Source organism: Salmo salar, chromosome 10, assembly GCF_965601325.2.
Source record: "Salmo salar chromosome 10, fSalSal1, whole genome shotgun sequence".
NCBI lineage: Eukaryota > Metazoa > Chordata > Actinopteri > Salmoniformes > Salmonidae > Salmo > Salmo salar.
In genome coordinates this window covers 19,052,599-19,124,213 of record NC_138300.1, presented here as the reverse complement: position 1 = coordinate 19,124,213, position 71,615 = coordinate 19,052,599, and the positions used below count along the sequence as shown (strand labels likewise).

General features: G+C 43.5%; 3 protein-coding genes across 7 annotated transcripts; 1 reads left to right on the top strand and 2 right to left on the bottom strand.

The window, feature by feature from the left end:
* Window positions 1-18,510: 18,510 nt before the first annotated feature.
* On the bottom strand, window positions 18,511-34,898 carry LOC106613678 (megakaryocyte-associated tyrosine-protein kinase). Its single transcript, XM_014216187.3, has 13 exons — window positions 29,795-34,898; window positions 29,299-29,356; window positions 28,990-29,100; window positions 28,661-28,776; window positions 28,217-28,436; window positions 23,262-23,355; window positions 22,998-23,063; window positions 22,765-22,864; window positions 22,504-22,588; window positions 22,229-22,302; window positions 21,833-22,028; window positions 21,511-21,597; window positions 18,511-20,002 (listed from the first exon to the last, which is right to left on the bottom strand). The coding sequence occupies exons 2-13, from the start codon at window positions 29,305-29,307 to the stop codon at window positions 19,817-19,819; spliced, it is 1,344 nt and encodes a 447-aa protein (XP_014071662.1). The 5' UTR covers window positions 29,308-29,356; window positions 29,795-34,898; the 3' UTR covers window positions 18,511-19,816.
* Window positions 34,899-35,161: 263 nt separating this feature from the next.
* Window positions 35,162-56,379, bottom strand: LOC106613677 (zinc finger RNA-binding protein). Of its 2 annotated transcripts, none has more exons than XM_014216186.3 (19): window positions 55,986-56,379; window positions 50,640-50,898; window positions 50,355-50,469; window positions 49,874-50,092; window positions 49,402-49,706; window positions 48,538-48,723; window positions 48,091-48,310; window positions 47,797-47,951; window positions 47,576-47,695; window positions 45,424-45,605; window positions 44,350-44,476; window positions 43,979-44,187; window positions 41,124-41,295; window positions 39,775-39,949; window positions 38,290-38,378; window positions 37,978-38,073; window positions 37,760-37,871; window positions 37,347-37,444; window positions 35,162-37,056 (listed from the first exon to the last, which is right to left on the bottom strand). In XM_014216186.3, exons 1-19 carry the CDS (start codon window positions 56,036-56,038, stop codon window positions 36,877-36,879), a joined length of 3,072 nt encoding a protein of 1,023 aa, XP_014071661.1. In that variant the 5' UTR covers window positions 56,039-56,379; the 3' UTR covers window positions 35,162-36,876. The 2 variants fall into 2 exon arrangements, with proteins under 2 accessions (XP_014071661.1, XP_014071660.1); XM_014216185.3 differs by having other exon boundaries at window positions 43,979-44,190; window positions 55,986-56,378.
* Window positions 56,380-56,703: 324 nt separating this feature from the next.
* On the top strand, window positions 56,704-70,599 carry LOC106613679 (caytaxin). Of its 4 annotated transcripts, none has more exons than XM_045687447.2 (13): window positions 56,704-57,724; window positions 59,518-59,617; window positions 61,717-61,775; window positions 62,006-62,257; window positions 64,062-64,235; window positions 64,471-64,573; window positions 64,841-64,972; window positions 65,252-65,338; window positions 65,720-65,818; window positions 66,113-66,148; window positions 66,298-66,360; window positions 67,756-67,825; window positions 68,383-70,599. In XM_045687447.2, the coding sequence occupies exons 2-12, from the start codon at window positions 59,541-59,543 to the stop codon at window positions 67,787-67,789; spliced, it is 1,116 nt and encodes a 371-aa protein (XP_045543403.1). In that variant the 5' UTR covers window positions 56,704-57,724; window positions 59,518-59,540; the 3' UTR covers window positions 67,790-67,825; window positions 68,383-70,599. The 4 variants fall into 4 exon arrangements, with proteins under 4 accessions (XP_045543403.1, XP_014071664.1, XP_014071665.1 ...); XM_014216189.3 differs by lacking the exon at window positions 56,704-57,724 and adding an exon at window positions 61,291-61,367; XM_014216190.3 differs by lacking the exons at window positions 56,704-57,724; window positions 59,518-59,617 and adding exons at window positions 59,641-60,805; window positions 61,291-61,367.
* The last annotated feature ends 1,016 nt before the right edge of the window (window positions 70,600-71,615 follow it).

Here is a 71,615-nt window from a genome sequence, read left to right as displayed (position 1 = left end):
ACAGGGGGTACCGGTACCGAGTCATTGTGCGGGGGTACGGGTTAATCGAGGTAATTTGTAAAGTGACTATGCATAGATAATAAACAGCGAGTAGCAGCAGTTTAAAAACAAAAGGGAGGGGGGTTCAATGTAAATAGTCCAGGTGGCCATTTGATTAGTTCAGCAGTCTTATGGCTTGTGGGTAGAAGCTGTTAAGGAGCCTTTTGGCGCCCTGGTACCGCTTGCCGTGCGATAGCAGAGAGAACAGTCTATGACATGGGTGACTGGAGAGTCTTTGACAATTCTTTGGGCCTTCCTCTGACACCGCCTAGTATATAGGTTCTGGTTGTCAGGAAGCTTGGCCCCAGTGATGTACTGGGCCATACGCACTACCCTCAGATGCTGAGCAGTTGACAAATTAGGCGTGATGCAACCGGTCAGAATGCCCTCGATGTTGCAGCTGTAGAACTTTTTGAGGATCTGGGGACCCATGCCAAATCTTTTCAGTCTCCTGAGGGGGAAAAGGTGTTGTCGTGCCCTCTTCACGACTGTCTTCATGTGTTTGGACCATGATAGTTTGCTGGTGATGTGGACACCAAGGAACTTGAAACTCTCAACCCGCTCCACTTCAGTCGATGTTAATGTGGGCCTGTTTGGCCCTCCTTTTCCTGAAGTCCACAAACAGCTCCTTTGTCTTGCTCACATTGAGAGAGAGTTTGTGGTCCTGGCACCACACTGCCAGGTCTCTGACCTCCTCCATATAGGCTGTCTCATTGTTGTCGGTGATCAGGCCTACCACTGTTGTGTCATCAGCAAACTTAATGATGCTGTTGGAGTCGTGCTTGGCCACGCAGTCGTGGGTGAACAGGAAGTACAGGAGGGGACTGAGGACGCATCCCCGAGGGGCCCCAGTGTTGAGGATCATCGTAGCAGATGTGTTGTTGCCTACCCTTACCACCTTTGGGTGGCCCATCAGGAAGTCCAGGATCCAGTTACAGAGGGGGGAGTTTAGTCCCAGGGTCCTTAGCTTAGTGATGAGCTTTGTGGGCACTATGGTGTTGAACACTGAGCTGTAGTCAATGAACAGCATTCTCACATAGGTGTTCCTTTTGTCCAGTGTGGAGTGTGATTGAGATTGAGTCATCTGTGGATCTGTTGGGGCGGTTTGCGTATTGGAGTAGGTCTAGTGTTTCTGGCATGATGGTGTTGATGTGAGCCATGACCAGCCTTTCAAGCACTTCATGGCTACCGACATGAGTGCTACGGGGAGGTAATCATTTAGGCAGGTTATCTTCGCTATCTTGGGCACAGGGACTATGGTGGTCTGTTTGAAACATGTAGGTATTAGAGACTCGGCCAGGGAGAGGTTGAAAATGTCAGTGAAGACACTTGCCAGTTGGTCCGCGCATGCGTTGAGTATACGTCCTGGTAATCCGTCTGGCCCCGGGGTTTTGTGAATGTTGACCTGTTTAAAGGCTATGGAGAGCGTGATCACACAGTCGTCCGGAACAGCTGGTGCTCTCATGCGTGCCTCAGTGTTTCTTGCCTCAAAGCGAGCATAAAGGGCATTTAGGTCGTCTGGTAGGCTCGCATCACTGGGCAGCTCATGGCTGGGTTTCCCTTTGTAGTCCATAATAGTTTTCAAGCCCTGCCACATCCGACGAGCATCAGAGCCGGTGTAGTAGGATTCTATCTTTGCCTTTGCCTGGTTGATTGTTCATCTGAGGGCATAGCGGGATTTCTTATATGCGTCCAGATTAGTGTCCCGCTCCTTAAAAGCTGAGCTCTAGCCTTTAGCTCTGTGCGGATGTTGCCTGTAATCCATGGCTTCTGGTTGGGAAATGTACGTACGGTCACTGTGGGGACGACGTCATCAATACATTTATTGATGAAGCTGGTGACTGAGGTATACTCCTCAATGCCATTGGATGAATCACGGAACATATTCCAGTCTGTGCTAGCAAAACAGTCCTGTAGCGTAGCATCTGCGTCATCTGACCACTTCTGTATTGAGCAAGTCACTGGTACTTCCTGCTTTCGTTTTTGCTTGTAAACAGGAATCAGGAGGATAGAATTATGGTCAGATTTGACAAATGGAGGGCAAGGGAGAGCTTTGTATGCGTGTCTGTGCGTAGAGTAAAGGTGATCTAGAGTTCTTTTGCCTCTGGTTGCACATGTGACATGCTGGTAGAAATGAGGTAAAACGGATTTAAGTTTGCCTGTATTAAAGTCCCCGGCCACTAGGAGTGCTGCTTCTGGATGAGCATTTTCTTGTTTGCTTATGGCCTTATACAGCTTGTTGAGTGGGGACTACATGGAGCTGTATCAGGGAAGCTGTATCGGCCGTTTCTGATTTCAAATTCTCAATTTAATGCAGCGTCACAGTCCAACATGAAGTTGAAAGGTAATTTGGTTTGGATGTTTTTAACCTGTAGCTATTTAATATTTGACCTACTTAGGTGAGTAATTACAATACCAAAGTGTGCCAAACCCCAGTACACAGTTAGTTCAATTGATTAATTGGTTGAGTCAGAGTAATGGTAAGTCACGACATACCTTAATGAAATTAGTACAATTGTCTTACCTTGTCATAATCAACAACTAAGGACCTATTACTCCATTGTTTATGTTTATGTTGTCATATTTGCCTCAAATGAGTACCACCAAGTGCTATTTTCGTTTCTTTGGGCAGTTTTACTCCTTACATCTTTTATTTTTTATTGGATAGGACAGAGAAAGGTAGAGAGGAAAGGTAGGAGAGTTTTTGTTAAAAGAGTAATGGCCAGGATTTGAACTTGTGTTGGCAGCAACAAGTTTTCTAGGGGCAGCGGCCAAGACCGCTAGACTGACCCAGGCTACACCAAGTGCTATTTTCATGTGAAAATGCCAGAATGTAACTAACGCACCTCATACAAAGTGGCTTTAAAGCTTAGACCAAAAAGTTAATTTTAACATGATCTGTGAGCAATGTTCCCTCTAAAATGCGCGTGCAGAGAAGCACAAGATTGAATGTCACTCAACTTTCTAGAGTTTTCCCTCTTAGTTAACACTATCGAATCAATGTAATACTAGCCACTTTCATTGCAACATACTGAAACAAAACGAAGTAAGCAAGTCTTAGTATGCAAAACTATCTACGTAGGAGATTTTGTTGTAGGCAGAACGCATCGGAGTAGGATTCTATTGCATTGCACCTTTTGCACCTAATACAAAGCTTAGGCCAAAAAGTGAATTTTAAGATGATCTGTGAGTCGTGTTTGCTAAATTGCCATATATGAATACATTCAGAGTATGAAAAAAACTATCCCACTGAGCAATGTCCGACATCCATGGAAGTTGAAAAGTAGTTGAAATGTGGTCCGACCGCCTTGGCCTTGATTTCAATGTCCACAGATGACGCTTTTTTTTAAAACATTTTAAACATTTTAGTCATTTAGCAGACGCTCTTGTCCAGAGCGACTTACAGTAGTGAATGCATACATTTCATACATTTTTTTTTTCTCGGTACTGGTCCCCCGTGGGAATCGAACCCACAACCCTGGCGTTGCAAACACCATGCTCTACCAACTGAGCCACACGGGACTTTTTAATCCGGACCGGACTTGATTTAGCCCAAACATAGACCTCTAAAATTGGTTCAGATTTGGCCTGGACCAGCCTTGATTTGGTCCAAACATAGACGTCTATAATTGGTTCAGATTTGGTCCGTTTCGTACCGGCCTTGATTTCAATGTCCACAGCTATCCAGACCGGACTTGATGTAGCCCAAACATAGACCTCTACAATTGGTTCAGATTTGGCCTGGACCAGCCTTGATTTGGTCCAAACATAGACGTCTATGATCAGTTCAGATTTGATCTGTTTCCGGATCGGACCAAATCTGAACCAATCATAGATGTCTATGTTTCACACATTTGGACAGCACAGCATTGCACAGCACAGTACAGCACAGCAGTGTACAGTACAGTAAAGAAAAATAGAGTCGGGTATACAGTAGTTTAGTACAGAACACTACTAAGTAGAGTACAGTACAATGGAGCATAGTAGAGTATCGTTCAGTACAGTACAGCACAATAGAGTACCCGAAGTATACTAAACTAAACTCTGTCATGTATTGCACTGCACTCTAGTGTGCTTTACTGTACTGTACTGTACTGTACTATGCTGTCTAACATGTGAAACATAGACGTCTATGATTGGTTCAGAGATTGATCTTGTTTTGCTCAAACTAATAATACCCAGTGTGCTTTGCAAGTGTTAATTTTTACATTTTGGTAATTTAGCAGACGGCCTTATCCAGAGCGATTTACAGGCAGTGCATTCAACTAAGGTAGATAAACAACCATATAATTATATTATTTTATATTAATACAATTGCTCAGAGAAAGAGATTTGTTTAACAAGTAATACTATTTTTTTCTCAAAAACGCAGGGGTCAAAATTATTGACGCCCTTAAAGATTCTTATAAATAAACTAGTCAAAAGTGTCGCATTTGGTCCCATATTCCTAGCATGCAATGACTACATGAAGCTTGTGACTCTACAAACTTCTTGGATGCATTTGCAGTTCCTTTCGGTTTGCCATTCATTTCCATTTGTTGAATGCTGACATGGCAACAGACACACTTGAAATATTCAACAGTGCAACGGTGTGTTAGACGGAGACGTGACCAGGGGACCTTTTAAAAACAACACCGACAATCTCTACTTAGAAGAGATAAGAAAACAGTTACAGCATTATTATGCAACGCCAGTGCAACAACAACAACAATGTTCAGTGCCCCGTTGAATATTAGCCAACCCAGGGCACTTACATTAGATTTGTGTGTTTATATTGTATCTTTGACCTTGAAGGACAAGCTAATCTGAGGATGAGATGACTAGAGAAACCAACAAGCTTCACCATCGTCCTGTTAATCTGAGGAGATGTGGTAATCAGAGACTGGGAGCTCACTCTTAATGTCTTAATGACGTCAAGAAATTACCTATTAAACAAAGCAGATTGAATAGACAGGTGTCCTATGTTGCCTATCCAAATAGCCACAGTAAGCATGGTTCTTCTAGGAAGAGGCTTAGTATTCTCCCGAGGCTTAGTATTCTGCAGAACTACAGATGGTGAAAAGACTAGATGTTGGAAAACTGAGAATCACGTTGGAGGTCAATATTTCACCTTCAACATGGGCTTTGTTACAGTATAAATCTGACCATCTGCTTCATAATGCACAATAACCATTTCGTTGGATGATAATTGTAGTGGGGTGTGTTTGCAGTCTGCAGGTATAATCATGAGAATGTGTTGGCCTGCTCTCTTCAACAAGACCTGCATTCTGCAGAACACGATCACGATGCAGCTTTCTGAGGGTTTACAAAAACCTGAAGGTTGCAGGTCTGATCATAACTTGAGTATGTTGGCGTTTGATATGCAGCATACCTTGTTGAAGACAGTTTGTCCGTCGAAATGTTGGTTATACAATTATTGCATCTGAGCTCCTAGAGTATGAGGCTCTCCTTTTCTTTTTCAGGTGTTTGATATAACCAGCTAGCATCTGGAATGACCCACCAGCCATATGTCACTTCTCTGCATCTGTGGTTACAGGTGAGAGTGGCCTTGCCCTGTGTAACGTGGCGCTAATGGCTAATGGACTTAGTGAAGTGATACCTTCATTCCAGGAAAGAATCATCCTGTTGGTGAGAAGCTTTTCAGGAAACTCCTTGCAGAGGATGCTCATTAGGACTGCTGAACGCCACAGGGCAAGGCACTTCACGTGTAGACAGATATGGACATGCTGCAGACTGCAGGCACCCTTTCCTGGCAATGTCCAGAGGGTTGAGGCCAAGAGGATGATATGGAAATCCCTGGATCACCTGATAAGCACTTTACCCATTACCAGTAAACACACATGGTGACAACGCTATCATGTGCCATCTTAATCATGTTAAAGATATTGCTGAACATATTTATATTGTTCATGATCATATCCATATCATGATATGATTGATAGGTCACAGTTACAGATTTGACTTCTTTGGGGTTTGGGGGCTCAGTTATCTTATCATGTTAATACATTTTTGTCCCTTCCTCGCTTGTTTCCTCATTATCCTAATTGAGTACAAATTGGTTAAGAAGTAGCAGCGCAGTTATCAAGCTGCTTAGTTTTATCAGATGACAATGTAAGTCTGCTTCATCCTATTAGAGACAAAGCAGCTAACGCTTAAACGCGCTGTGTCAGCTTACTGAGGAGATGGATGGGGGATGGAGAGCTGGGTTGGCAGTAGAGGGGGTGAAGGGGGTGTGAGGCCAAGGGAAGTGCACGTGATACCCCCTCCAAGTCTCTCTCCTCAGGATTGAACAATTTTAGCATTTCCCCCCGAAAACCCTCTGTTTCTAAGACTGTTTGGCTTGGCTTGTCCCTGAGCCCCATTCCCACCCAACTGTCAGAACTACCAAGAACCAGGAAAACTCCCCAATTAAAAGGTCAGCCTATGAACAATACAGTCCTTACTCTAAAGGCAATGGGATTGGGGATGCTTGGGATCCAGAGCAATTAAAGGGCAATCTACAGTTCAAACAACAACAAAGCAGACACCCCGTCAGTGTTTTGGTAAATAGCTGAGGGATGGGGCTGGAAAAATGTATCACTTTGAAATTCATAGGCAGAGGTATGGAAGCAAAGACTGACCATCCATGAGATAAAAATTATAGTTTTAACCATGTTTTCAGGCTATACAGTGTTTGTTTACAATTTCATTGTTTACAAACATTGGAGTAAAACAAGCTTATATTTTGGGTTCTGATGGGGTATGACAATTGAGCTAAGCTCACAAGGTACACTACTGTACATGACCAAAAGTATATGGACACCTGCTTGTTGAACATCTCATTCCAAAATCATGGGCATTAATATTGAGTTGGTCCTCCCTTTGCTGCTATAACAGCCTCCACTCTTCTGGGAAGGCTTTCCACTAGATGTTGGAACTGATATTGGGCGATTAGGCCTGGCTCGCAGTCGGTGTTCCAATTAATCCCAAAAATGTTCAAGGTTGAGGTCAGGGCTATGTGCAAGCCAGTCAAGTTCTTCCACACCGATCTAGACAAACCATTTCTGTATGGACCTCGCTTCGTTATAATTTTTTTCATTGTGCATGGTGATCTTAGGCTTGTGTGCAGCTGCTCGGCCATGAAAATGAATTTTATGAAGCTCCCGACAAACAGTTATTGTGCTGACGTTGCTTCCAGAGACATTTTGGAACTCTGTAGTGAGTGTTGCAACCGAGGACAGATTACTTTTACACACTACACGCTTCAGCACTTGGTGTTCCCATTCTGTGAGCTTGTGTGGCCTACTACTTCCCGGCTGACCCATTGTTGATCCTAGACGATTCCCCTTCACAATAACAGCTCTTACAGTCGACCGGGGCAGCTCTAGCAGGGCAGACATTTGACAAACTGACTTGTTGGAAAGGTGGCATCCTATGACGGTGCCACGTCGAACGTCACTGAGCTCTTCAGTACGGCCATACTTTTCTATATATAGTGTATTTACTGTTCTCCGATTTTTCATTAATAGATTTTCGATGTGTATGAAAATTAGATTTTTTACAATATTTTTGTATATTTGACTGTGATATGTGGTTGTCACCCCTTGCTATCTTAAGATGAATGCACTTACTGTAAGTCGCTCTGGATAAGTACATCTGCTAAATGACTAAAATGTCAAATGTAAATGTTTACAAACAGATCTCATATTGAGTTATATATCTCTGCCCAGACAGAGGCTCCAACCAACTCAATGCACCATAGTACACATGTCAATCAGAAGCCCTACCTGGTCAGACGCAGCAGTTGTCTTATATACGGCTATACACAGACAAGTTATATTTGCATGATTTAGCATAATTAATGAATCATTACCGTTTTGTTTCATTCATGTGACCGACCAATACTGTTTCATAACATGTGACAGACCAACACCTCACGAGGCTTCTCCTTTCTAAGCTGAAACCTTGAAACTGAGATATCTTTAGTTTGTTCTCAAAACACGGTCTGGGCATACTGCTACTGATAGGTGTGATTTGTACAGTCAGCCACTTCCATGAACACAGAAATTGGGTAATAGAACAGCACATGAATAGAACACAGAAATTAGTTATCAGAAAAGCACAAACATTAAAATTCCGATTTCAGTATCATTTGTACATTTCTTTATAAAAAATACAGTTATTTGTTACATTTGACTGTGTAAAGCCTAGCAGTACTACTGAGTGAGGTGGATATATAGCATTTTGCAAAAAAACATGATTATTTGTCTCTCTGAAATTAAACTATCAAATGATTTTAAACAAATACATGTCTGTCATTGAACAACCCCATGCCATGATTAGACAGTGAAAAAACACACCAATCTCGTTCATAATTTCTTTAAACAATTAAAGCTAATTTACCAACATTTCTGAAAATGGATATATAGCGTTTTGGAATGAAACTCTTCAAATGTATTTGAACAGAGACTGCTGAACTGCAAGTTTATCTACAGTCCCTTGATCATTGGTCAAATTCCCTCAACCATTTCCTGTACATCATATGGGTGGGTAAGAACACAAGAACATCTAGGGTCCTAGCCAAGATACTAATAGTGGTTCCAAATCAGCGGTGCGGAATGCAGAGCTCTTTCACCATGTTGCAACGCTAACTGATAGAATCTGTTTCTATTAGCATTGCTACATTTTCTGAAAATGCTAGCGAGGAGATTTTGGAGGTTGCTAAATAACTAGCAAACAAATAAAACAATTGTTTGTAGGAAATTACAACAGCCTAGGGAAGTTGAAAACTAGCTAAAACTTTTTTTTAAAGTTAAAGTGAATTAACGCTGACCTTTTTTTAAATATTTGCAAATCCATTTCACTTCTTCCAATTGGTCAATAGTGTGTAAGGGAAATGGATCGCCAATGTTAATTATCTAATTTAAGCAACTGATTAGTTCAACTACTCCATGCTTAAAACCAGAACAGTATCCTTTACAATAATAATATATTTTTTATTTACTGTACATATACTGAACAAAAATATAAATGCAACATGACATGCAACATGCAACGACTTTACCGAGTTACAGTTTATACAAGGACATCAGTCAATTGGATCTATAGATTTCACATGACTGGGCAGGGGCGCAGCCATGGGTGGGCCTAGGATGGGCATAGGGCCACCCACTTGGGAGCAAGGCCCACCCACTGGGGAGCCAGGCCCAGCCAATCAGAATGAGTTTTTCCCCACAGACAGAAATACTCCTCCGTTTCATCAGCTGCAACAAGATGGCTGGTCTCGGACAATCCCGCAGGTGAAGAAGCTAGATGTGGAGGTCCTGGACTGGTGTGGTTACATGTGGTCTGTGGTAGAGAAATTAACATTCAGTTCTCTGACAACAGCTCTGGTGGACATTCCTGCAGTCAGCCTGCCAATGGCACGCTCCCTCAACTTGAGACATCTGTGGCATTGTGTTGTGACAAAACTGCACATTTTAGAGTGGCCTTTTATTATCCCCAGCACAATGTGCACCTGTGTAATGATCATGCTGTTTAATCAGCCTATTGATATGCCACACCTGTCAGGTGGATTATCTTGGCAAATGAGAAATGCTCACTAAGAGCGATGTAAACAAATTTGTGGCCAACATTTTAGAGAAATAAGCTTTTTGTGTGTATGGGACATTTCTGGGAACTTTTATTTCAGCTCATGAAACATGGGACCAACACTTTACATGTTGCAATTATATTTATGTTCAGTATATAGTATGGTTGCATAGCAGGAGTAGATAAATACAAGATAAACACGGAACTGTTGCTTGTTGTCTGACCCATTTAACCTTCGCTGACATAGGATACCTCATCCGCCCAGACCAGTCTCTGCCTAAATGTAAATTAAATTAAACTGGTCTAATGAGCAAGCAGTAAACATCTAGGCTTAGAAACATCCCCATGATACTCCACAGATGGTTGTTTGTCAGTGTACAGTACTGTATCTAATGAAATCTCAAATCTTTGTTGTCTGGTCTGCAATTCCACCTGCTTATCGATGTCATGGGCAGTAAGGAATTTCTTGTGGGAGGCTCATTGAAAATATGCAAAATATAATATATGCCATTTAGCTGACACTTTTAATTAGTCATGCGTGCAAACATTTTCATAAGGGTGGCCCCCGCAGGGATCATGCCCACAATCCTGGCATTGCAACCACCATGCTCTACCAACTGGGCCACACCGTTTATAATAATGTCTTAATCACAACAATATAGACTGAGTGTTGGGCCTAGGACAGAGAGGGTAAACAGTGCTGTGAAACATCCAGAGGCTAAATGCTACGTCACTGGTGGGCATTAAGTCCCATATCCACTTAAAGTGTATAAGTCAAGCCCCACCTATCTAAACCCGGTTTGTCCATTCCTTCGAACCATCACAAAATGGAGCACTCCATATTCTTCAATACCTGCAACATGGTGTAGTGTTACCTTAGCAGCTATTAACTCCCACTGATGCAGGTCTTATCCGCAAAAGAGTCAGTGAGTGCAAGCTTTTCCCCGCCTCCAAGCAGTGTCACGTCTGATTAAATGAATCAATATTCAGTAAAGACTTTGATTAGTTTATTGAATTAGATGTGTTACTTGGCCAGAACAAAAAGCATGCACCCACGCCGGCCCTTTGTAGATATGGCCGGCGACCCTTTCCCTTCACGCTGCAGGAGTCAGGATGCTCTCTAGCGCCATGCAGAGGTAAGAGCCTATGGCTGTTTCCACCGCGACTGGAGCCTAAATGTATGGGGATAACAATCCGTCCTTAGCACTTAATCTAATACTCTTTAACTTCAGTAAGCATGGGCTGCCCTGGAAAAGACTGACGTACTTTGGCATTTAATCTGCTGCTTAGGTGCTTCACTTTGTCACTCAGGTGCCTCTTCCTCCTCCGGCTCCCAGACTGTCTGACCCTCTTAATAGCTATTGACCCCTCTTGACCCACACCCCCTTAATCTCTCCTGACTCTTTGTTTCCAGGCTTTGACCCTATTTATCTAACACTGGCATTTACACTCTACTCACAAATCACCCAAATCAACAAGTACAGTAAGTAGCTAGCTCTTCAAGTCATTATCTGTTTACTCACTGATACTAGTCTCCAAGTGTAGAGTGCTGTGTCGAGGCATTTGCCACAGTAGTACTATTGTAGAATCATGATTATCATCATAAGCTATAAGTCACTGCTGACCACATGACCTGACCAGAGAGAACTCTGGGCCTTGATGAAAGTCTACACACCGCTTATGTAACTATTACCTTAAAGCCTCGAAAGGGAGTCACTTATGAGAGGCCAAAAACACCAGCACTAACTATGCCTGTAGCGTTAACAGAATTAAACCAGTTCTAGGGTGCTCCAGGAGCAGACCATGTCATGTTCCATTTGATTTGATTTGAATTAAACCTTTATTTAAGCAGGGAGTCCCATTGAGACCAATGTCGATTTTGCAAGGGAGCCCTTCCTCTTTTGCCTATTTCAAGGAAGAGTGACACCTCTTATCTTCATTTACACTTGAAAGCTGTCCTGTAATTACATATGTCAGTCAAAAGCAGTGAAGTAATGTAGATATTTGAAGGACCTTGCTCAACTTTTTTGTCCTCAAATCTTTACAGACACCAGACACAGACCTGAGAGTGTTAGGTAACTTGAAATCCAGCGTCATAACACATTATGACACGGCCATAACCATGTCATAATAGCTGACATAACCTGTCATAATATGGTCATAACACTGTCATGACCCATAAATCTACATCAGTTGTGACATATTGCGTTATTTTATGGCTTGTTATGACATCTACATAAGAGTGTCAAAACCAACATTTATTAAAATGTGTTTTTTTCCTGCCAAGAAGTTTCCTTTCGTTTGAAAGTTTGTTTCTTAACTCTTTTGCTATTGTTGTTGTTTACAGACATGTTTTTTTTTCATCATGTTTTAAATAACTTATAGAAAATACACTTTGTGACACTATCAAGAAGCTTTATGACCATCCTAATCATATAAGCCAGATAGACCTATCAGGTGCATGTCCTTATGTCAGTCATGACTCACAAAGAGGGTGTCTTGTCCTGCCGCTGAAATCTGTTCCTACATTCATTCCAGATTAAAAAACATGAGCTCTGGCACTCCCAGAAAAATGTGTTTGTGTGGAGGTGCTGATGGCGAATAAACTATCAAAATAAAGAAAGTCGCACACCCCAAATATGAACTCCCAGTAATTTATTGGGTATTTACCAACATTTCGGCAGCACTGTGCCTTCTTCAGGGTAATCCCAGTCATCAGAAAGAGAGCATTGGGGTAAGAGCATGTCTGACATCCATGTGTGCTCAATTACAATGATAATATAATATGGTCAATTTCAGAAAAGATTATATAACATTATCATACTGTTGACAAGTAGGCTTATGTAAGTGTTATAACCAGCATTAAAATAATGCAATATATGTTACAACAGGTCTACATGTGTCATGACAGTGTTATGACCATATTATGACATGTTATGTCAGCAGTTATGACATTATGACAGGGTTATGACCGGATCATAACGTGTTATGACGCTGGGTGTCAAGTAAAGTGTTAGTGTTCAACTCATGAGAGCTGCTGGGATGATATTACAGTCTTTTATACGCTTCAGTATATACACGTTTGCCCATACAGGACTCAAATACACAACCCTTGAGTTGCAGAACAGATTTATGAGGCAATTACTGGGCCTCCGTAGTCCAATAAAATCTGATCTAGGATCACTCATAGGACAAATCTGCATGTCTTAGAACTTTAGTTCACCAAGGCTCAATCTCAATGTCATGACAACAAATCATGACCAAGAAGTGCACTAGAGAATAGAGGGTCTGTTATGACGGTGCTGGTCTGATCAGTTCCTTCTGGACCAGCTTTATGGCCCGAGATTACAGGACCCACTGGGGGGATTAGGCATGCGGGCCCAGATCAGTAAACACACACATACACAACGATCAAAATCACGCCAAGAGCACTCCATCTTTCTTAATCTCTCAAGGCATAATATAGGTCATATGACGTGGGTTTAGGTCTTTAATAACATTCTTTATACAGTCGGCTTTTAATTCATAATTTCTTTCTATCTGTGGGATTTTGCATATCGTTCCAAGAGTTTTAGAAAATGTGTAATGTGACAGCCTATTTAAAATTTACCCTAATGTAAGATATATTTTTTTTAATGTACCTGTTGGAGCACCACAGAATTACAGTATACAGTATGTACCTCAACTGAGCATATTCAACATTAGTAGAAAGAATACACTTGCTGATGACTTTCAACTAAAAATGTACTTCCGAAAAGATTACTCGCAGAGGGATAGGGTTCTACCAATAAACATTTTCATCTGAAGAACCCTTTTTGGAAGACAAGGGTTCTTTGTAAGGAAAAGGGTTCAACCTAAGAACCATTTCTGGAGGAAAAGGTTGATTCTTTGGAAGGCAAGATGGGTTCTACATAGAACTCTTCTGAATCTGAATAAGCTTTATATTTTATTTTAAATAGTGTTCACCTCAGAGTATAAGCATTAACCCTTCAGAGTTTAAAAACATATGAGAACGTTTTAATACATGTACAGTGCCTTCGGAAAGTACTCAGACCCCTTGACTTTTTCCACATTTTGTTACGTTACAGCATTATTCTAAAATTGATTAAATATATTTTTTTGCAATCTACACACAACACCCCATGATGACAAAGCGAAAACAGGTCTTTAGAATTTTTAGCATATTTAAAAAAAAAAAATACAAAAACTTAAATACCTTATTTACATAAATATTCAGACCCTTTGCTTTGAGACTCGAAATTGAGCTCAGGTGCATCCGTTTCCATTGATCATCCTTGACATGTTTCTACAACTTGGAGTCCACCTGTGGTAAATTCAATTGATTGGACATGATTTGGAAAGGCACACACCTGTCTATTTAAGGCCCCACAGTTGCCTGTCAGAGCAAAACCAATCAATGAGGTCGAAGGAATTGTCCGTAGAGCTCCGAGACAGGATTGTGTCAAGGAACAGATCTGGGGAAGGGTACCAAAAAATGTCTGCAGAATTGAAGGTCCCCAGGAACACAGTAGCCTCCATCATTCTTAAAAGGAAGCATTTTGGAACCACCAAGACTCTTCCTAGAGCTGGCTGTCCGGCCAATCTGAGCAATCAAGAAGGGCCTTGGTCAGGGAGGTGACCAAGAACCCGATGGTCACTCTGACAGAGCTCTAGAGTTCCTCTGTGGAGATAGAAGGACAACCATCTCTGCAGCGCTCCACCAATCAGGCCTTTATGGTAGAGTGGCCAGAGGGAAGCCACTCCTCAGTAAAAGGCACGACAGCCCGTTTAGAGTTTGCCAAAATGCACCTAAAGACTCTCAGACCATAAGAAACAAGACTCTCTGGTCTGATGAAACCAAGATTGAACTTTTTGGCCTGAATGCCAAGCGTCACATCTGGAGGAAACCTGGCACTATCCCTATGGTGAAGCATGGAGGAGGCAGCATCATGCTGTGGGGATTCTTTTCAGCGGCAGTGACTGGGAGACTAGTTAGGATCGAGGGAAAGATGAACGGAGCAAAGTATAGAGATCCTTGATGAAAACCTGCTCCAGAGCGCTCAGGACCTCAGACTGGTGTCAAGGTTCAGCTTCCAACAGGACAACGACCCTAAGCACAAAACCAAGACAACGCAGAAGTGGCTTCGGGAGAAGTCTCTGAATGTCCTTGAGTGGCCCAGCCAGAGCCCGGACTTGAACCCGATTGAACATCTCTGGAAAGACCTGAAAATAGCTGTGCAGTGACGCTCCCCAGCCAACCTGACAGAGCTTAAGAGGATCTGTAGAGAAGAATATGAGAAACTCCCCCACATACAGGTGTGCCAAGCTTGTAGCGTCATACCCAAGAAGACTCAATGCTGTAATCATTGCTAAAGGCGCTTCAACAAAGTACTGAATAAAGGGTCTGAATACTTATGTAAATGTGATATTTTTTAAAAGATAGATTAGCAAACATTTCTAAAAACGTGTTTTTGCTTTGTCATTATGGGGCATTGTGTGTAGATTAATGAGAGGGGGAAACGATTTAATCAGTTTTAGAATAAAGCTGTAATGTAACAAAATGTGAAAAAAGTCAAGGGGTCTGAATACTTTCCGGAGGCACTGTATATTTGGCAATATCTGTACACAGTAAATTGGCCAGTGTTACCTAATGTTGATTTCTTAGTGTAACATTTCTAGAGTTGATTCAGGAGTTAAATTAAGTCTGTAAAGAGGTAAATTAAGACTGTGGTGTAAAACCAAAGTGTTTGTGTTAAGAACCAGAAGTGAGTGTAATTGTGTAATTGTTACTCTGTGAAGAGTAAAACTCTAAAAACCACGCCATCATGAACATATTTCTCAGCATACTCTATAGCAGGTGGATTTTTAGAACTGTTTGTTTCAATCTCTTTGTTTTTGCATGTACATTGATTGATGGATCCTATGTTACACAAAGATAAATGACATACATGTTTCTAAATTAATTGAATCTTGTTCCAGTTTAGATGGTTTATGGTGTCAATCTTCCACGCCATGGCAATCATTCTGAATGCAGGTTGAAGGTGATTCAAAATTCCGATTGTTAGAAATCTGGCTATATTCCAATAGGAATTACACATCACTTTGTAGGCCAGCATAATGTGACATGCAGGCCTGATATGGCCTGTAAACCAGGAGTTAACTAGGCCCTCAAACAAAGGACTTATGATATATGTAATGTATTGTCATATGTAGAGTTATATTTTAAAGGCTAATAAGGCTGGTGGAACTGTAGAGGGTTCTAGGAAGAACCCTTCATAGAGGGTTCTAGGTAGGGGTTCTATAAGGAACCCTACATAGAGGGTCCCGTACCTGACAAACATGACTAACGTCAATCAGAAATAAGTAAGTTAAAGGCTGGCCTTGATCCCTTGTTTCATAATTGAATTACTGTTCCTCCCCACCACTTGCCGTGTACAGGGCCGGCTCCAGGCATAAACGGTCGCTTATGGCCCCCACCACTAGGGCCCAGAGTTTGAGTAGTAGAATACACAAAGAGCCCAGGGCCCCTGACCTCCAGGGGGCCTCCATTGATTAGAAAATTGCAACATTTTCTCTCCGCCCCATGGCAAACTCTATGCATAGTGCCTTTACCCCTACCTACATGTACACATTACCTCAATTAACTTCGACTAACTGGTACCCCCCTCACATAAACTCGGTACCGGTAACCCCTCTATATAGCCTCATTATTGTTATTTTAAATAAACTTTTAAAATGTAAATGTTGCTCTCCCCCATCAAAAGGTTAGCCACAAAGCCCCCAAAAGGCCATAGCCAGCCCTGGCTGGGTAAGCAGTATTATTGTGTAACTGTGTCCAGCCTGTAGCATGAAGTTGGAAGGGTATATCTTTCTGACCTATCACTACTCAGGAGCATCACCTCAGTTAACCCTCAGATCAACTTCCTCCTTCCATTATGAGTTAACTGCATCACAGACAAAAAAAAACACACAGGATAATTGGCTAAGTAATGAGAGCCTAAAAGGAACTTGTGCAAATTCAAATATCACATTACCTTTCTAAGGCTATACACTGAAGGAGAACTTGCCCCAGTATCTCACTCAATTTGATTCAACAGAGCATGAGGAGGGGATCAAAAATATTTCAGAGCAGCTTAGAGTGTCAAAAGAGCAGTTTCCATTTGAACTGTAAGCCTGGATTATAGGAGTCTGATAACTGTCTGCTTAATTAGTAGCCAATAATTATACCAATGCCACCCTGGTTGTGGCCTGCTGCTTCTTTAAGGCTCTGCTGGCAGCCCAGGACAGGCATAGTAGGCATCCAGGGGTTTTTCTCCATGTTGGCCCAACACTTCTTATGGCCCAGTCTAACAGTTCCAGCACAGGCTTGGTCAACATGATCTTTATTTCCCAGTCAACTTCAGGTTAAGCTCAGCCTTGGCCACAATTATCAATGGAGCAGTCCAAGAAAGGCTTGGCCACAATTATCAATGGAGCAGTCCAAGAAAGGCTTGGCCACAATTATCAATGGAGCAGTCCAAGAAAGGCTTGGCCACAATTATCAATGGAGCAGTCCAAGAAAGGCTTGGCCACAATTATCAATGGAGCAGTCCAAGAAAGGTTTGGCCACAATTATCAATGGAGCAGTCCAAGAAAGGTTTGGCCACAATTATCAATGGAGCAGTCCAAGAAAGGTTTGGCCACAATTATCAATGGAGCAGTCCAAGAAAGGCTTGGCCACAATTATCAATGGAGCAGTCCAAGAAAGGTTTGGCCACAATTATCAATGGAGCAGTCCAAGAAAGGCTTGGCCACAATTATCAATGGAGCAGTCCAAGAAAGGCTTGGCCAACGTAACTAATAATGACCCGGTTGACAACAAGTCAAACACCAACATGGTCTCATTAGAATGTCCAAATAGTGGCATTTAAACACTCTTTCAAAATACATTTAAAGAATGCCCCCGAATCCACTCTGACCTCCACTCTAGCACCAGACTTCTCCGGTCTTATTGTAAGAGCCATAGCTATATACTATAATATGTTATTATAGTGACATGTGTAATGTTCATACACTTATGCCATGTTCATACGATACTTGGGTGACTAACAACATTAATGGAGGCCCCCTGGGGGTCAGAGTCTCCCTGGAGGTTAGGGCCCCTGGGGACGTGCCCAGTAGATAAGGTTTAGATAGCTGGCTAGACTTAATTGCCTAAGAAATCTTATAAACTGTTAGCGGACATGGACTAATTGAGTGACTGTCAGTGACTGACACTGACATAACTGAAAAACTGCTGATGCACCACCCAATTTTGAAATTGCACCTTGTGTTTTCTACAGTAAATTGAGACTTAGATGTTTTCTTTGTTTTTGGTGGGGGGCCCCCTAATGGCCGCGGGGCCCTAGGCACAGCGTGTCGTCTGTGTACAGGAAGACTACCATAGTTAAACGTCAACACACTAAAATATTTCTAATGAGATGGCTAACAGAACAAAGGAATTTTTATCGTAAACAAACTCCTACTTAATGTTGTTCTAAGAACTTGAGTGCATGAGAATGGGATCCAGTTGAATTGAAGTGGTTTCCAGTCATTTTAAATCTACTGCACGGTACCGGTAGTGGCCAATTAACTGTAGGGCTTTCCTTCTTCAATTCCTTCTTCATTCACACAATTCCTTCTTCAATACCCATCGTCTTGAACCAGAAATAAGTGAAATGCCACCGAAATCTTTTAATAAGTTAAAAGTGATCCTATTTATTTTTTCATCATTTCTTGGAATATTTCAAATCCTCCATTAGAAGTTTTAGGGAAACAAAGCAAATCAACACACAGGCCCTATGGTGATGTGATGGGAGCGGATCAGGACTCAATCTGGGGTCCATCCCATGGGTGAAAGACAAATACCAGGCTTACAAAGACTTAAAACTAATGACATCTTTAATTTGGGTTGTAACGTGACAACAATAATAAAATAAAAATCTCTCCCCTCTCTAATCTGAGTTGAGTTAAATCATAGCTGCTTGAAGACAGAGGAACCTTGGTTGTTTTAGAGATAAGTCCCTTATGTGCTCTTCATTATTTTTATTTTTTTGTAAACCCCAGATGCAGTATGTTTCTCTTCTTTGTAAATGTCCATTGTCCAAAATCCAACAATTACTGTTCAAACCGAGCACCCCTTTGCTTTTAGGAACTGGATTTAATAAAGAAATTCCCTTTACACAGATAGATCGACTAAGACCTGCTGAGTCACTGGTTGTATGGGAGTATAGACCTACTACATTTATGGCAAATGAACTGAAAATAAAATAGGATATTCCGTCCCAATCCCCTGTAGCTCCTCAGAGCTTGTACACAGACAAACTGCTGTCGGCTTTGTAATTCCTTACTAATATCAGCAATAACATTCAAGATTTCACATATTAAGCTCCGAGTCGCAGGGCATATTGCTGGACAATTACAGTCTGAAACAAGCAGATACGGATGATCTGGGATTTAATCCCGGATCAGCATTTTCCCTCTTTCCATCTCTCTCTCTCCCTCAATCCTTTTCGCTCTCTGTCTCTTATGAAAGAAAAATAATGGCCACATATTGGTAACACAAATAATATGTTGCTCAGGAAAGAGAATTGGGGTGTGGAGATATTTTTTTACATTTTAGTCATTTAGCAGACGCTCTTTTCCAGAGCGACTTACAGTAGTGAATGCATACATTTCATGCATTATTTTTATTATTATTATTTTTTTTGTACTGGCCCCCCGTGGGAATCGAACCCACAACCCTGGCGTTGCACACACCATGCTGGCGTTCTAAACACCATGCTCTACCAACTGAGCCACAGGGAAGACTGAGATATGACGAGTTGAGTTGCTCCCTCTAATACCACAGGCAGAAATAAGTGTAAGGACTCTTCATTACAGCAGATCATTCCATAAAAATAAAATAAAAATCGATAACATGTTGTTACAGGTCATGTCTTATTGTAATATCCTGCATCCTTCACCGCACAAACTCAACATACGTTTAAACGATTTTGCCATAAAAACGATATGATTTTTTTCTTTAAGCAAATCAAGATGCGTGATGCTAGAATACGTTGAGTTTCCCGGGAAAGCTGTGAAGCGAGCTGTAACCACTTGGGTCCACCTGTCCCGGGTTACTGTCCCTGCTCCAGGCAGCCCAAAACAAAAGAACAGTAGTTATTTGAATAGGATTATTAAATTGATTTCAGCAGCCAGGGCTGTGTTTGGTCAGCTCTCTCTCCAGCTTCTCCTGTAGTTTCTGAAAGGAGGGCCTCTTCCTGGGCTCAGCCTCCCAGCAGCACCTCATCAGGGCGTAGACACTGGGGGGACACTCCTCTGGAGCCTCCATACGGTAACCCTGCTCCACAAGCTCCTTCACCTCCTTCAGAGACTGAGGAGGGAGACATAAGGAGAAAGACAGAAAAAGATGGGACATGTGATAATGTCATTCCCTCTTAAAGGGCCTGTTAACTTTTTAGTGGACACAAAATGAATATCAAACACATTTTGTCTACATACTGTATCTGTATGTTACATCGCCTGCATTAAACAAGTACAATATGAGTCACTCATTCTAATTATATGGTTAAACCACCACTAAACATGCTTTAAGTCAGTCTAGTTGATCCCCCGCTGGCTACCCATGCTATGTCATCATATTGACCTGCCAGGTAAACAGGGATAGGGCTGGACAGGTACAACGGATTGAGACTGTGTGTCACAGGAGAGTGCAAGTTCCATAATCTCTTCCCCCCTACATGTACAAACACACATACGCACTCATGAACACACAACCTCTCTCCCCCTCCTCACCCCACCCCTTCGTTCTTCTTTTTGGCTGGCTGCCAACAGGAGCTGTTGCCATAGAAACGCGGCCTACAAGCACTAATCCTGGTTTATCCCTGCCATTATTACCTGCTTAGTGCCATTGCTTTGATTCTCTGCTTTACATACCTGTGTGGGGAGTAACTGAGACTCCCTACAAACAGATAAAGCATGAATAAAGAGGATTTTAAGTATGAAGTAAATAAATAATGTACCCTTCCATTTCTCTAGTTAACAAACTCTGCCGTGATGACGGCAGTTATCGGTGCTGCTTCACCAGGACTAGGGTGTTTTTCTTCAAATGAACACATATGGTGACAATGAGTGTCAGTGAAAATGTAGTGCTAAAGAAACAGAGGTCTGGGACAGACTACAGTATATGACCGCATCAGAAACCATGGGACAGAAATATGGTTTAAACCTATTCACAGGGGTCCCCTACTGGTAAAACATCATAACTACACACAGTAGGACCAGAGCCAAGCTTACGAATCCCCTCATTTCCCCCGACACCCATTCAGGAGAGATAAAATGAGTCCGGTGCAAATCCTTGTCCTGTGACGCACTTACACGGCCTTTAACCTCAGGCGGAGTTTCCTTCGTTTCAATACCGTAAGTCTATCAGCGGATAAAGCACTGCTGACGTACGGCATAATGGGTCATAAAGGCATACATGTAAAAACAAACCCGTTTTCCATTAGGACCAACCATAATAGGTGAAACGCGCTGGTGTCAGGATGTTTATGGTGCACCAGGTAGTAAAAACTACTGGGTTGGTACTTTGTCACTGATCAGCGGTAAGATAAGGACACTGGACGCTGCCGTAGGTATCCCAGAGGACACCGTGGCTCTCCTCCCACAGGCTAAGACCTCTGGGAAACATGCTGCAACACCGGTGTCAGAACAGAGGACCTTGCAGCTTCCATGAATGACAGAGCGCTATGGCATGCCATCGTTTCACGCATTACACCACAGATCACATTTGTCTCATACAAATGTTTGTCACATTGTGCTTCCACAGTGACTCACAACGCCACTGATCTTTATGAACGGTGATGTAAAGTCAGGACTCACCATCTTGGGGTAGGGTTGTCGACCATAAGAGAACGTCTCCCAGAGGAGAACACCGTAGCTCCAGACGTCTGACCGCGTGGAGAATTTCTGCAAGACAACCACACATAACCACAAAGGCAAATCAATGATAGGTAGCAAAAATCACAACAACGATGGCTGACTGACATGAGAAGTATTGTCTAATAACGACATAGGCTAAAACCCTGACACCAGCTAACAATCATACACGAATCACATGAATTACACATTCTTTAAGTCTGTGATTACACATACGTCTGTACTGTAAGCGTGATAAAAGTTCGAGAGGTAAACATCATCATACCTCTTTCTTCAGGGCTTCAGGGGCTGTCCATTTGACTGGTAGTTTAGACTTGTCTGAGGCCTTGCAGTCCAACTTGGTCAATCCAAAGTCACTGACCTTGGCCACGCCCTCGTTAGAGACCAGGATGTTACGGGCTGCTAGGTCTCTGTGGACCAACCTCTTAGACTCCAGGTACTCCATACCCTCACATACATCTCTGAACACACAACAACACACAGTCTTATATACTGAAATAGACACAAATGTAAAGTTGGTAATGCGGCAGGGAGAGTACCAAGAAGAGCCGTTTTAACTGTATATGGGATGGGATCAGCTATGAATGACTGTTAAAGGGCAGTGTGACTGTAGTAATGTACAGCGTATAGAGTTCTATTTAACTCTATGATATGGCCTCACAGTGCAAAGCGTAGTAGCTGGTCAGTGCTGATGACATAACGGCCCCTTGTCCGGAGGAAGTTCACCAGATTACCCTGCAACGCACAAATAAAGAGACGGGTGGATAAGAGTTGTGTAATCTAAGTTAGTCCCTAAGTGTGTGCTTGCTACAATTGTTTTGCATCAACAATGTCAGTCTCCTGGACTCCTGGACATTAAGTCTACTCCTAGTATATTTGTTTGTCTTGATTGACGGTGATGACAGATTGACGGTACTGAAGTCACGGCGGCAGTACCTTGGCCATGAGCTCTGTGACGATGTGCAGTCCATTGTGTAGGATCACCCCCAACAACCGCACCAGATTCTTATGCTGCAGTTTCCTAGTGGCGAGTCAGACCAAAAACAATCAATTATGGAAGGAATGAAGGGTGAGGAAGCAAGGAAGTAAGCAAGAAAGGAAGGAAAAAGGGGACGAAGGAACAAAAGACAGATAGAAGTTCCTAAATTGAATTAACTAAGTTAGTCAAGAAAACATGTCTCGTTACTCTCGACTCACGTCATAACAGTGGTCTCTTCTAAGAATGCCTGTGCTGTTACATCACATTTAATGTTCTTTACTGCCACCTTCTGGCCCATGTAGTCTCCTGCATACACCGCTAGGGGACAAAAGGATGAGACCGTCAATTAAACCTGTAACATCTAGAATCAGGGTTCAACTCAACGTTAGAATGGTTTACCGGCTCATTTTCAACAAACAAAAAAAATCACAATAAGACATTGCAATCTCACCTCCAAACTCCCCCTCCCCGATACTCCCTCCCAAGGTCAGCTCCCTGAAGTCCAGCAGCCATCCCGCTGTGACACAGACAGAGACACCAGTCTAAAACAAGTAGCTTTTCATTCTTTATAGCTCTCACTTCAAAAGAAAAGACGTGAGACACACCCTCCCACCCACAAAATACCCTGTGGCCCCCACCCAGAAAGGCATAGATCTCGGAGCCTTGAGGAGGCCAACTCTGACACATCACGAGACTGTAAAGCCCAAGCACTTACTTTTAGACAGCTCCAACTCAGCTGACTTGGTGCCCTCCTTCTCTTTGGGCTTTAGAAGTTTGGTAACAATAGCTCCCTTGTGCTTGGAGTAGAACTGCAAAGATAGCCATTAGTGACAGCTTATATTAAAAACAGAGACTGAACTATACTGTCATTGACACTTTTGGAGAGAATCATGCTGTGTTAGTGAGCTAAGCTTCAACATCTGCCCCATATCAGCTGTGGTTAGTGCACTGTGGCTTTGCAGTGAAACTAAAGAAGACTTGTGTCCTGACGACTGTTATGACGTGCCGTTTGAGCTAGATTTACAAAATATATCTGTCGCAAACTTATGAGCGTTGTTCATTTTTTTTTACTAAGTTTGTTGCTAAAACTCACAACACAAGTGTGTGTATGGGCCACATACAGTATACTGAATGTATGTACAGTATGTAGTGGTAGTTATTCATTCTAAAAGTAAACTAATTTAGTGCTGTGACAACCCTGGGTTTATAAGCGCGGAAATCGACTCTGCCGCTCGAGCACGCTTTTGCGGCACAGTCGATAGCGCGCCGGACTTCGGGCTTGAAGGTCGAGGGTTCGAGACCTGCTCCCTGCTGTTTCATTACAGTACTATCGAAAAGAAAACAGAATGATGGTATGGTGAACTGTACAAAAACATATTTTATTTTTAAATCCAATAGTCCTGCCCACAGCTGTGTGTGTGTCAGCGAGCAGCTGGATTCTCCCTTTACTTCCTCACAAGAGTTAGTCAGCGATATGAGTGTGGACTAAAGACATCTGTGCTCCACAGATGAGGCATATTTAGTCTTTACAGTCACTCACATCTCCGAACACCATTGTGTCTGTGCTTTCCAATAGCTCGGAAACTCACAGGCTCAATATAAACATTAAAAAGGTCTGCTGAGACTGAAATCTTTCTTGTAAACAACACTTCCTTTCAAATGGGTCACAGTTAGCCTTGGTGTGGTTCAAGTCAAATTCAGTGTGATCATTTTTCCATAGAGAGGCTCCCTGTTGTGACAATGAACATTAGCTCATCAGCATAAAACCGTAGGCAAGATATTTGTTAGGAAACCCTCAAATCAAATGTTATTTGTCACATGCTTCGTAAACTACAGGTGTAGACTAACAGTGAAATGCTTACTTAGTGGTCTTTTCCAACAATGCAGAGTTAAAGATAAAGTGACACGAGAAATAAATACACAATGAAAAACAAAAAAGATTCAAAATAACATAGCTATAAACTGCGAGAACCAGTACCAAATCAAATCACATTTTATTTGTCACATGCCGAGTCGATGTGCAGGGGTACGAGGTAATTGAGGTAGCTATAGGGGTAAAGTGAGTAGACAACAGGATATAATAGAATGAGCTGTAGCAGCAGCTTATGTGGAGCAGCAGCGTATGTGGTATGAAAGTGTGTGCATGGCTTCACTATGCAGGTAGTAGGAAATACCACCAGCATGCAGGTGTGGGCGTATGTAGTGTGTGTGTGTGTGTGTGTGTGTGTGTGTGTGTGTGTGTGTGTATGCGATGTGGTGTAAGTGTAATATGTGTCAGTGTGTGGGTTGAGTCCAGTGTGTGTGCATATGCAGGTAGTCCTTGTAGCCATTTGATTAGCTATTTAGCAGTCTTGTTTAGCATTTGTATGGCTTAGAGATCGAATCGTACTACACCGGCTCTGACGCTCGTCGGATGTGGCAGGGCTTGCAAACCATTAAAGATTGCAAAGGGAAGCACAGCCGAGAGCTGCCCAGTGACACGAGCCTACCAGACAAGCTAAACCACTTCTATGCTCGCTTTGAGGTAAATAACACTGAAACATGCATGAGTACACCAGCTGTTCCGGAAGACTGTGTGATCACGCTCTCGGCTGTGTACTGCGAGCATGAGCTGACCAACTGGCAAGTGTCTTCACTGACATTTTCAATCTCTCCCTGTCTAAGTCTGTAATAACAACATGCTTTAAGCAGACCATCATAGTCCCTGTGCCCAAGAACACTAAGGTAACCTGCCAAAGTGACTACTGACCCGCAGTGCTCACGTCTGTAGCTATGAAGTGCTTTGAAAGGCTGGTCATGGCTCACATCAACACCGTTATCCCAGAAACCCTAGACCCACTCCAATTTGCATACCGCCTCAACAGATCCACAGATGATGCAATCTCAATTGCACTCCACACTGCCCTTTCCCACCTGGACAAAAGGAACACCTATGTGAGAATGCTATTCATTGACTACAGCTCAGCATTCAACACCATAGTGCCCTCAAAGCTCATCAATAAGCTAAGGACCCTGGGACTAAACACCTCCCTCTGCAACTGGATCCTGGACTTCATGACGGGCCGCCCCCAGGTGGTAAGGGTAGATAACACATCCGCCATGCTGATCCTCAACACAGGGGCCCCTCAGGGGTGCGTTCTCAGTCCCCTCCTGTACTCCCTATTCTCTCATGACTGCACAGCCAGGTACGACTCCAACACCATCACTAAGTTTGCCGATGACACAACAGTTGTAGGCCTGATCACCGACAATGACGAGACATCTTATAGGTAGGAGGTCAGAGATCTGGCCGTGGTGCCAGAACAACAACCTTTCCCTCAACGTGATCAAGACAAAGGAGATGATTGTGGACTACAGGAAAAAGAGGACCGAACACGCTCACATTCTCATTGACGGGGCTGTGGTGTTCCTTGGTGTCCACATCACCAACAAACGAACATGGTCCCAGCACACCAAGATAGTCACGAAGAGGGCACGACAAAACCTATTCCTCTTCAGGAGACTAAAAAGATTTGGCATGGGTCCTCACATCCTCAAAAGGTTCTACAGCTGCACCATCGAGAGCACCCTGACTGGTTGCATCACTGCCTGGTATGGCAACTGCTTGGCCTCCGACTGCAAGGCACTACAGAGGGTAGTGCGTACGGCCCAGTACATCACTGGGGCCAAGCTTCCTGCCATCCAGGACCTCTATGCCAGGTGGTGTCAGAGGAAGGCCCTAAAAATTGTCAAAGACTCCAGCCACCCTAGTCATAGACTGTTCTCTCTGCTACTGCACGGCAAGCGGTACCGGAGTGCCAAGTCTAGGTCCAAGAGACTTCTAAACAACTTCTACCCCCAAGCAATAAGGCTCCTGAACATCTAATCAAATGGCTACCCAGACTATTTGCATTGCCCCCCCCCACCCCTATACTGTTGCTACTCTCTGTTGGTATCATTTATGCATAGTCACTTTAATAACTCTACCTACATGTACATATTACCTCGATTAACTCGACTAACCGGTGCCCCCACACATTGACTCTGTACCGGTAACCCCCTATATATAGTCTCGTTATTGTTATTTTACTGCTGCTCTTTAATTACTTGTTATTTTTATTTCTTATTCGTCTTTTTTTTAAACTGCATTGTTGGTTAGGGGCTCGTAAGCAAGCATTTCACTGTAAGGTCTACCTGTTGTATTCGGTGCATGTGACTAATACAATTTGATTTGATTTGAGTAGAAGCTTTTCAGGGTCCTGTTGGTTCCAGACTTGGTGCACTGGTACTGCTTGTCGTGCGGTAGCAGAAAGAATAGTCTATGGCTTGGGTGTCTGGAGTCTGACATGTTTTTGGGCCTTCCTCTGACACCGCCTGGTATAGAGGTCCTGGATGGCAGGGAGCTCGGCCCTAGTGATGCACTGGTCCGTACTCAACACTCTCTGTAGCGCCTTGAGGTTGGGTGCCTTGCAGTACCAAGCAATGATGCAGCAAGTCAAGATGCTCTCAATGGTGCAGCTGTAGAACTTCTGAGGATGTGAGAGCCCATGCCAAATCTTTTCAGCCTCCTGTGGGGGAAGAGGCACTGTCGTGCCCTCTTAACAACTGTGTGGGTGTGTATGGACCATATTAAGTCCTTAGTGATGTGGGCACCGAAGAACTTGACGCTCTCGACCTGCTCCACTACAGCCCCATCGATGTGGATAAGGGTGTGCTCGCCCCTCTGTTTCCTGTAGTCCACGATAAGCTCCTTTGTCTTGCTGACATTGAGGGAGAGGTTGTTGTCCTGGCACCAGACTGCTAGGTCTCTGACCTCCTCCCTATACGCTGCCTCATCTTTGCCTGTGATCAGTACTACCAATGTCGTGTCGTCAGCAAACTTTATGATGGTGTTGGAGTCGTGCGCGGCCACACAGCCGTGGATGAACAGAGAGTACAGGAGGGGACTAAGCAAATACCCCTGAGGGGCCCCAGTGTTGAAGGTTAGCGCGGCAGATGTTGTTGCCTACCCTCACCGCCTGGGGGCGGCCCGTCAAGAAGTCAAGGATCCAGTTGCAAAGGGAGTCCCAGGGTCCTGAGCTTGGTGATGAGCTTGGAAGGAGGTATGGTGTTGAATGCTGAGCTGTAGTCAATTAACAACATTCTTACATAGGCATTCCTTTTGTCCAAGTGTGTGAGGTCAGTGTGCGTCACCTGTGGATCTTTTGGGGTGGTATGAAATTTGGAGTGGGTCCAGGGTGTCTGGGATGATGGTGTTCATGTGAGCCATGACCAGAATTTCAAAGCATTTCATAGCTATAGATGTGAGCGCTATGGGGCGATGGTCATTTAGGCAGGTTACCTTGGCGTTCTTGAGCACGGGGACTATGGTGGTCTGCTTGAAACATACAGGTATTACAGACCGGATCAGGGACAGGTTGAAAATGTCAGTGAAGACACTTGCCATCTGTCAGTGCATGCGCCGAGTACGATCCAGGAATTCCGTCTGGCCCCGTGGCCTTAGGAATGTTAAGCTGTTTATTAAAAAGTCTGCACTGCGTACACATATCCCAACATGTTCAGCTAATTTTCTATATAAAAACTCCTGACCCTATCAATAAGGTCTGTCTTACAAAATAGATTTTATCTCAATGAGACTAAACTTGAAAAATAAAAGTTGAAATAAACCAAACAGATCTATCTCCTCCTCACCTCTATCATGTCTAAGAGGTTGTAGAAGTACTGGGTGTTGTCGATGGTCAGTTTGCTGTCCTGGTAGATGACTCGGTAGTGGATGACCTGGCTGGAGTAGCTGACACAGAGCACGTAGTCACCAGGGTGGCGGATGGACTCCCGCACCAGGAACAGGCCATCCTCCACAGGCAGCAGCTTGGACACCGCCTCAGGACCTGAGATCTTCCCATGGAACCAGCTGGCGTGGACCAACAGAGTTATTGGTCGGGATTAGATAGCTATTCCATAAAGGGCCAGGGGTTGTCGCATGGTCAGGAAAACCACTTGGCCCTAGCTCACAGCTAACCAAACTGGACCAAATCTTCCATCTCAATTGTACTATAGTTGTACGCTATAAAATAGGTGTATTGTAATATAGGTCTATATATAGAAGTCCAGACGCATAGCCTTAAATTGACCTACGGCATGAGACTGAGACTAGGGTCGACGCAAATGGCCTCTCGTTCTCGCACGTTGGTGGTAGAGATGAGTCCTTCCTCTCCTGTGGTGTTGTGTCTGGCTATGTAATGTCCTTTCCCCTAGAAAACAGCATCAGAATAGCATTCAGTAGAATCATGCAAATAGCTTCATTTCATCTCAACTGTATTTATAGAGCCCCCACCAGAGTAGACAGTGCACAAAGAGCAGGGGAAAGTTTATTACATTATTACATTTGAAAAGTACATTGTGTGCAACGAGGGCCCCTGAGCCCCTTTTCTGACACCAGAATAACAACATAAGTTGTTATGTACCGTTCCTGTTTCCACAATAGTGAGGATGTCTCCTTTGCGGTAGGCCAGTTCACCAGCTTTAGGTTTGCTGTGGTCACGCTTGGCAACACATGTGCTGGACACCCAACTCTTCTATAAGGGAGAGATATAGAAGGCAACTTTGACATTTACAGCATCAGTTGCTCAAAAACTCAAAATAAAATTCAAGTTCAGACATGGTGGTACATTAACCACTTATTTCTCAGGAGGGAAAGAGTCACGACAGTGTCATGACAGAAGTAATGATTTTATCTCCCAGTAACTGACCCAGGACATACAATTGATACATACCATTGCCATACTCAAGAATAAGTTTGGATCGATGTAAATGAATCAGTAATGAGAACACCTGTTCAAGGAGAGAAAATTTCTTATGAGAAACACCATCTGGAAAACTTTTAACACAATTCTAGCAATAATAGTAGGCTAAATAAACAACACGTTAGAGTAACAGTAGCCTACCACTGCTCCCTTCCCAGTCATTAAAATAGATACATTCCTAAAAAAAATAAACCCTATTTTAAGGAGCAGTTCTATATAAGAAAATAAATAGGCAACAGCATTAAAACAGACCACTCAAGGTGGGACATCATATGGCAGTCAGATAGATACCTGTGGCTCAGCAATGAAGCAAACTGTAATATGGTCCAAAGACAGATGTGATGAGCGGTCATAAGATGCAGGCATTTAGTGAGCTATAGCGACTAACGTGTGAACTAAGACTATTTATTTCCTGATAATGAGAACTCAAGTGAAGCTATAACATTGAGCTGAAACTGTTACTTACCTATAACGCTAAATGTGTTCACAATGTAGATCAGCATTAGGATTCGATCTGTCCTATTTCTCATTGCAGTTTCGATTTGTGGAATGAGTGCGGACGCCAGTGACCAGTCGCACCGGCGCGTCGCATCACAGGCTGTTTAGTAACAAAGAGAATCGAGTTAGAAATTGACGCGTAATTCTTCCTTTATGCGGTTAAAAGTTCCAACGACAAGCACATAATGTTAAGATAATGTTTATAACGCCAACCCAGAGATGGCGCCTGTGGGGCACCTTCTAGGATATATAAACAGGTATATTATGAGTGTCTGATTAGGATGTTGTGACCTGTAACATGTTATACCTGAGTAAAGGATTATGCTTGAACTTTACCAAACTCTCCGACGTGAGTTATTCACAGAAAAACATGGTGTCAGAGAAAATAACCCAAAGTCAAGCGCTACGGAAAATAGGACAATGTATGTGGACAATGTAATCGCTGTCGGATAAACGCAGATAAGTGGAACAAATGAACGAGGACGAAGAGTCTGCAATGTCTCTCAGTCAAATTCCGGTGGCTAGCGCCATGGACATGAACGGCGATTTGTATCATGTGAGAGTGGCAACACTGCTCAGTGTTTTGGAAGAGAGTGCCATATGCTTCAGCGTCACCCAGATCTGTGGGAAGAGGATATAAACAATTATAAGACAATCCTTGACGTTTTACAAAGACATTTTGAACCCACTCGTAATGTAAATAATTAAAGATTCATTTTTAACACGTGAACAAACTCAAGCAGACGTCTGGTCAATATATTGTGAGGTTGCGTCAATTGTCGGATTCTTGTGCTTTCGGGTCAATGATAGACGAAATGATCAGAGACAGACTTGTGATTGGCTGTAAAGATAACGGAGTAAGAGCAAGTATGCTGCGCGAACCACAACGCGGAATAAAGGCATAGATATATGCAGAGCAAACGAACAGACGCAGATCCAATTAAAAAATATGAACACTGTCCCTGAACAGGCAGAATCAGTCAATTATGCCACTCAGAACAAATACAGAGACCATGTCGATAGAAAATGGAAACAATTAATCGGACAGTGATCTAAGACGGAAAAATACTAAAGAAGGGTGCAGGTACTGTGGATCAACACACGCAAGAGCCACATGCCCACCATATGGGGTTATATGCAAATTATTTGGAAAAAAAACATAAAGTAAGCCTGTCAATCTGCTAGAACAGGATACATGCAGTGATCAAAATGATGCTGAAGAAGCAGACATGCTATACATGAGATGTTAATTCTGTTCAAAGTGGCAAAGATAAATGGTTTACAAACTTAAAGCTTACCCCATTGATATGTGACAACTGTGATTATGATCCAAGCAGCACTATCAAATGCCAGCTAGACAGTGGCTCAACTGTCAATATACTCAGCTACAGAGACTTTATGCAAGTAATGTAGGATGGAGATGCAAAGCTACAACCAAGCAAGGCTGTACCAGTAGGGGAGTGAACTACAAGCCAATCATGATGGGGAAACATGTACTAAAGTTCCAAGTGGTGAAAACCTTGCAAAAGCCTCTCTTTTCAGCAGAAACATGTGTTCAACCCCAGCCACCCCGCATGTCATTCATCATGTCAACACTAAAAACAAAAGGTCCCATCAGACTCGAACACCTCAGAGGCAATATTGAAACAGTTTGAGGACGTTTTTGAAGGGCTTCACCTGGTGGTGGATGAGTCTGTTAGATCAGGTCAACAGCTCTCCCTCCCCCCATTCCACGGAAGGAAAATATACTAAAGGCTGTTGAGTCAATGGAGGAACTGGGTGTCATTACGAAGGTCACCAATCCTACTAAGTGGATAAGCAACATGGTTGTTGCTGGCAAAATAAGAGTCTGCCTTGATCCAAGTTCCCTGAACAAAGCCTTATGTAGGACACATTACCAAATGCCTACCATTGAAGAGATACTGCCAAGCCTGGCAAAAGTGAAAATCTTTTCACTTATGGATGCAAAAAAATGGGTACTGGCAGGTACGTTTGGATGAAGAGTAGTTAACCCATCCCATTTTGGACCCCAATGGTAGATACCGGTGGACAAAGTTACCATTTGGAGTGAAACCAGCGAAGGCAACATGATGCACTTCAGGGACTGCCAGGAATAAGCGTCATAGCTAATGACATCATGGTATATGGCTGTGGTGCTACTATGGAAGAAGCATTGCAGGACCATGACCACAACCTGACTCAGCCCTTACAAAGAGCAAGGGAGATGAATCTAAAGCTGAATAAAGACAAAGTTAAGCTCAGGCTCACCAGTATTACATACATGGGACATCTTTTGACAGCTGAAGACCTGAAGCCAGACCCCAAGAAGGTGGAGGCAGTACAGCAAATGCCGACACCTACAGGTGCAAAAGCAGCGCAGCGACTGCTTGGTTTTGTAAATTACTTAGCCAAATTCATACCTCGTCTGACGTATTCGAGCCATTGTGTCGGGTGACCAATAAAGATGTGCTGTGGGCATGGCTTCCTCAACATGATGCATTGGCGCAAATCAAGACATTGGTAAGCAACCAACCAATACTGAGGTACTATGACCTCTCTGAAGTGACCCTACAATGTGATGCAAGTGACAAAGGCCTAGGGGCAGCGCTCTTGCAGAAGGGGCAGCCCATTGCATTTGCTTCAAGGACATTGACACCCACGGAGCAAGGATATGGCCAACTTGAAAAGGAGTGCCTAGCCATAGTGTTCGCCTGTGACCGTCTGTGATCAATACCTTCATGGTAGGGACTTTATCACAGTGCACACTGATCACAAGCCGCTTGAGGTTATCTTCAAAAAACACTTCTGTCTGCCCCGAAGCGACTTCAAAAAGGATGATGCTAAAGCTTCAGCGTTATCAACTACAGGTAGTATACAAGAAAGGAATAGAGCTTCACATTGCAGATTTCTTGTCTAGAGCAGCACTACAAACAACTAGTCACCCACAATATCGGACAAATGAGACAGTATGCTGTACAGGCGGAGTTTGAAGATGTGAACCATGCTACTGATCAAAACATCTCCCCGCAGACACGGGATGCTAGCAAAGCTCATTCAACAGAGGACAAGACTTCTCAAATGCTTCAGTCTTTTATCCTAAGAGGCTGGCCAGACACAAGAAAGAGTACGCCCATCCTGGTGAGGGACTACTGGACATACAGAGACAAACTCACAATACAGGAAGAGGTTGTCTACAAAGGCGACAGGGTGGTAGTGCCAGAAATTCTACGTCCAATGATTCTCTCTCGTATCCATGCAGGGCACTCAGGGGTCGAAGCCAGTCTCAGGAAAGCCAGAGACTCAGTATTCTGGACCAATATGACCCAAGAAATGAAACATTTTATGGCTGTGTGCAGCATATGTAATGCTAATCTACCTAAGCAGCAAAAGGAAACGCTGCAGCCACATGACATACCAACACGTCCTTGGTCTAAAGTGGGAATGGATCTGTTCACAGTAAAGAACGTTCCTTTTCTGATTTATGGGAGGTAGAGAAAGTGATTGACACAACAGTCGGTTGCATCATTGACTGTTGTAAGCAGCAGTTTAGCAGGTATGGCATACCTGACAGTGGTGTAGTTACAGATAATGGGACCCAGTTCACAAGTCAAGACTTTGCTTTGTTTGCAAAAGCCTGGGAATTCCATCATGTGACCTCTTCACCATAACACAGAGTAATGGTAAGTCAGAGTCAGCAGTGAAAATAGCAGACTTATCACAAAGGCAAAGGCATTTTGGCGTGGAGAAATACTCCCACAGAGGGCTTCGGCAGCAGTCCTGTACAGCACTTAATGTCTAGACGCACCCACTCTTTGTTGCCAACTCCCAAGCTCCTCACACCAAAGGTTTTTGGGGATATTCAGGGACACAAACGTGCAAGTCAGGACAAGTCAAAACATTACTATGACCAGCATGCAAAAAATCTGCCTGTAATAAACAAGGCCAAGCTGTCAGAGTGCTCCTGTCACCTCACGCCAGGGATGCCACTTGGGAGTCTTGGCACATGCATAGGGCACATCAGCGCAAGGTCATATGACGTGGTAGTAAAGGGCCGAAAGTATGGAAGGAACCGGAAGGACATGCGCCCAGTTCAGGAGAGCATAGGACACAGGAGGGACACATGGGGAAAATGGTGGATGGATGGGGTGGGCAAGACACATAATGAGACGGGGAAGACCCCACCAGGGCAGTTATCTCTGCCGACCGTGGCTGTGGGAGAGGACCCCAGAGGTGCCCAATATGCTACCAGTGCGAAGCACTAGGACAAGGACTAATGTAAGACTGCCCCTGCGGTATGGGCACTATGGACAACAATTTTTTATTTTTAAATCTTTAAAAAAATTAAGTGTTGATAATGTAAATAGGCATTTTCACTGTGGTATTAAAGTGGTATGAAGTGCTCGAGCTAACTCGAAATTAAAAGGAAGATAAGATAATGGTTACAATGCACTAGTGGGGCACCTATCTAGGATTTATAAACAGGTGCATTATGAGTGTCTGATTAGGATGTTGTAACATGTTATACCTGAGTGAAGGATTATGCTTGAATTTTTCCTAACTCAACATGAGTTATTCACATTAAAACAATGAGGTTGTGTGTTAAGCAAATACGCACCTTAGAACACTAGGCAGCGCTTCAATGATTATTCACCACCTTGCCTGGAAACCAGACATTGAATTGTAACGTTTGAATCAGGAACGTTTCCCCTGGCTCTACAAGCCAGAATGTTGAATCAAATGATATTTTTTACTACTTTTGCGGTTGGTCCTTTTGGCGGTAGAAATGTGACATATCCACAGGAAAGAATTACATCAACTTTTCAAAGCGCTGATAGTGCATTTCGATTTCCATCACCTGAAACATGTGTACGAGTTCGGCAAGTATGCATGTATTTTTATTTTGTGCGCATGCTTAAGGTAAGAAATCTGAACACACTACCAGCGCTTTGAAAAGTTGATGTAATTTATACGTGTGGATATATTGGTCTCACATTCCTACCGCTAAAAGTTCCAACCGCATGAACAGCTGGTAAAGTATGTTAATATAAATGTATTCAACATTCTGGCTTGTAGAGGTTGAGAGAACTTTCCTGATTCAAACACTCATTTCTGCCAGACGGAATTCAACTTCAGTTTTCCAGGCCAATCGCCACCCACTTTAGCCCATCTCATCTGATTGCTGCACCCTTTATAGTCAATATACCAGAGGGGTGTGATAGGATACAATTGCTACTTGGTGGAAGCCCTGACCATTTTTTTCTGTGGCATATGAATGGAAAAACATTTTACAAGGTGTGGAATGCAAGTTCAGTAAAAAAATAATACATTCACCTAATCAGAAAAGTAGACCATGGGTTAAGTCTTTAATATTCATCCTTGGTATAAGGCGCCACTACAAAGAAATTAAAATATCACAGCAACGTTACCTCTCCTTTCAACAATACAAATTCAATTGCAATATCCTCCAAAGATAACAACAAAAAGTTAAAACGGTGCTGCGCAGATGCTCTTTGTAAATAAAATCAATGAAAAGCACAATCCGCTTCTTACAAAACCTTAATGCACAAAGATACAGGATGTGAATAAGATCTTCAAAATGTTGCAAGATCCAGTTTCGGTTAAAATGTTCCCCTTTTTAGAACGTTCAGTCCATAGATATGACGTTTCCTAGACACAAAACAATGCAGGCACAAGGAAGAAAGTCTAAAGACTTATCCCTGGATTATTTCAGTAGATATCCATACTTTAGTTCTCGCTCAAGACATTTTCCCCCAGTAACACAAAAGACAGATTGTTAATAGGCAAGTTTACACGATAAATATATGGCTGCATATAATATCATGGTCATTTTATAAGTGCTTCATTCCCTCAGCATGCTAGACTTAGACTGTGCAACATACTGTATGAGCTATCAGTCAACTCCTCTTAGACAAAACAGTTTCTATTACCCAGTGATTCCCTTAAGTGTTTTGTGGTGCAAACAACTTGTACAAATCAGATTTGTTTTTCTTTCAGGTGTCCTGACAAATTTATAGGCATCTTTATAGACTATACGGAGTGCTTTTCAAAGAGCAATGTTTTCAAAGTGTTTATCTTTACATTACAGCTTTAGCATTTTAAATTTGTCATTGCCTGCAATTTAGGCACAATGAACTGTACATTATTTAAAACACACTTTAATTTACCCATGTCTTTGTATTTAAAACCTCCTGAATAACAGGTCTTCACCCCAGACCCATCAGCAAAACCCATCCTCATCTACAGAACTCATCTCAATTCATGCACCTAGATGAGGACCTCCTGCAGTCTTCGGTATATAATAAAACACTTGAACTAGCCTGTGCAGTATAGGATTAAAGCAGTCTTCAATAAGAAAAGCAGGGAAAAAAGCTAAAAGAGCTTTGTTACAATGTAGGTATCCATGTAAGAGTACTTACAGTACATAGAAGACTATGGTAAGTAACAGTGGTTCGTACAGGTACTGATGGGAGGGCTTCAGTAGCTGAGTGGGCAAATATTCTGGAAATGGAATGATGCAATCATTTAGCCTGGTTCCAGATCAGTTTGTGCTTTAGCAAACTCCTGACGATCGTTGACTCCTCTGACAATCGTTTTCATGCCATAAATACATGAAGAGGACTTGGCCTGAAGCACATCCATATCTGGGATCTGGCTATCAGTCATTAGCTCCTTAATCTCAGTCAGTCAGTCAGTGACGTTAAAGTCAATTTTCAGCACGATTGGAAGTACATCTACAGTATGTTACAGTACAGAATGCATGGGAGAGAATTACAGTAAATAATCTTTACCTTTCCCCTCCCGTTCTCTCCTCCCTCTAGGGGAGGCAGAAATGTTACGACTAAGTCAGTTATATTCATATAGATTTTGAGAATAAAAATAAACAAAGAATGTGACATTCTGCCAGTATTGACTACTAACCTGCTCTAGCCTGGGTGCCAGTCCGTTTCTGCATTACTCCCCTATCATTCTCATGCCAACATTAGAAGCAGAACCAGGCGGGCGCCCAGGCTAACACTGCTCTGGGAGAGATCAAGCATCCACCTCTTCTGCATCTTCCTTCTTGTCTTTCTTTCCCTCCCCCTCTCCTTCTCCCGTCTCGCTCCCATCCCGTCTGCGCTTGCGGTTCCGAGCGCTGGCCTTGGACGCCGGTAGGGAGTCCATCCCCAGAACCTTGTGGATCTGACGGAACGCCAGCAGTCGCAGAGCATGCTGGAACCAGAGAGACGAGAGGAGAAGTGGATCATTGGACTTCAAACACATTCCCTTCTCACACATATCAATGGGTGAAAATCAAACACGAATGGAGTGTAACCAGAGCAAGCATAATAACTAAGGGGTTAAGTGGATCTGTACCCATATAGTTTATCCATTTTCTTTACAGAAACTCGTATTCAACGTCTTCTGTATGTCACCCCGTTTCCCAGTCTAAGGTGGTAGACTTCCAAAAGTTACTGTTGATTATGCCCAATCACATGGTGAGAGTGTGGTAGTGACAGTACCTGCGCGCTGGCAGTAATGTCTTCCCGGGCTTGCTTCGTCATGCTCCCCAGAGCATCGGTTTGGGCTTTCTCACAGGGGTCCAGCAGCCCAGGACCGTCTGAGAGAAGGAACACAAATCACTCAAACTGCTATAGATAGACTACTGCTACATTATTTATATTGTTCCACTCACTGCTTACATACCACCACTCTGAACAACTTCTGCTTCAAGAATGTAAAGTAACACTGCTAGCTATGTATACCGCTGACAGAGCACGCTGTACAGTTCAAAATGCAAGTTCCCCCTGAATGACCAATAAGACGCAATAGAGAACAAAGAGGGTCCAGGTGGGTCAAAACAACTGCAGTATATGTGGAGTGATCCCACCCTGGCTAACTAATACTAACAAATAATACTGGCAAACTCCCTCACCTGGCAGTAGGATGCCCGTGGCGATACACTCCAGGACCCTACGCATAGCTTCCCCTGGGCTGAGGGGCCCTGTGGCACTGCTGATGGCCTTCTCTACCAGCAGCTCCATAGCCTGAACACAGGGAGTTCACACATACCACGTTAAGACACAATTAAGAACTAACGTCAATTAGCTTCGTTTAAAAAAAAGAAGCTGAACACAGAGAGAACATCCTCACCCAGGCTGGCATCTTGCCCCAGGTTGGCACTCGCTGGCACAGATCACGTAACAGTCGAATGATGATCACACAGGACTGAAGACCGTTGGCACGAGCCTGTAGATACCACACACACCTGTTACAGTGCACTGTTATACACAGACAAGCTTTAACTACGACCTGGAGTTTTACCTAGGCCCCGTTTATGGATTCTGGGACTCAGTACTTAGGCGTTAGTCTGAGTCCCAGATCTGTTTGTGCTGTCTTGGTCACGATCTGGGACTCGGGATACTTAGGAGTGAACATGTTTTCCATTGTACATATTCTCTTTACCTGGAACCACTTGGCATGTCTCAGAGCAGCTAGGTACTCCAGGCACTTCCTTCGGTTCAGAACATCAGGAGGGTCTTTCTCAGGCACCCCTACAGTAGGAGAGGAGGAACACACTGGCTCATTGATTACTGCTCTCACTCGTATGACTGTGTCCATCAGAGCCACCTACAGTACTGTCTCACCCAGTTTCTCATGACTTATGGGTAATAACAGACAGATAATGAAAGTCAGGAGGAAATATTAAGTGATTGCATTGGATGTGTTGAGTAACAAAATATGACAAACAGGGTAATTCAACTACTTTACCACTAATCCCTTCCATGGTAAGAAAATGTGCCAATAATGCATTCGATTTGGGAACTCAAGGAATTTTGATGTGGGACTTGTTAATGCATCCATTGCCATATCATGCTATTTATCAATAGACATATTGAAGTGAATAGACATATGGAAACTCCTTAGTCATTTAGAACTGTAATTTCACAAGATAAGCTACAGTAGCACAGTGGGGCTTTCCATGTTCCTACAGACTTGTGGCAAGAGTGTTAGCTCCTCTGTTACAGGGGGGAATGCATGTACATCCTGTATGTTTTGCCAAGGTCTGCTGATACAGGCGGACAAACTGATCAAACAACAACTTAAGCAATGGGAAATATCAATTTTGAAACCTTTTCCAAGTAAGGGTATTTACAGTGATAGAAAAAAGGGGATATCAGCTCACATAGGTGAGGGAGTGTTTTGCATCTCACAATGGTTCTACGAGTGTGCCGCAATGCGACAGGGGTTTAACTGTATAGCAGACTGATCAATTCAACAATCTAGTCCCAACTTCAATAGAGACCATTGTGTGGGGATAGAATGACACTCCAACACCTTGTCAATCAATACTTTGATGATGCCGTTTCAGTTAACAGGGATGAGAGAGGTTTCATGGCACCTCTTAAAACCACATTAGCAACTATTGATAAGATGATAAATTGACATTAGCCTAGATGGAGATTAATAGTAACAAAATGACATTTAAATTGATATCAAAAGTGATACAATTATTCCTGCATGTCATGTTAATAGAAGCACACTCATCCCTGGGCATTATCTTTGTATAGTTCATCACTTCCATTGTTTTTCTTGGTTTCACCTGGGCATGTGTCCATAGACACACGCGCACACACACACACACACACAAATGGCATAGAAAGGTCGGAGAGCCCTGCTTTAGATTTCCATATCGGACAAAGTAAAGTGGAAAACAGAGAGACTACTGATACTGGAAATAATGGATAAATTAAAACAAGAGACAGAAATGAATGGGCAGGTCAATTCACTTCATACCTTCAAGGGCCGGGAGGGGAGAAACAAGTGTTATTCTACGATATCTACCACATTTGGGTGAAAGTCTATGGGCTTGGTTAAAAGTCCCATTTCTTAGTTTGAGCTTTGGAAGACACAGTGCATTTATTGGACTGAAAGCTTGGCTTCTCTAACCTTTCTCAGCCGCTTTGTCTCCTGCCTTTTCCTCCTTCTCAGGGGCAGGGTCCTCCCTCATCAGCGGCGAAGTTAGAGAGATGGTGACCTGCATTTTTGGCTCCTTGCTCGAAAAAATCACGATGTTGGCTTCCTCAGGGTGAGCCTGTACCTCATACTGATCTTCAGAAAATGTCTGCCGGTTAAAAGGACACTTTGGATTACTCACTACAGAGGAGGGGGGGGTATGTTTTTGGACTGGGGGGCGGGGGGGGTTCGTTTGATGGGGCACTAGGTTCATCTTAACTATGTATTTGGCCCTAGATATTCAAATAATTTCTCAATAGCTGCATTTAACTTTAAAAAATGCCCATTTATATCATCTTGTGGAAGTGGATAAATGCTTAAGAGAGTAATTCTATTAACATGTTTTTTGGGGGGGGGCTTCATGTAACCTTAAGGGAGTACATGTTTAACTATAGCCCCAGTCTCTGTAGGGTACAGGTGTCATGACTCATAACCAGGCAGTGGTACTAAAGATCAGTCAAAAGCACTTCTGATGAAAAACACTATTATACCAGAACTTCAGAGGAAGGAAATGCGACACACACCACAGTCTAATATACAAATTTAATTTGGTATAAGACCTGGGTTCAAATAGTATTTGGTTTCTTTCAAATGCTTTGGACATTTAACTGAACCTGCTGGAGTGCCAGATGTGAAAATACAGCAATCATTTTTGTTGACTATTCCATTGTTTACATTGTGCCAGACAAGCTTATAACGTACATCAGGCTAAAGCATTTGAAAGAAAAATACTATTTGAACCCAAGTCTTTTTGGTATAGGTCCTTTCCTTGACTGTTTCTTCTTGAATAGTCTTGATGCCCATCTGTAGGCTAAATGTTGTGACCACTGGTAAGGCAGACTGGTATTGTGTCCCATATCAGCACTAATCTTGGCGTCTCAGGCACCACAGATGCAAATACACGTTTCACTGTTCAGAGGATTGCAGGTTTAGGAACTGAGCTCTGCAATACAGACAGAGGGGAAACCGCTCTCCTTGAATCATTAATGATACAGTGTTATCTTACAGTAAGTTCCTTTTCAAGTGTTGGTGCAGCCCTGATGACAACTTCATGACAACAAGTCAAGAGTTGTGGTTTGTCATTTGATTATGAAAATCAGATTTCCTCTTTTGACCAAATAGCAACAAAGATGATCGGGAAAAGTCCCTAACTATTCCTTATAACGGGTGACGTGTTATTTTCTGGTGTATAATCCAACCGCATGTAGAAAACCACACCATCTCATACACAGTGGATCCCAAAAGATATGATTCCACTTAAGGGAAGCTGAGAATTGTCTTACCGTCAGTTCTTTGGGCAACTGCTCAGCGATGTCTTTCAGTAGAGAGAGGGTGGGCTTCTTGGCAGCTAGCAGGATGAGCTCCACGTTCCTGTCCCCGTGGAGCAGCAGGCCCTTGGCCAGAATGCCAACCCTCATCACCCCCTTCAGCATACGGGCCGCCTGAGTGTCAGGTCTACACACCAGGGATCAGAGGTCAAGCAGGGATGGGTAAACAAAAATACACATCAGGCTACACGCTAAGGTTGGGTGATGTCTGGAATGACACATTGTCCTGTCCAAACATCGTTGATATACGATTGTATCGTCTATTGCATCGCGTTGCTCAAAGAGGAGTCAATTGGCGGGAAGAACGCAATATAAAAGACACATTGCTAGGCCTAAACAGTGTTAGACCTAGGTCTTTTTTTAATCTAGTCTAGGCTGCATGATTTTCAAATTGGTAGGGCTATGATTCATATTAGCCTACCTTTTAAAAACTAATACTATAGCCGTATCAAGTGTCGGCTAATTGGTTATTTCATCTTGATCTGGGTAAGCGCATTTGCAACATTCTTTCTTCCACTAGGCTACCGTAATTTCCGGACTATTGAGCGCACCTGAATATAAGCCGCACCCACTGAATATTTTTTATTTATTTATTTTGAACATAAATAAGCCGCACGTCTATAAGCCGCAGGTGCCTACCGGTACATTTAAACAAATGAACTTTACAGGCTTTAACGAAACACGGCTTGTAACAAAAAAGAAAAAATTAGCAGTAAACAGTAGCCTACCAAGAAAGTCATTGCTCCAGACCAAGCTCCCGTGCAGCAGCTCTATTTCCTTTTCCAACAGCCAGATCAATCACCTTCAACTTGAAAGCTGCATTATATGCATTTCTCCGTGTCTTTGCCATGATGAGGGTGACAAAATGACTACCGTAATCAGAATGATGGGAAGTTTGAGAGCGCTCGATTTAATCTAAACAGTAAACAAAAAAGTTGTTTGACCATAACCCGTTCGGCAATTTCATTGGTCTAATGAAAGCTTCATGCCGCCAAAAAACTGAGCACGTCACAGAATGTGTGTTTTTTAATTTTTTTTTATTGAAAGCGGGAAAAATCCATATATTAGCCGCGTCATTGTTTAAGCCGCGAGGTTCAAAGCCTGGGAAAAAAGTAGCGGCTTATAGTCCGCAAATTACGGTACTTTCCAACAGTTTGACTGTAAAAAAAAAATGAAGTGATGGCATTTCACTATAGTTTAGCCTGCCTTACGCCAAATCAGAAAAAAAAAAACCGATGGCTTACTTGGTGGGAATGAAAAGCACGTCCTCGCCTGTTTGGCAGTTCTTTGGTTTTAGGCCGAATGATAAAAGGTGAACTAGCAGACCTGACCGAAGTCACTTGCAGAATACGCAAAAAGATTATCAGGGCAAAGTGACTACAAACCTCTGTCAATATTTAGTCCATCCTCCTACTGAGTTTGCTACTCTTGGACAGAGAAGGTGAACATGCTGGTGTTCCTTGCCAGAAACCTTTAGGTAGGCCGTAGACATGGTTAAAACAACTAGACCTAATGGTTCCTCATTGCACTTCATTTTAAATGCCTATATTCAAAGCTGAAAGACCTATAGGATAAGAAAATATTCTGTCAAACCTTGAAAGACTTGTTTTTTTTTGCATTAATTTAGGTTATTTTTTGTCTACTTAATTTTGTAACTTGTAGGCTTATATTTAGGATTTGTACAGTTCAGTAGGCAAAAGGCATATGCCAATAGGCCTATTCGTTTTTAGCATAAGCCAATGTTCATTCACGTGTTATAAAGAATGTTATAGGCTAAACCATTTATTTGATCAGATTGTGCATTTATATAAGTCAGCAACAATCTGTAAGCCATTTGAAACACACTTTTGTTCCACCTTATTGAAAGTGCTGCTGCGGGAGCTTATGCCCAATTGCCCGTTACACAATTCAAGGACAGTAACAAAGACTTCAACAATATTATACATATTCGTTAATACGTTTAAATTTCTCAAAAGTACCTTTCACTGCTACTTTTACTGACAGTAGCCTGTGTGTAGGCCTATATTATTGGCTTTTTGGTTTGCAAGGAGGGATTTTCCAACAGCAAAGTTTATTTTGCCCACACTTTAGTCAAGTAAAGCAGAAAAGTACCAGGTTTGTTTAAACTTCCTTGGTTCAACTTGCAATGTTTTGTTCTCCCTCTCATTATTACTATATTATGTTTTTATTTCGGATATTCGCAAACAACTTTGAGATGGAATTTGAGATGGAACTCCGTTAGACCTATAGATTAATTTGATGGTTGATATTGAAAGAGTAGGCTAGTATGCTTATGCCAACAACTCACATTTTAATTGAATGGGAAAATGGGGAGAAAGAGATAAAGACTTTAAAACAATAAGCTAGATAACGGAGTGCCCACTGCAAAAGGCCCATGTTCATCCGACAGAGGGCGGGGGGGTAAGAGGAAATCAGACCTTACCTGACATTTTTGCGCAGCTTTGGTGCTCTCCGCTCTTTCTACAATCTACATTGTTCTCTTGCATTTTGTGAATAGTTTAACTACCACATATGTATTGAAATGTATTAGGCTATGGTAAATAGGAAATAGGCCATTTGGCATGTTGTCCTGCAGTGTGCTCTCACAGACTCCGGAGGAGCAGACAAACTCAAATATAAAAATAAAATGTTTTGTGACATCACGATGGCTGTCAAACATTGTCGATAGACAATGCAATCGTGAAAGCTCCCCCCCAACCCCACGCCGATGGCCCACACCAGGAGGGAGCAGCATTACAGAACATTCCCATAGAAAGGTGTGCACTAGTACAGACCCATACAGCTCTTACCCTTTCTCGCCAGCATCAGCCTCTGTATCAGTCTTAGGATCAGCAGCGGGGGGCTCTTTCTCCAGCAGGGAGTCAGACACCAGTTTGAGGGCTCGCTCAGAGTGGGACACAATCCTCTGCACCGCCTGCAGCTCCTCCTCCACAGGGTAGACGGTGGAGTGTTTGGCCATGATGTGGCGGTCGTCTGGGGAGTCCGGCCGTCGCACAGGCTGCTAAGGGGAGAAGAGCTGAATAGAACCAGGTTCCCTCTACAACGAAACACTTCTGGAAACAAACTGAAAAGCTAAATATATCAATCCTGGTTGCACCAGTTTTTCCTCAAGCGATCAAGTTCACATAGACCGAACATTGATTGAATCATTGATTCTCACCAGTAGGGGTGGCACTGGCATGCCAGGCCGGCTCATGAGTGGAGGGGGGGGCATCCTGCGTCTCTGCTCCCCCCAGTATAGCTGCTCCTCCTCCATCCTCCTCCAGTACATGTCCTCCTCATAGCGCCTGGCAAATACAGCACAGGATTATTAAATATTCAGACTGGGTAGATTTTTCTGCTGAGTTACCCATCTGACAGGAGAAAATGCTGATCAGAAGTTAATAAGACATCTTTGAGACTGTTGAAAGGTATTTGGTTAGATTATGCAGGGGGATTCAAGAGTTCTCATCACTTAAGATGTTGCAGGCATTCTATATTAAGATATTAGGAGGAATTGTAATGAAAAGGGGAACAGGCGTAATAAGAGGAACATTTCTCTATTAATGACGAAGGTAGGGGACTCCTCTTGTGGTTGAACCATACTGTGAGAGCATGGGTTTCAGAACTATACGGTAGTGGACCAGCAGCAGGGTTCCCCTGCTCTGCCTTCATCTGAAATCATTTCTAAGAAAAATAAACCCATAGGAAGAAGAAGTTGCCCCTAAACACTGCTCAGACCTTAAGAGATTTTGGCAATTAAGACCTTTTTCTACTTACCAAGTCATCGATAGGTTTTTTTATTTTATCTCTGCGTGTAGTTTAAAAGGCAGTTAAAGATAGTTTTGCAGCCATAGCTAACGAGGATTAGCGCAATGACTAAGTCTATAAGTATAGCTACGATGTGCAATGACGAAGTCTACAGGTACAGCTGTACATGCTATTTAGCTATTTCAATAACACTAGTTAGCAACTCCCTTCAAACTGCACGCAGAGAGATAAAATGGTATCCATCTGACTTTGGGTAAGTAGAAAAGGGCTTAATTGCCAAAATCTCACATTATCCGTTTAACCCCAAATGGATGACACTAGGATTTTGGGGTGAGCAAGCTTGATCCTAGATCTATGCCTAAGCAAGGGCTCTGACCTCATCTCTGTGTGCCAGCTGCTGTCTGGCTCTGACATCATCCCTGTGTGCCAGCTGCTGTCTGGCTCTGACATCATCCCTGTGTGCCAGCTGCTGTCTGGCTCTCACCTCATCTCTGTGTGCCAGCTGCTGTCTGGCTCTGACCTCATCTCCAAGTGCCAGCGCTGCTCATCATCCCTCTGTCTCTTCAGCACAGCCTTCTGTTTCTGTTTCCTAAGTTTGCCTTCCTGTAGTTTCCTGGCCCGGTTACTGGGCTTGATCTCCACCGGCAGCTCTGGGTTCACCTTCTTCTACAGGAGGGGAATGAAGGGATGGTAACAATTTCAAGAGCTGTCATTCATACAGTAGCAGTCAAAAGTTTGGACATACCTACTCATTCTGGGGTTTTTCTTTATTTTTACTATTTTCTAAATTGTAGAATAATAGTGAAGACAAACTATGAAATAACACATATGGAATCATGTAGTGTTAAATCTAAAAAGTGTTAAACAAATCAAAATATATTTTTATATTTGAGACTCTTCAAAGTAGCCACCCTTTGCCCTTGGCAGCTTTGCACACACTTGGAATTCTCTCAACCAGCTTCATGAGATGCATTTTTGGTTCCATCCGCTGTGTCTTTGTGAGACATGGTGTGGGTGAACGGATGATCTCCGCATGCGTGTTTCCTACCGTAAAGCATGGAGGTGGTGGTGTTATGGTGTGGGGGTACTTTGCTGGTGACACTGTCTGTGATTTATTTAGAATTCAAGGCACACTTAACCAGCATGGCTACTACAGCATTCTTTAGCGATACGCCATACCATCTGGTTTGCGCTTAGTGGGACTATCATTTGTTTTTCAACGGGCCTCCAGACTGTGTTAGGGCTATTTGACCAAGAAGGAGAGTGATGGAGTGCTGCATCAGATGACCTTGCCTCCACAATCCCCCAACCTCAACCAAATTGAGATGGTTTGGGATGAGTCGGACCGCAGAGTAAAGGAAAAGCAGCCAACAAGTGCTCAGCATATGTGGGAACTCCTTCAAGACTGTTGGAAAAGCATTCCAGGTGAAGCTGGTTGAGAGAATGCCAAGAGTGTGCAAAGCTGTCATCAAGCCAAAGGGTGGCTATTTGAAGAACCTCAAATATAAAACATATTTTGATTTGTTTGACCCTTTTTTGGTTACTATATGATTCCATATATGTTATTTCATAGTTTTGATGTCTTCACTATTATTCTACAATGTAAACAATAGTAAAAAATAAAGAAAAACCCTTGAATGAGTAGGCATCTAAACTTTTGACTGGTACTTTATATTCACACAGTCACACGCACACCTAGTGAGTAGCAGGCTCTCAAACTGAGAAGTATGCATATAGCCGTCATACAAATAAATTATAATTTGATGTAAATGACATTATTCAACTGATGGCCAAATGACAAGGGGGCTACAGGACATTGCAAGCAATTTCTACATCCTGCCTAAACAAAGTCTGCCATCTAGTGGCGATAGTTTTTCTGTGACTTGACATATGCTTGTACAACAGGTCAGAGTGTTCAATGCTTACGTTACAGTCAATTCATTTTGCCAGTACAGTAAGTGCATTGTAGTACGTAGCGGTTAGCTCTAGAAACACCTTGGACAGTACAGTACAGACAGTACAGTACAGTAAGTGCATTGTAGTACGTAGCGGTTAGCTCTAGAAACACCTTGGACAGTACAGTACAGACAGTACAGACAGTACAGTAAGTGCATTGTAGTACGTAGCGGTTAGCTCTAGAAACACCTTGGACAGTACAGTACAGACAGTACAGACAGTACAGAACAGTAAGTGCATTGTAGTACGTAGCGGTTAGCTCTAGAAACACCTTGGACAGTACAGTACAGACAGTACAGACAGTAAGTGCATTGTAGTACGTAGCGGTTAGCTCTAGAAACACCTTGGACAGTACAGACAGTACAGACAGTACAGTAAGTGCATTGTAGTACGTAGCGGTTAGCTCTAGAAACACCTTGGACAGTACAGTACAGACAGTACAGTAAGTGCATTGTAGTACGTAGCGGTTAGCTCTAGAAACACCTTGGACAGTACAGTACAGACAGTACAGACAGTACAGTAAGTGCATTGTAGTACGTAGCGGTTAGCTCTAGAAACACCTTGGACAGTACAGTACAGACAGTACAGGCAGTACAGAACAGTAAGTGCATTGTAGTACGTAGCGGTTAGCTCTAGAAACACCTTGGACAAATGTTTCGCTATACGATGCACTTTCTTACCTTGTACTGCATCCGGTGCCTGCGTCCCTTTAGGTGCATGTCTTTAGCGTTGGGGTCATTGAAACTGCATTCACAGAGTTTACAGTGGAAGCGAATCACCTTCCCATCATCATTACGCACCTTCCCATCATCAAAATGAAAACTTGCATTAGAACAGACCATAACCTTCGCATTTTTTTTTTTTAACAAATGATTAGTGAATCAAGAAAAACAACTCCTACCTCCTCCACATAGTCATGTCCCACAGGCTGGACGTCCCCCTGCCCCCCCACTCCTTCCCCGTCCTCATCGTCACTCGTGGTCTCGCTCTTAGAAGCGGTTGCTAACTGCTTGTCCTCATCCACCTTGGCTGATGGAGGGGTGGCCGGCTTGTTGGCTGTCAAGAGGAAGGCCAAATATTAGTAAGGTGCAACGTAGAAGTGTAGTTTGAGTCCAAAATTACTGCTTCAATTATCCATCATTGGATTAATCTGTCAGCACAGATATCATAATCCCAACTACTGGGGAAGATTTACCAAGAAGGGTTATTTTGGGTGTGATTGGCTTCTTCACAGGTGCTGGGGCCTTGACGGCGTTTACGACCACCGGTTTGGGTGGCGCTACAGAGGCAGCTGACGTGACGACAGCAGGGGTCGTCTTCCCAGCGGTCGACGTTGAGATAATCGGAGCATTGTTCACTAAAATGGGTTCAGTTGACGGTATAGGTTTGCCTAGTTTGGTGTGGAGCTTCACCACCTATACAGGGTTAAGGAGAGAAATAACACAAACCACTGAGCTGGGATATCACATAAATACCTGATTAAAAGTGGTACACTAACAATACACCAAGATTTACAACTATCACAGAGCTGATCTAGAGAAATTAACTAGCTAAACAGTGCTTCAATTAGCTAGCTAAACAGTGCTTCAATTAGCTAGCTAGCTGCCTGATGTTTCTCTTCCTGTCAGTGCAGCTGTGCTACCTTCTGGTGCTTGGCCCCTCGGATATGGGCAGCGTACGCGTCGACGCCAGTGCAGGCAACGTCACATAGTTCACAGCGCAGCTGGGTCTGAATCCCCCGGGGCCCGTTGCTCCCCACCGCGCTGCCAGATTTCAGAGCAGCCTCCTTCTTCTTGTGCTTCTGGCCCTCGAGGTGTTCCCGGTACGTCTGCAGAGAAAACCATTCAACAACAGTTAATTCAACATACCTAGAAAAACAAACCTGCAAAAAACATTGAATGTCAACCCTGTGTTTCTACAGTATGTCTCATCTTAGGCACATTACATGTTTAACTGTTCTGCCTGCGGCTACGGAACCCTGGCCTGTTCACCGGACGTGCTACCTTGTCCCGGACCTGCTGTTTTCGACTCACCCTCTCTACCGCACCTGCTGTCTCTAACTCTGAACTGACATGTACTCCTGAGGTGCTGACCTGTTGCTCCCTCTACAACCACTGTGATTAATATTATTTGACCCTGCTGGTCATCTATGAACGTTTGAACATCTTGGCCATGTTCTGTTATAATCTCCACCCGGCACAACCAGAAGAGGGCTGGCCACCCCTCAGATCCTGGTTTCCTTTTAGGTTTCTTCCTAGGTTCCTGCCTTTCTAGGGAGTTTTTCCTAGCCACCGTGCTTCTACATCTGCATTGCTACCCGTTTGGGGTTTTAAGCTGGGTTTCTGTATAGCACTTTGTGACATCGGCTGATGTAAAAAGGGCTTTATAAATACATTTGATTGATGTTAAAATACTGTACATTCAGTTGACTCTGTAGTCGTTATGTCCGTTGCCAACAAATGACCTGTCCCTCTCATAACGTATCACCCACACAGTTCACCACTACCTGCGGGCCGGCACAGCTGATCTTGCAGATGTCACAGTAGTGCAGCTGGGGCTGCTTGGGTGGCCCTTTGGGCTTCTGCAGCCTGTTCTGGTGGAACATGGGCTTCTTGTAGGCGTTGACTGTGGGAGCGGTCACCATGTTGCTGCCCGCGTTGCTCCAGGAGGAGCTGGTGAGCTGCTTGTGAGGCAGCTGCATGGACGGCTGGGGCTGCTGGGGTGGCGGCTGGGGAGCGGGCAGCTGTGCAGGCTGGTAGTAGGAGGGGGTGGAAGTGTAGCCACTCGAGTCATAAGTAGAGTAGCTGATGCCTAAGGTGAGAGATGGAGAGTTGAGACGGGGCAGAAGGGGGTCACACAGTAAAAACACATATGCTGTGACAAATATGCAAGCTGTGCTTGCTTGAATTTCACAAGGGTTGATCCTGGCGCTAAATGTGGAGCTCTGGGAGTGTGGGAAGATGCTCTCTCGCTCTTACCCGAGTAGGAGGTGGCAGCTGTGGAGTTGAAGGAGGAGCAGGGGGTGTAAGACGAGATGGGAGTTGGAGGCTGCTGAACACTGGTGGACACTGGGTAGATGTTATAGCTGGTGGACACTGAGCTAGCGGGGGCCAGAGGCTTTAAGGCTGTGACCTGCCTCTGTGGTGGAGGGGGCTGGCTGTACACCGTGCTGACTGGACTGTAGCCACTCTTCACACCTACAGGGAAGAAAAAGAGATCCTCATCACAGTGTTGTTTAACAGGCTTGGCTCCAGTTACACGGCATTCAACATACAGGTTTTTGCAGTATACCAGCAGCCAAGTTCTTTTGCACAATAGTATGTTCTCATGAATAGTGTATAAAACAATGTATTGTCACATTCAGAGAGAACCTTTCAAATGAATCGGTGGCTCTTGCATTGCGGTGTTATGATTGTCTGTGTGTAACTATGCATGGGATTAAGGTTGGCAATGACTCACCTGTCTGGTAGTAAGCTTCTGTTGGTGTCCGCTGAGCTGGAGCTATACTCGTCTGATAGTACTGCTTAGTCTCATAACTAGTGACTGCAGGTGGGCGTCCGTAACTGTAGTTATCCTGAAAGGTGGTTTTACAGAGTAAAACATGCATAGCAAAAAAAAGTGTATGCAAAACAGATTGTGACTTGAACAATCTAAAACTCTCCCCTGGTACTTGCATTTATATACAATAGCTAAAACACGATGACAACACGCAACGGGATGCTAAAGAACCTAAATGGGACTGACCGTTTCGGTGTATACCGGTAGCTGGTACGCCTGTGGGGTGGTGGTAGGTTGGGGCGTAGGGTCCGGCTGCCGATAGCCATAGTCTGGGGGAGCAGGGTGGGTCTGGTAGGCTGCAAGGTAGGGGGCAGAGGCCACGGGCCTGGCTGCTTGTGCAGGGGCAGGGGCATAGGAGGCAGTCACCGCATGGGCCACGGCAGGGGCCGGCTGAACACTGTAGCTGGCTGTAGTGGGGTGGGCAAAGGCCGGTGGAGGCTGAACGCTGTGGTGACAGAGACAAGATGGAGAAGTTGGAGTGAAGAATGAGGCATATTGGAAACGGAAAATGCTCTCAATACCAAGTGACTCACTGACATTTATGAAGCCCATCTCTCAAATGGTAAGTGTGTAGTCTGAGTACTGTACAACTAGACTATTTCCTGTATTCATCATATTTTTCCCGTCAAACACTTGCCTACCGAACATGAACATTTCATAATGTAGATTTAAAAACTTGTAGGAGAGTTAGAAGCTAGCATCTTCAATCAAAAGATAACTTTTACAAACAGCATCAACTGTGGCTGCCTAGAGAAAGGCTATCTATTAAACATGATCATGCTTGATGCATTTACCTACAGCACACGCTGCCGTTTATAAACAATGCCACCTGTTTGTAGACATTGTTGAGCCCCCTATTTACTGAAACACCAGTTTAAGTTAAACAATTACTCAAGGATGAGTCCTGAAAGAACTCATCACCTACAATACAGAAAATACTGCGCAGACTACGACACTCTACATCAAATCAATTTCCTGCAGAATATGCAGTGCCAAAAGGATGACCTTGCAAACATAAAGCAACAGCCTTATCATTAGCGTGGACTGTGATGCTAAGACAGCCTTCCCAACACAGGTGTTCTAAAATGATCTGTGTCAGCATTTTGTCTGGAATAACCCTGCTTTGTTTCATGTGGGAAAAGGACATAAATGTAATGGATTATGGGGAGAATAAGCACCCAAATTAAAGCTGCGAAAACGTTTAGGCTGTTCCTCACACTGTAGTGTACTGGTACGCAACTACACACAAGGCAGACAATGCAAAGGAACTTGACCAAAGAGAGCAATGTTTCTATAAAAGTAGAGTGCAATGACTTCGACAGTCAGGCGGCATATGTAATGATCCCGATTTATGCACAAAAATAATTCTTCATTATTACTGTAATCAACATCATCGGCCACTGCTGCTGATGCACCACCAGTTCAGAGGCATCAACTGAGACTGAAAGCTTTCACTCAAATCAATAATACGCCTACAGCAGATGCAGAATGAGCTGGCAACTAGTAGCTCTAGGCTGCCATGTAAACATCAGGGAATAGTGTTAAAAATGTATGGTGGTGACGGTTAAAAACAAAGTATTCTGACTGTAAAATAGGTTGGCAACATATTTCTAGGGTGCAGTTTTTTTGAGTTTGAAGCAGCAAAGGATCCACCCTCTGGAATGCAAGTGTTATTGATCTGGTTGGCCGATAATACATTTGACATCTTAGTCATTTCGCAGACGTTCTTATCCAGAGCGACTTACAGTTGCGAGTGCATTCATTTCATAAAATGTTTTTCTAATTACTGGTCCTTGTGGGAATCGAACCCACAACCATGACGTTGCAAGCGGCATGCTCTACCAACTGAGCCACATGGAACATCATAGCCAAAACTAATATTATTCATCGTCACGGCTGCCAGGTTCACTTGACATGACTCTCTGGATATTATAATGACAGTACACAGACATTAGGCAACAATTATTTATTTAGCAAGTAAAGTTAGCAAGAAGCTAGCTAACAAACGTGTCATTTTTCAAGGGGCAGCTCCTCCCCAAAAAGCGTAACCGGAGGCTAGTTAAGCAGGACGAAGTTTGGAATGTTTACATTTTAGTCATTTAGCAGACCATCTTATCCAGAGCGACTTACAGTTAGTGCATTCATCTTAAGATACTGTAGCTAGGTGGGACAACCACATATCAGTTATAGTAAGTACATTATTCAGAAAAGTCATGGCTACGAGGGAAATTAGTCAAGTGCGAGTTCTAGTTCAAGAGAGGCTGCAGTGTTCTGGATAAGTTGGTGGCAAAAGCAGGGAGCCCAGCCAACAGCGAGTTACAGTAGTCCAGACGGTAGAGGACAAGTGCCTGGATTAGGACCTGCGCTGCTTCCTGTGTGAGGTAGGGTCGTACTCTACTGATGTTGTAGAGCAAGTCGCCGCTTTCATGTATGCAGAGAACGACAGGGTGTCGTCCAGGGTCACGCCAAGGTTCTTTGCACTCTGGGAGGGGGACACCATGGAGTAGTCAACCATGATGGTGAGGTCTTGGAGCAGGCAGGCCTTCCCGGGAGGAAAAGCAGCTCCCTCTTGTCGAGGTTGAGCTTGTGGGCCGACATCCAAGCGGAGATATCTGCCAGGCACGCAGACATGTGTCTCGCCACCTGGGTGTTAGAAGAGGGGAAGGACAAAAGTAAATTCAGTGTCATCCGCATAGCAATGACAGGAGACCATGTGATGATATGACAGAGCTGAGTAACTTGGTGTAGAGAGGGAAGAGGAGGGCTAAGAACCGATCCCTGGGGGACACCAGTACTGAGTGTACATTGTGCAGACACAGATCCTCTCCACGTCACCTGGTAGGAGCGGCCTGCCAGGTAGGACGTAATCCAAGAGTGTGCAGCCCGAGACACTCAGCCCTGAGAGGGTGGAGAGGAGGATCTGATGGTTCACGGTGTCAAAGGCAGTGGATAGATCTAGGTCAGGGGTACTGAAGAACTATTTGAGAAGGTCCGGTCACAAATTTCCTAGGTGGCAAAGGTCCGGATGGATAATGTAATTTATCGGCGTAGTAACAAACCCCCACCTCACAACCCATGCGACGAAAACTGTTCACACCCCTCGTTGGCAGAGAGAAGATTGTAGTTTTAAAGCAAATTTCCTGCAATTCTACACATTGATGCAGAGATTTGAAGGGCCGTTTTAAAGCTAATTTCATGCAGTTCAACACATTCTTCCATGTCTTGTGTGTTTATATGCTAACAGGGGTCGAAGCCCAACCGAGTAAAAAGATAAAATGATTTTTTATTGTATTTTTGTTTGTTTTTTCTCTTGGGACCCGCGGTCCGTATTGACCCCGTTCTGGGTCCGGATCCGGTCCGCCAGTTGTGTATCTAGGAGGATGAGAACAGAGGAGAGAGAGTCAGCTTTGGCAGTGCGGAAAAGCCTCCTTGACACAGAGAAGTCTTGGTTGAGTGACCCGTCTTGAAGCCTCACTGGTTAAGGCCAAGAAGATCATTCTGAGAGATATAGCGACAGAGTTGGTCAGAGACAGGTGGAAAAGAGTTCCCTAGGGAGTGAAAGGAGAGGAGGGAGTGAAAGGATGATATGCCCTCTGGAAGTTTAGTTTTCCTTCATTTTCACTCTGCTGCCCGCAGCCCTGTTCTGTGAGCTCGCAATGAGTCACTCAGCTACAGAGCAAGAGGGGCGGGCCAAGCCGGCCGGGAGGAAAGGGGACAGTGCGAGTCATAGGATGTAGAAAGGGAGGCTAGTAGGGTCGAAGAGGCAGAATCAGGAGACAGGAGGGAGAAGTATTTAGCAGAGAGAAAGCGAAGATTGCGATGGCGTATAACCATCTCGGTAGGGGCTGAGTGGCTATGGTTGGAAGAGAGGGAGACAGAAAAGGAAACAAAGTGATCAGAGACCTGGATGGGGTTTATAGTGAGATTAGTAGGTGAGCAGCCTCCTAGAAAAGATGAGGTCAAGCGTATTGCCTGCCCTGTGAGTGGGAGGGGACTGGGAAAGGGTGAGGTCAAAAGCAGCAAGGAGGGGAAAGAGAAAGTTGGAAAGAAATGCATCGAAGGCAGACGTCGGGAGGTTGAAGTCGCCCAGTATGAAGAGTGGTTAGCCATCTAGAAATTAGCTTATCAAGGTGTCAAGCTCATTAAGGAACTCTAATGGCACCTGTTGGGCAATAGATGACAACGTTAAGCTTGAGTGGACAAGTGACAGTATGGAATTCAAATGATGAGATGGACAGGTGAGTGAGGCAGGAGAAAATAGAAAATCGCCACTTAGGAAAAATGAGCAGTCCTGTGCCACCACCGCGGCAACCAGATGCTCTCGGAGTACGAGAGAAAATGTAGTCAGATGTAGAGCAGCTGGAGTAGCAGTGTTCTCTGGGGTAACTCATGTCTCAGTCAGGGCCAAAAAGTCTAGGGAGCGAAGGGCAGCATAGGCTGAGCAGGGTACACTAAATTAGAAGGGTTGCAGCCAACGGGTGGGGAGCGTCTGTAAAGCCTACAGGTAGAGGAGCAAACTGGGATAGAACACAGTTGCTAAAATGACATCTGAAAATAACAAGGTAAGATACTCAAGTGAGAGAGATGTGGAGACTTCCGCTCTTTCCTTCCTCAAATAACTCGGCGGAGCCATTTTTGTTTCAGACCACAACAGTCACAAATTGCCCTGCCCCTTAATCATGGTTGATGTGTCAACAATCATCTGCAAGTTATGAGCAGTCAGCAGTTCACACACCAAGTGGCTACTGGAAAGAAGAGCAACACTTAAAGTAGATGGCCCTAGCTTGCAAAAAGACCGTACTAGACAACAAATTAAGACAAACAATTATACTTATCACTCCTGGAGATATCAGGAGTCCTCAAGTTATGTAAATATGTTAGAACAAAACAACCCTCTACATTTAGAACAAGGAATCGTGTCGGCTCTATTCATAGCATTTCTATCTGCAATTGAACCACCTAAAATGTTTGCATATTCGCCCAAAATGTGACTGCTAGTTTGAAGCTTACCAGGGGCATATTCATTATGGCGATTTTGTTGCTAAACGTTTCTTAAACGGAACGGGGAGGGAACTATCTATCTGAATTTGTCCAATAATAGAAACTTCAGTTTTCGTTGCAAAACGCAACTGTTTGGACTAATGATTACACCTCTGGACCTCAATTTAACTAATTCGTGTGCCCCTACCGCTAGGAAAAAAAGCTAACTAGCTAGCCATTTTACTACACAAATATCAAGCTAGCTATAGTAGCTAGTTAATCATCTTTGCAAAACGATTGAGAGTTTGAGGTTTCATCACATTCCAAGTGCGAAGCTCTCCCTAGCCGGGCAAGAATGGAACCTGCTTTGATGCCTAACAGTAACGTTAGCTAGCTAACTAATCTGGCTAGCATATCCATTGCACTCCCAAGGCCTCGAGCTAGGAATATCGCACCAGCAATGAGGCGTTTGGAGGCATACTCGTCGCAACAAGACGGGGCGACGACTCGAGACGAGTGCATGCTACCCATAGCCAGAAGCTATGTAATTACCTGTACTGCGGACCGGCACCGTGAGTGAACCCATAATAATTGCTTGCAGCCATCTTGGCATCTGCTGTAACCGGACCACCAGACGGGATCCGCTCTCTGTCACGTGTCCGTCAGGTACCATTCGCGCGCACGCTTGGATATTTAGCCACATACACGTCACAGGGGCTATAAAACTGAAGCATCCGTCCAACGTTACCTCGCCACCAAATGTGGTAGTGAGAGAAAGGCTAGCGGTGGGAGAGGATGGAACTAGGTGAAACTGGACATTTTTCAGTGATGAAACATCGGATCAAAAAATATATGTTCCAAAAACTAGAATATGTTACGAACACAGTAAACAAAGTTTAATAGACTTCACGCGTTTGCCAAAGTCGCGTTGTTTAGAATGAACGCAAGGTTGAGTGAGTTTGTGCACACGCGCACTAAAGAGTAGGCGTTCCCTACCGGAAATATGAAAATATATGCTAGGTAGCTCGTGCTTGTTCTGCCCACTATGCTTCGTTTGCTCACACTGTAAACGAGAGAGATGAACTATCTTGGGTTAGTTAGAGACATCTATTGATTTAACTCTAGAGGTGCTGACACAATTGATATTTCGTCGTTTGAAACGATAGCTACAAAGTATCAATTTAAGTTCAAATCCATATAAGCCTAGGTATAGCCTACTGAACATTTATATTCTGTTTAAAATCTTTTCCCGCTGTGCAGAGTCCATCCCGACGCATCCGTACCAGTGGAAAATGAAGCCAGTGGCAAATGAAGCGTGTATTATGGGTCAGACAAGTGCCACATATACGCCTTCTGGTGTGTCCCACTGGCATTGCATGGCCGCCTGCCACCGCCACTGCTGTCTAGGGCAGATTGCTCGATAGAGGGGAAGTCCACTCCTGCAGCTGGGCAGGAAAAAGGGAGACTGGAGAAAGGAGGACAGGAATGGGTGGAGCATAAGCAGGCGGGTGAGAAATGTGTGGATGAAAGGGGGATATGATTGGTGGAGAACTGAAGTGAGCAAGGGAGGCTGAATAAGTTAGTGTCTGTGTATGGGTAGGGGGTGGGTGGTGATGTGTTGCGTGTGGAGAGAGAGAGAGATGCTGTTGCCAGGAAACAGTGGGCATAGAGGACCATTCACAGCAGTTCATGGAGTAAAAACACAAAGGGAGACTTGATATGTAGGTGGTGTTTTTAGTATAAACAGGCAGATATGAACAGGATGGTTATCCCAGCATGGACTGGATTAAACCAACATGAGCAGAGAGGAAAGTACAGTATAACTACTGAAGAGGAATTGGCGCTGATGGACAAGCTATTATGGGATGGAGAGATGAGAGATTCTCATAAACAGATTTAGAGTCTAGACAGAAATACATGGGCAGAATAGACAACCAGAAACAGTCATCATGATAACAGCACTGATTCCTTCAAATTAAAAGGGTAGGGTGGAGCTCTAAAGGAGCCTGTCACTTCAGTCTTCAGGGAGAGTCTCTTTCACACTCCCCTTCCCCAACAGAAGTGGAGGGAGCCGGGGGGGGTTAGGGAACAAAGCTACCCCCTGTCTTCAGACACCTGCTGCTGCTGCCTGACACGGGACGACGAGGGGGGCAACTCACTAGACCCATGCATTGACCCTGGTCTGAAGGATTTCAATTCCTAGCTGTCCAATCTCTTCATCAGTGAATAAGGAGGGAGGACGCAAAAGGAGGGACGGACAGCAGTGATTCAAGGGATCTTTTACTGCCCATGTGAGTACGCCTTTGCATTCTTCCTCTACTCTTTATTACACTCCTCATACAGTGTGTGTGTGTGTATGTAGTAAATGTATAGTAGCTCATGAATATGTTAACTCTTATATAAGATACGAATCTATAGGATTAGTTGATAAAGAAAGACTGTTGATTTCCATTGTATTCAGCTCTTGCATTTTCCTTGCAGATGTGATTCAAGTCTTACAGTCGAGTTCTCCCACACTACTATTATTCTTCATAATTTACTCCAATGCCTGGCAGCATACCTTCCTGCCTACAGATATAGCCTTCATTGGTATGCCCTCCAGAAATGTAGTACTGTCATTGGATTGTCAATGTATTAAGTTAGTGTTAGGATCCACATAGGATGCAAAACAATCCATAGTGTTTGGAAAATGAAAGATGCAGGCAATTGATTACTTTCATTACCTCTCATGCTGGTGGGTTTTTCTTCTTCCCTACATATTCATAACATGCCAGCCCTCTCTTCATTTGACAAATTATAGTTTTGATACTGTATCTCTTCGCTAGGCACAGACAGTTGGGTTTATGCGTTTATTGGGTGGATGGTATGCAAATTATTCTGGTCACACAATAAGGCTCACAGTTGCATGCTCAATCGAAGTGACATGGAATACAAGCAGCTTCTCTTGTGGGTTAGGGCTGGGGTCTTATAGTATGCTGCTTTGCCCTTTGGGATACAGTACACTGCTTTACACCCTCTGGGAGTGGATGTGATGTAGCTGTACAGTATACATTCTGTATAGAGGTTGACCTTACAAAACACATCTTACAATGCATCTGACAGTATTGCCGGGCAGCAACCTGATGGAAACAATCATGTGAACATTTTGATGTGTGTAGGACATTGCCTTGCAAATCATGTTCTGATCTCCTTATTTATTTTGCTGTGTTTATGTTAGGTGAATTCTCAGAGTTAGTATTGCCACTTACCCACACCCACAGACAGGTAATATTTAACCATACACTGTATATTTTATACTGAGGTTGTATCTGACTTTTAATAATATTAGTGTCTCTTTCTTATTCAACACAGCCGATGATGGTAACGAAAACTGAAACCCAAGTCACACTTACACATTTCCCTGAAAAACAGACTGTGAGTGGTTACAGTACGGTGCACTGACTAACATGATGTCAACCCAGCTTGAGATATCTGGAGCCAGTATTAATAGGCTGTAGAACTGTCTCTTTAAACTTGTGTCAGACAGGATAAACCTGAACACATCAAAAAGGTGGCACCTGCGCTGAGGATTAGTAGCTGATGAGGAGGGATTAAGAGTTGATTTCTCCTGGCCTCTTGGATTCCACCTACGAAATTCCTTAATTGTGACTGACTTTGAGGGAAGCAGCGAGGGGACCTCAGTCACCTGCTCCTCACATGCTACACAGGGGGATAAACACCTCGTGACCTGGATTCAGTTTCTCAAATGAAATGATAAATACTAATGAATAAAATGAAATACTAACCGTACCATTGTTCCTCTTGTATAAATGCATTCTCTGTGTTATAACGGAGGAATTCTCTGTGTTACACAAGACATGGGCTTATTGCCATTTGAGCTTCATACCTGAGGATGGGATTGATTTGGTTTAAGCCCGCTGATTTGATTATGCCAATGATAATGGTGATAGGGATACATTGGATCTACATATCATTTCCAATGCTCAAAGCGCTCCACTGTAACAGGAAGGAACTCACCCCATCTGGGATTGATTATTGTTGGTTGGTTAATTATGTATGGTCTGTCTATGTCTGTGTGCCCCAGGCTCCACCCCTCCCTTCCATGGGATGGGCACCACAGAGGCGACACTACGAATGGATAACATGGAATGTAAAGATGAGTGGCAGGATGAAGACTTCCCCAGGTGGGTGTCAGACGACTTTGATGATGCTTTACTTTAAAGGGTCCTTCAGTCCTGCAGAGTCCAATACTGTGTAAAAAAGTATTGTAATAACTCACCATAACATTATACTGACAGCAGTAATCCATCAGTAAGTACACTATACAGCCTACAGTGTAACAACAAAGGTTACACTACATTTTTTTAAACATTTTAGTCATTTAGCAGACGCTCTTATCTAGAGCGACTTACAGTAGTGAATGCATACATTTCATTTCATAGTTGTATTTTTTCCTGTGGTGGCCCCCCGTGGGATTCGAACCCACAACCCTGGCGTTGCAAACACCATGCGTTGCAAACACCATGCTCTACCAACTGAGCTACAGGGAAGGCTATTTGTTACATTGTACTTGCAAGAATAATCACACAGTAATACACTTTAGAATGTTACTCTGTGTGTTTTTTTTTTATCACAACTGGTAGATGACAATACCTCATGCACGCAGTGATGTTTGTTGTTGGACTATAATCTGCTCCAGTTTAATTTGCTTGAGGATTTCCCAGTGAGCTAACCCCGTGCAGCTGGTGCAATTATAGCCTGGAATACCTAGCAGATACCCCATCTAGTGAAATCAACCTCTGACGTTGATTGCAATAGCCACATGACAATAATATGTGCCGTAAACATTCACAAACACTGGATCTATACAGAATTTAAACAAAAAGTATAATTGTCCTCCAAGCACTGAAGAATTACAAAGAGGACTGGATTTAAGCATGACATTCCCCTTTATTGTCATTGCGAGACGCAGGGAGATCAGATAATTGCTCCGTAGGAAATTAAAGGAGTGTGAAAAAGAAAGGCGAAGAGAGAGCATTCTGACAGCAAGGAGCATCCTCCTGTCTCTCGCCATCTGAGGGAGCGGAGGCAGGGAGCAGGTGCAGCTCTCTCCTTAAATGGTAGTGGGTAACGTCATGTGACGCAGCAACCAGTCAACAACACAGCATCACCAGGAAAATGGTGGCAGATCAGCTTTAAGGAAAAGGAGGAAGAGAAAATAAGTATATGTATCACTAGGCTCTGAATGATGATGTGCCTGAGGCTCCCTATGATCGACTGAGAAAAGGGCATGCATAATATTCTAGGATCCTGTGCTGTAAAATCAAATAGTTGCCTGGACCGTCTTTGAATCCATCCTAATTTTTGATAAGGTAAGCAGGACCTCTTATGATTTGATATCTTAGCCCTCATCATCATATAGAAGAATATGGCCTGACTGCTTGACATTTTGGATTATCATACCCTTTGTTAGACATAATTCCTATTTCATTTCTTCTTCATGGTGTCATTATTGCAGGAAACTGGTTATTTGAACAATGGAAGCTTGCCAGTGGTTATAGCAGTGGGACGCCTCAGAGATGCGAGATCGGACACCATGCAGTGTAACGGATGCCCTTGTCATTTGTTATTGCCAGTCATGTTGATTTGGCAACACTGTTATAGACTCTCTGTCCTCCCTGGGATGTTAGGTTGAAAGGATGGTTTATTATTACGCAGCAGTGGAGCACAGTGGAGCTGAATACTTTATATTTCCCCAGTGCCTCTTGGTATTTGGTTGTTGTTGACATTTCCCCCCCTGTATTATACCCTTCATTCTCCACCTCCTCCATGTCCTCCTCCTTGTTTCACGTTACAGGAAGTGACAAGGGAAATTACACCACGTGTTAAGGGGTAACCTAACGGTGTGTCTGCCTCCCCTGTACAGTGAATAAGGTTTGTTGACATACCTCCGCCTCTACCTCCCTCCCCACATTGCACACCGTGGCAGGTCTATAATCTAAAGAGCTCCCTGGGGAGATGCTAATTACCACCCAGCCTCCTCTCTCTGTGCTCCCTTTGTGGTGCTGAGCCAGATCACTGACAACCCCACTGACATGATCGCTGGCATGTGTTAATTTTGCACCAGCTGCCATGATGTGGTGATGTACTAGTGTGCTTCCAGGTCTATTTGTAGTTTGGTTTATTTGAGTCAGGCTGGCTGGCTTTAGTGTTTGCTCATGTCGTGCTATTGTGTGTGGCTGTGGCCCTGACAGAATGATGGGCTCTCTGTGTTGATTTTCAGACCACTTCCTGAGGACGGTGACATGGAGTCTTCCTGTGGTCTCACCAATGACCGAGCCTGTAAGTATAATTGAAATAACACCTCACCTGTCTGGCATTTGATAGATGTTTTTGGTGTTGGTAAAGTTAACTCAGTTGATATACTATAAGTCACTTTAACTTAATATATTACTTTCTAACAATGAGCCCCATCTCACATGCTACTTCCTGGACCCTGCACCTGTGAATTCAACTGGATGTCATGTGTGTACACTATTAGTAGCTAATAAGTCTCACCTGCTCTGTCACAGCTCCCCCCAACTCTCTGAATGTTAATGCAGTTGGAGGAGGCGGAAGTGGAGGAGGGTCCACTCATCGTAAGCGGCGTACATTAGTGGCCCCAGACATGAACTTGTCCCTGGACCACAGCGAGGGTTCCCTGCTGTCTGACGACTTCTTGGATACGCCCGACGACCTGGACATCAATGTGGACGACATCGAGACCCCCGACGACAACGACTCCCTGGAGTTCATCACCAACGGCAACGAGCTGGAGTGGGAAGGTAGGTAGAGCTCATGCAGAGTGGAATAATGGAAGCCCTGGTGCCAGCCTGGTAGCATGGGTGCCAGTCTGTGTGCTTTAGACAACTTGTTGTTTGGCAAGATGTAGCTAGCGCAGACACGGTCTGGCACCCACTCAGGCTCGATATATTGAACAAAAATATAAACGCAACATGTAAAGTGTTGGTCACATGTTTCATGAGCTGAAATAAAAGATCCCAGGAATATTCTATTCACACAAAAAGCTTATTTAAAAAAAAATGTTGTGCACAAATTTGTTTACATCGCTGTTAGTGAGGATTTCTCCTTTGACAAGATAATCCATCCACCTGACAGGTGTGGCATATCAAGAAGCAGATTAAACAGCATGATCACTACACAGGTGCACCTTGTGCTGGGGACAATAAAAGGCCACTCTAAAATGTGCAGTTTTGTCACACAACACAATTCCACAGATGTCTCAAGTTTTGAGGGTGTGTAATTGGCATACTGACTGCAGGAATGTTCACCAGAGCTGTTGCCAGATAATTTAATATTAATTTCTCTACAATAAGCCACCGCCAACGTTGTTTTAGAGAATTTGGCAGTACGTCCAACCGGCCTCACAACCGCAGACCACGTGTAACCACGCCAGCCCAGTACCTCCACACCCGGCTTCTTTACCTGCGGGATCATCTGAGACCAGCTACCCGGACAGCTGATGAAACTGTGGGTTTGCACAAACTGTTAGAAACCGTCTCAGGTAAGCTCACCTGTGTGCTCGTCATCCTCACCAGGGTCTTGACCTGACTGCAGTTTGGCGTCGTAACCGACTTCAGTGGCCAAATGCTCACTTTCGATGGCCACTGGCACATTGGAGAAGTGTGCTCTTCACGGATGAATCCCGGTTTCAACTGTACCAGGCAGATGGCAGACAGTGTGTATGGCGTTGTGTGGGCAAGCGGTTTGCTGATGTCAACGTTGTGAACAGAGTGCCCCGTGGTGGTGGGGTTATGGTATGGGCAGGAATAAGCTACTGACAACAAACACAATTGCATTTTATCGATGGCAATTTGAATGCACAGAGATACCGTGACAAGATCCTGAGGCCCATCTTCATGCCATTCATCTGTCCGCCATCACCTCATGTTTCAGCGTGATAATGTACGCCCCCATGTCGCAAGGACCTGTATACAATTCCTGGAAGCTGAAAATGTCCCAGTTCTTCCTTGGCCTGCATACTCACTAGAATTGCCACCCATTGAGCATGTTTGGGATGCTCTGGATGGACGTGTACAACAGCGTGTTCCAGTACCCGCCAATATCCAGAAACTTCGCACAGCCATTGAACAGGAGTGGGACAACATTCCACAGTCTGATCAACTCTATGCGAAAGAGATGTCGCACTGCATGAGGCAAATGGTAGTCACACCTGATACTGACACACCAGATACACGTCCCTACTTTTTTTTAAGGTACAGTCTCTGTGACCAACAGATGGATATCTATATTTCCAGTCATGTGAAATCCATAGATTAGGGCCGAATGAATTTATTTCAATTGACTGATTTTCTGATATGAACTGTGACTCAGTAAAATCTTTGAAATTGTTTATGCGTTTATATTTTTGTTCAGTGTAAATAGCTGCATAGTAAAGTCTATGCTATCAGACTACAGCTAAACAGAACAGCAGCTAAGATATTGAAGAGACAAAAGTGGGTGGCATAAAACAAATCCATTATGTCTCACTAATATAAATACATTTGTTTAAGTCCCACTTCACATTATAGCATAAACACCTTCAAACTTTTCACTATGTACATCCAGATGACACGCCAGTGGCCAACGCCAAAGCGGGGCCTGGTGACGGAGAAGAGGAGGATGGTGCTGATGGGACGGGGGGTAACGGGCGCCTGTGGAGGACGGTGATCATTGGGGAGCAGGAGCACCGCATCGACATGCAGATCATCAGGCCATACCTCCGCGTCATCACCCATGGGGGTCAGTATCCAACCAACAGCATCCAGCCAGAGCCATAGATACACTCTATACATAGTTCAACTAATTAGAATTGAATTGTCCTGGAACTTTTGGTGCCAACATGGTGCCCATTCAATCTCAAACTGAGTTCACGTCGGTATATGTCTGTATATTGATTGTTCTGCATCCAGGTAATTGACACCAACGGGATGAACTTACAGGCCATGTCAACTGTCGCTCTTCTCTCCGTCTGCAGGTTACTATGGTGAGGGTCTGAATGCCATCATAGTGTTCTCAGCCTGCTACCTGCCCGACAGCAGCTGTGCAGATTACCACTACATCATGGAGAACCTCTTCCTGTGAGTAACTGGATTTACAAATTGCAGAGATACGGATTTACGGCAAGAGGCACAAATGCCCAACTACCACAGAGTGATATTTAGAACTTAGTCATCACGCCTGGTATACTATCATTGAAATCAGAGAGATCATGTCATACATCATGCAATCATTTTGTAGTGAAGATTTATGCGGCCAGAAAATGGGAACTCGAGATTTCTTTAGTGCTTGCCACGACAGGAAGAAAATAAACCTCCATATTTTGCCCTTCCTCGTTGCCATCTCAGGTATGTGGTCAGCAGTCTAGAAATGCTGGTTGCTGAGGACTATTTGATCATCTACATGAATGGAGCCACACCGCGGGGCAAGATGCCGGGCATAGGATGGCTGAAGAAATGCTATCAGATGATTGATAGGAGGTAAGACTATTTATATCGTATACAAAACTGCATGACAGCATGGAGAATGCAATCATTCATACTGTCAGCATAGGATGGATGTGCATAACACAAATGTTGACTTACTCTCAGGAGAAACTAATGGGGAGTAATTGAGCTTGTCACTGCTACTGGCAGTCAATGGGAAGTGAGGCTTGACTCATACTACAGTAGGCTGCTTGATAGAGTCTTCCAGCACCAGGAGATGAATGTATGCATGTATTGCCTTATTTCAACAATTTATTTCTGTTGTCCCTGAAGGCTGAGGAAGAACCTGAAGTCTCTGGTCATCGCCCACCCCACCTGGTTCATCCGCACTGTGTTGGCCATATCTAGGCCTTTTATCAGGTGACCACAGAACAACAACATCATGTTAAAGTGGTACTCCAGGATCTAAAACATAACACATTTGTAACATATAGTATGAATTGGATTCGTAACATATATGAATCGCATTTTTTTTAAAATATATTTAATTTTAATATTTTGCATGACGTAACATATCATACGAAATGGATGATGTAGTACACAATTTGATGACGTAGTACACACAAAACTGGGACCACTTGTGGCTCATTAGCAGCACTTTCAAAACTTCTGGCTGAAATGATACAAAAGTTTTTTTATAATACAGTTATGCTACATATCACCACTGTGACGGATAACTAATAGTTGTCCACATAACACCAATATAACTGGTTGTTGTTTTTATCCTGTTGTTATTTGCAGTGTGAAGTTTATGAATAAGATCCAGTATGTGCATAGTCTGGATGAGCTGGCAGAGATAGTCCCCATGGAACATGTGCAGGTCCCTGAGTGTGTGGTGCAGTAAGTATCATCAACCACTATGGGGAGTAACTAAGCTGAAGACTCCCACCATCATTCACTGACTTGCAGTGATTTGCAGACTAATAAATTATGTAAACTTGCAAGCTAATAATTTCCCCCTCCGTGAATAGACATGGATGCCTGGCAGAGACTGTGAGGCAGTAAATAAATCATATGGAAATTTATGTTAATTTTGTTTGTCAGCCCAAAAAATACATGTAAGATAGTATATGTATTACACTCTTGGAAAAGGACTTGGATCAGAAAAGGGATCTTAATCTTTTCTTTTTACAGATTTGAGGAGGAGAGGATCAAAGCTCGGAAAGAAAGGTAAAACACATTTACATCTTTATTTTTAGATCGAATTAACCAGGCATACATGCCATGCTCATACTCAATCAGGGGTGATCCATGCTGTATCCTCAGTCAATTCATTCATCAAGCTTTTATACAAGTGTTGTCTCCCTCTGCCTGTACAGGATGGAGCAGGAACAGCAGGAGCAGCCAAACCCACACGCGTCTTCTTCAGCCACGGCAGAGAGGTAGGGAGTAGACAGTTACACTATAACGGCCTGTGTATGATAGCCGGATATCTTAAAGCTCTCCAGGACCAGGGTTGGAGATACACTATATATACAAAAGTATGTGGACACCCCTTCAAATGAGTGGATTTGGCTACAGGTGTTGCTGACAGGTGTATAAAATCAAGCACACAGCCATGTAATCTCCATAGACAAACATTGGCAGTATAATGGCCTTACCGAAGAGCTCAGTGACTTTCAACGTGGCACTGTCATGGGACGACACCTTTCCAACAAGTCAGTTCATCAAATTTCTGCCCTGCTAGAGCTGCCCCGTTCAACTACGTGCTGTTATTGTGAAGGGGAAACGTCTAGGAGCAACAACGGCTCAGCCGCGAAGTAGTAGGCCACACAAGCTCACAGAATGGGAACGGCGAGTGCTGAAGCGTGTAGCGTGTAAAAATCATCTGTCCTCGGTTGCAACACTCACTACCGAGTTCCGAACTGCCTCTGGAAGCAACGTCAACACAATAACTGTTTGTCGGGAGCTTCATGAAATGGGTTTCCATGACCGAGCAGGCGCACACTAGCCTAAGATCACCATGTGCAATGCCAAGCGTCTGCTGGAGTGGTGTAAAGCTCGCCGCCATTGGACTCTGGAGCAGTGGAAACGCGTTCTCTGGAGTGATGAATCACGCTTCACCATCTGGCAGTCCGACAGACGAAAGCTACCTGCACGGAGGCATAGTGCCAACTGTAAAGTTTGGAGGGGGAAGAATAATGGTCTGAGGCTGTTTTTCATGGTTCGTGCTAGGCCCCTTAGTTCCAGTGAAGGGAAATCTTAACGCTACAGCATACAATGACATTCTAGACGATTCTGTGCTTCCAACTTTGTGGCAACAGTTTGGGGAAGGCCCTTTCCTGTTTAAGTATGACAATGCCCCCGTGCACAAAGCGAGATCCATACAGAAATTGTTTGTCGAGATTGTGTGGAAGAACTTGACTGGCCTGCCCAGAGCCCTAACCTCAACCCCATTGAACACCTTTGGGATGAATTGGAACACCAACTGCGAGCCCGGCCTAATCGCCCAACATCAGTGCCCGACCTCACTAATGCGCTTGTGGCTGAATGGAAGTCCCCGCAGCAATGTTCCAACATCTAGTGGAAAGCTTTCCCAGAAGAGTGGAGGCTGTTATAGCAGAAAAGGGAGGACCAACACCATATGAATGCCCATGATTTTGGAATGAGACTTTCGACGAGCAGGTGTCCACATACTTTTGGTCATGTAGTGTACCTGGTATAGACCAAGCAGCAGTCAACATGGCCATGGTCAAGCACTATTACCTCTCAACAGCAGTATAGCAGGAAACAAAGTCACAGAGACATGTATTTATTCATACTCATGTCATTTGCAGGCCCAAGTCAATGATCACAGGGCAAGGAATCTGAAAGGGACCTCCTCCTCTTTATTCATATCATACCATGGTAAGGAAGGACACAACACTAATGCTCTTCTCACACTGACTACAAGGGGACACTGCACTCATAAATAACAATGTACATTTGATCATACGGTATCCACTGGCAGCCTGTGGCAGGAGTCAGGCCCATAGAGATCCTATTAAATGAGTTCTAAGATATCATTCTGTGGTCAGGCCATTTAACCACTTAAACAGATGTTGAAACACCCAGCACCATTTGAACGTCTACTGTTACGTAATGTCCACCTGCTCAGCCATTTAAGAATTAGAACCAGCCAGTCCTCAGTGCTATTGTAGAGGAATGCCCGGTCAAGTGCAGCTGACCCAGGCCTAATGGGTGAGCGTGTCAGGAATGTGTGTGTGTCTTACTGTGTCATCAAGGGACTTTCAGGGGTCAAGAGGTCAGGCATGTCGCAGTCTCACTCATTTTACAATAAGGTCAGCTGTATTAAATGAACTGCTCTGTGAATCTGGTCTGCTGTTTTGAAAAGTGTATTCTTGTGCAGGTTTTTATATCATTACCGTACTTCTTAATGACAGTGTCTTCTATCATCTGTGCAGTTGTTGAAAGAAGTTTGGAGCATGAAAACTGTGTTTATAAGAAGAAACATGAAGTCCAACCAGTCTAAGAATACTTCCTAATCTGTAAATATCAAGCTGAAGATTTTTCCATCAAGATATTAAACTCCTCAACATGCGCACACACTCCTCAGCGGTTCTTAGGTTGCCAACTGATTCCATCAGGACATTCCAAGGAATTGTCTGTTCTGGGGACTGTACAACTCCATGTTACATCATTTTACGACCGCTGAAAGTAGTTACTTTTAAATGCAGCCCCCAGTCACCACCATGAGTTTTGTATCCATTTCAAATATAGATGACACTTTTGCCTAAGTCAAGATGTAAGAAAAACTAACATGAATATTGTAGAAAATGTTCCACCGGACATAAATGGTGTAAGGTGTCAGTGGCAGGCAGGTAACCAGACCTTTTACAGTTTTGTGTTGGAGGCTCTTGCAGGGACAATGGTAGACTAGACTTGAGTATGTATTAACTACTGTATACAGACCGTGTTGGATGGTGTGTCCTAGGAGCTGCACTGAGGGCTCTGCCAGGCCTAGTTTCTGAGAGGAAGATATGCCTTAGAGAAGAAGAGGGGAGGAGGAACAGAGAGTCAGGCAATGCCCCTTAGTGCTCAGCATTGGTGTGCTGTGGCATCATTTCACCCATTAGCGCTATGCTAGCCCTTGAACATTTAGATGTAGACTGGAATGCTTTGCGAGACATCGGATGCCTTCACCTTTGCTTCATTTTGGCCTCATAATTTGTCCGAGTACAGGTTTTATTTTTAATCAACTGTGTTGCATTAATAATTTGGATGTCATCATGTTTCATATACCCAGATTGGTCCGGGGATCATTCAGTGCCCAACTTACCAACCCATGTACCTTACATTCTGATGTGCCTCAGGATTCTTGTCTGTACATGAATATGGGGGCCCACTGAAAGTAAGAACAAGAAATGTGCTGGTTTGACTGTAATGTCACGAGGACTGCATTTCATTTCATTTTTTCAGTCATTGATGTTGTGACTTAATGATATCATTTCTGTATCATGCTGTGTTGTGGGTGCAGTCAAAGCATGCCAACATGTTGTCAGCATGTAATGTACCTTCAGATGTCCTATTGGATTATGGACCAGTCGCCTAATGGTCAATCTTCTATTGGATACTTACCTACCGGGTGGTAGAGGGGAGGAAGTGTTAAGAGTTTTTATTTTTGTAAGAATTACATACATACATGTATTTTAGGTGTTGTTTTGCACTATAGAATTTGATTGTCATTAAATTGTGAGCATAACATCTATATGTGTATATTTGGGGACAGGTTGCCTTCCTAATATGTAACTCAAGATGGATTTTTGTGTGCTCTTCTAATTTTTGTACAAGTATACTGTAGTACAATCAATATCATGCATTGTATTTGTATGTCAACCCGTCTAGACAAGTATGATAATCAAAAATGTCTCTTTCTGAAGTGCCATCCAACTTCAAATGATACCTTGATAAATCTAAAACATAACAAAAGTCATTTTCTGTGGACAGGTTTGTGGATGGCGATGGGACTAGAGGTGATTGATATTCAATGGACAAAGTAAGAAAATGGCTTCCAAACATTTGTATACACATAATTGGAGTGTTGCGTTAGAACATTGGACAGATTAATTTGCCTTTGATTTCTGGTAGAGAAATACCTATCCCGTCAAAAGGTAGGCTTAAACGTGGCACAGAATTGCAGGAGTTCTTCTGCAGTCTCCCAAAGCTGCTGGAGAGAGAGTGCTGTTTTCTAAAGGATGTCAGCTCTTCTGAGTGCCTCTCCTTCTTTTCACCAAATTCTACACAGAAAACTATGATATGGAATGTACAATTCTAAATTGACTACTGGGATTTTTTCCCAAATTGCTAGTAAACTGATTTTGTTGACACTAGTGTATTTTGTTTTGGTAAAAGGTTCTACATGGAAAGCAACCACTGAGTGTCCAAAAATGTCTTTCAATCATATTTTCAGTCTTTAAAAGCACAATATGTTATTACACTGGAAGATTTGGAAGAGATCAGTGGGCAATTTGTCGGCTGGAATACTGTATGTAGCTTATTTTTCAAAAGTGCAAAGCTTAAAATGGGGTTGGGATATGTAGCTATGTAGTTTGGATGTCCTTTAGATTGTGATGTACATTCTTCCATGTAAATACAAATAAATAAACTGTTCCACCCAACAATCTCTCTCTGAGGCCTGTATTCTTCCATTTCTAAATGTACCCATTGCTGTCAATTAATCCACGATATATCATTCAGAAATACATTTATATCTTTCAGACATTCAGAATGTACAGATAGATTCAAGCTTTCACTTGAATCAAACCTGATTGGTTGAGAAAAGGACAGGACATTTGCCTTACCATAGAAGTAAGGGTGTCCAGGTGTTCACTGAGTTGACTCAAAGCAACGCCGGACGTCCCTAAAAGGTGCTTGTTCTGGTTCAGAGGAAGCTATTAATACACAGTCATGATACACACGTCCATGTACACTCTGACGCGTATCACGAGCCCCCCAGCTCTGTTAAAATAACTGACAGTTACATCAGCTCAGCTGTATTAGTGACAGAGGCAGCGCTGGTCACTGGTCAGTCACACATAGGATCTAAATCGAGAATGGCCTTCAGGAAATGAGACAAGACAACAGACGTGGTTTCAAATACTATTGAGGGTATTTCAATTACTTTCAAATACATTTTTAAGTAGGCTTGGGCGGTACCCAGATTGTCATACTTTCATACTGACCTTGTTCATACAGATTACAGCATTCTTGGGAAAGAGCAAGAAAGGCATTTCACTGTACTTGTGCACGTGACAATAAATTTGTGCCATTCTGAGATATTCAGTAATATCGGCACTGAACACAAGTGGCGCTGTTTTCAATCCGAAGGTTAGCAATGCTAACAAGTACATGTCAAATGCCATAGTGAATGCTACCTAAATGATCATGAATGCACGCTAACATGTTATACAGTCTTCGAGATAAACTATTTGCAGGACAGACATCCCAGCTCATAAAGTTATACAAGTAACAACAAAAAATGCTGCATGCACAAACCAAATATTAGACAGCAAGGCTCTTGATCCAGCAGGGGATTATGTTACCAAAAGGAGCTTGACTGCAATAAACGAACCACTTATCTAGATAACTAGATACTAAGTTAGCAAAGCAAATGCACAACTGCAGAGCATTTAGCATA

Coding starts and splice junctions, on each gene's coding strand:
- LOC106613678 (XM_014216187.3), bottom strand. Junction 23,064..23,261: donor TGAGTTGGAGCTGTCTAAAA/GTAAGTGCTTGG, acceptor TCTGTGTCACAG/CGGGATGGCTGCTGGACTTC. Junction 22,589..22,764: donor GAAGAGACCACTGTTATGAC/GTGAGTCGAGAG, acceptor ACTCGCCACTAG/GAAACTGCAGCATAAGAATC.
- LOC106613677 (XM_014216185.3), bottom strand. CDS start 56,038: ATGGCTGCAAGCAATTATTATGGGTTCACTCACGGTGCCGGTCCGCAG. Junction 44,477..45,423: donor AGCTGGCACACAGAGATGAG/GTGAGAGCCAGA, acceptor TGTATTTGCCAG/GCGCTATGAGGAGGACATGT. Junction 44,191..44,349: donor TGCCAGTGCCACCCCTACTG/GTGAGAATCAAT, acceptor TTCTCCCCTTAG/CAGCCTGTGCGACGGCCGGA.
- LOC106613679 (XM_045687447.2), top strand. CDS start 59,541: ATGGGCACCACAGAGGCGACACTACGAATGGATAACATGGAATGTAAA. Junction 66,149..66,297: donor ATCAAAGCTCGGAAAGAAAG/GTAAAACACATT, acceptor CTGCCTGTACAG/GATGGAGCAGGAACAGCAGG. Junction 66,361..67,755: donor TCTTCAGCCACGGCAGAGAG/GTAGGGAGTAGA, acceptor TGTCATTTGCAG/GCCCAAGTCAATGATCACAG.